The 72089-nt window shown below is 30.2% G+C and overlaps 1 protein-coding gene across 2 annotated transcripts; it reads left to right on the top strand.

Moving 5' to 3' along the window:
- Positions 1-16583: 16583 nt before the first annotated feature.
- On the top strand, positions 16584-58130 carry LOC129968556 (speckle-type POZ protein-like). 2 transcript variants are annotated; one of them, XM_056082569.1, is made up of 3 exons: positions 16584-18325; positions 21063-21305; positions 57718-58130. In XM_056082569.1, exons 1-3 carry the CDS (start codon positions 16840-16842, stop codon positions 57759-57761), a joined length of 1773 nt encoding a protein of 590 aa, XP_055938544.1. In that variant the 5' UTR covers positions 16584-16839; the 3' UTR covers positions 57762-58130. The 2 variants fall into 2 exon arrangements, with proteins under 2 accessions (XP_055938544.1, XP_055938545.1); XM_056082570.1 differs by lacking the exon at positions 57718-58130 and adding an exon at positions 23868-24018.
- Positions 58131-72089: the final 13959 nt, after the last annotated feature.

The following is a 72089-nucleotide window of genomic DNA, read 5'->3' as shown; positions in this document are numbered from 1 at the left end:
ACCTCAAACAAATATATAAATATTGACCGAAGGGCCTTTTCATGCCTCTACCACACCTGACAAATTGTGTCAAATATATATTTTATAACAAACATTTTTATTATAGTATTGGAATACTTTTTCATAAAAATTAGACATAAATAAAACTTACCTGATAAATAAACAAATAGCTAAAATCAAGAAAGAAGAATAAACAAATAAGAATGTAGAATAAAGAAATAAAAGATGAAGAAAAAAATGAAAATAGAATGGCCGTGACGAAAGAAAACGATTATAGAAATGGCGAAAAACAAAGAACACACGTTGTTTGGAGGCTTCGCATCTTGGTACTTTTTACGCCAAATAAATTTTGTTTACACTCCAACAAACTTAATTTTTTAAGCCAAAATCTGCACACGCATGCGCAAATAGAGGAAATGTTGGGACAATGGCAAATAATTGTCCCGTCGGGACAACCGTTTGCCATTGTACCAACGCCGTTGTCTCAAGTGTTCACACGGGGACAATAGAGGGACAACAGTAGAGAGACAACGTTTGCGGGCAATAAAAAGCCTCGTGTGAACCCACCTTTACTAAACCTGTTTGAGGATTGGTCACGTGATCATCCTCTGGTAGGCGTGGTCTTCTATTGCGCGCAATAATAAGCCTCGTCTGAACCCACCTTTGTGAAACCTGCTTCACGTCGCAATTTTTCATGCCGCGCAGCTCCGGAAAAGTCGCTTGATTGGTTAATAGAAAGCACTAATACGTAATGAACAACCGGACCAATAATAAAGCGACAAGCTAGAATAACAACACAGAAATCACTTACTTTAAACACACAGTTTTTTTTCTTCTTTTTTACATTTCTGTAGTGACCGGTTTTGTTTCATTCATTGGCTACTACACTGCGCCACATTTCCAACAGATAGGATGCCATATTTCTGTATGTTTAAATTAAAGCAAATCATTATGGGCTAATCTTTAGTTAAAAGGAATACCAGAAGGTTTCTGAAATGATAGTAAAAAAATGTTAAGCATGATATAAAATATTTGATTAAAATAAGAATTTAAAAAAAAATCCAATATATTTTAAAAAAGGAAAAAAATGGATGAAATAAATAAATAAAAGGAAATCTATTGTGATGGAATGAAGAGACAAAAACTCTGTATGGCCAACATATATAATAAAAGGTCTGTCCTACAATTTTTTTGTCTTATCCCCGTATTGTGAAATCACACAATAAAAAGGAGTGAGATCCTCTGTATCAAAAAGCAAAATAAAACTGTGCATCCCCTAAAAGTTTTAAAAAGGATAGACACTGGAACATTTACCAAGACTGAACCCCCCCCCCCAAAAAAAAAATACTATTGTAGCACAGTTTTACTTGGATTTGTTAAAAGCTGATGGTGACAAGTCAACTACAAATAAACTAAATGGTGTCCCCACAATATTGCTTTTAAATCCAGGAGCGGATGTTCGCAATTTATTATCTGAAAGGAAAAATATAATTCCAAACATTTTATAGAGTTAAGTTAAAAGCTTCGTTTAGGTATCTCTTTTCCCCTGAATTATGAAAATGAACCAAAGGGCCTTCATGCCAAAGATAATTCTGTTTCATATTTATTGAAATATAATCCAATAAAAAGATGATTTTTGCCAAAGAGCGTGAATTATGGTGAAAATTTCGTGAGATGTAAAAATCATATTTTTTTTCCCCCATTACACTACTAGACCGGCAGTGCAGTTCTAAACTAATGGGCTGATTTTGGACCAGTTTCTTTTTCAAACGAGGAATTCAGATGTAAAACGAGCACAATCTAAACGAGTAAAATCTGCACAATTTATTGAATTATGTAATGCGATTGAATAGACAATGAATTAATTAATGAAATGGAATTAATGATTGGCAATGCTTATTCTAAACAGCTTTATTGAATATATTTCCTGGATAATATTTTGAATTTATTTATTGATTCCTTTTTGAATTATGAATACATTCTGAAATTCCTTTCATTTTAACCCAAAAAATAATTTAAAAAAAATACATGATTTTACGATTACTTTTTCAAAATTGCCCTTAATTTTTAATTGTATTGGAATTTAGAAAAGAAATGGATATATTCATTATATTAATATTTGCAATAATAAAAAAAAAATTACGAAAAACTTTTTTTTAAAAATTCACATTCAGATAACATATGCCACACGCAATAAATCAAAACCTTCATTTATTTCTTTTATGCGCCTATGACAACATTCATCATCATTTGTGATTTCCCGGAACCATTCAAAATAAATCAGAATAATGATTATGCATTCAAAAAGCGACATTTTTAGAGTTACTTTTTTGGTGATAACGATTCTAACAATTCACGTTTGTTACAAAATTCTTTTCTCAAACTTTCTATAACATTTGATGAGAAAATATATTTAATTAAAAGTATGCGTATTTTAGATAAAAATAACAAACAAATAAACAAAAAATAAAATAAAAAATGAAATCTGCTATTGCCAGTTGTAAGTCACGCGGGATCAATTCGACAAAAAAACATCATGTTCCCATATGACTCATATTTCACAATCCCCAACATTTAGAAAAGAGATGGCTCTTGACCATCTCAAAACCAATCGAGTGATAAGAATTTTTTTCTCAAGGCTCGATTCTTTTTTTAATGTTTTTTGTGAAAAACCACTTTAAACCGGTTTTAAACAATAACATGACTATCAGATTACGCATGCGTCAATACTTCGGAAACAACGTTTTTTTTTTTTTTTTTTTTTTTAAATCTCAAAATTTTTTGAGCTTCAAAGCCTATTCCTTGGAGTTCACGGAATAGAGGAATGATCACGTGACTATTGTAATACAAAATCGTCAACTTTTAGAAAAGCGATGGGTTTTTTTTCCCATCTAAAAATCATTCAAGCTGCAATTTTTTTTTTACCAGCTAAAAAAAATGAATATTATATATATATATATATATATATATATATACATATATATACTTTCCATCGCTGTTTATTTCCATATTCTTCTCTGTTCTTTTTCAGGCGATAACTTCTTACGGCCCTGCCCTTTATTGGTCAGACAGGAGAATCGGTTTCATGGCGGACATTCGCGTCAAGTTGTAACTTTTTGTTGGCGATAAGTCTCTGAGTGTGACAACCTATTTCATTATTTTCTACTAACCCTAAAAGCGGAAAACTGATGCTCAAAAGCGATAAATCGTTAATTTTTTGACTCTGCATTTTGAGACTTCAAAAACCCAAACCAAAACAACATCATTTTCTCTCATGATAGATATATTCCAATTCATTCTACTGTCAGATGTATTAAACATAAACTATTTCTCGAAGCACACAAGGCAAAACTATTATCACTCACAGAATCATAGGCTGGAGAAATATTTTAATATAAATCATTTTACTTAATAGAAGAGCAGATAATTTTTTTTAACTGTTCATTTTCTCTTCAGTATTGAGAGATACTCAAACGCAATGTTTCAGACTCAATGATTTTGTGATTTTCATTTTGTTGATTCGAATCCGATAATGCGTTTTGATTTATTTCTATTATTTCCAGTAAGGACTTATTGAAATAATGTGCAGTGTTTGCATTTTCGATCATTCACTACTTACTACATATTATGCATTAAATTAAATAAATAATAGAGTGAGTACAGGTGGAAAACATTTGATTACAGTGCAAAAGAAGTTTTAAGGCTTCAACCTAGCCTACCGGTAAGGGAGAAGGTTCCTAAATGGTACAAACAGAGCTAACGCAATAGGTCGCCGGAAAAAATAAAATCGGCAGAACAGGAAAACGCCAAGATGAACCACAATCATATGGAATCTTGTTATGTTTATAATAAACACACTATGTGACTGTCCTTGGTTACATGGGCAACATCTTAGCGGTAACTCATTTCACGTTGCGCATAATGAAGCATTGATCCCAGCTCGTTCTCTGATTATGCACGTTCTAAATACCTTTTACCTTTGCCAACCTGAGTGTACCGAGGTGGCCTGATGGTATGGTCTCGGCTTCAGAACCTGAGGGTTTGAGATTCGGGACCCGATTTCACCGAAGAACCATCTTGTAAGAGTGTTAAATCTGTCGGAGGGGAGCTCAGGTGTCGTCCTCGTCATCTAACCGCCGTTTAAAATGACGAGGTCAGTCCCAAAGTAGCCCTATTGTTTCTTTAAAACAAGATGTTAATACAACTAACCTAAACTAAACATTACTGTCCTTTAAAATTTACATATTGAACCAAGAGTCAATATCAAGGCACATTTAAGCACGATATCCTACTTTCGTTTCCTACATGTTGTCAACTAAAATTTCCCGACATCAAATCATGACCAAGACTGTTTTAATAAGCCCTATGTTTGAGACAGTGAAATGACTATTGCTTAAATATTTTCCCTGATAGCAAATGTAAAGCAACTGGCAATCACTTCCTCAAACAAAACCTCGAGTATTCCTTTGCCTTTTGTTTAATTTATTTTTTCTAGCGTTGTTCACAAAGGACCATTTTGTATTTAGGAAACAAGTTTGAGTTACCTCATATATTACATGAATAGATTAATTTATATCACAATAGCTAATTTATTAAAAAAGGGAAATCCAATAATAAATTCCTCCGCAAACTCCATAAATCTGTTAAAATTGACAAGAACTTTTAGGTACAGAGACATTTGCCCTGTCCAAAACTAAGTGCAATATAATTTAGATATTAACACGATACCCCTATATCATTAGACATATATGTAGTATTATCGTAAGTGAAGTAAAATACGGATTTACCAATAAGTCTGTCTCTTGAGCCTATCAATTAAAATAAACAATTAGGGCGCTACCCTTTCCTCCTTCATTGTTATTTCACAAAATAGAGGTTTACATAAGGATGATTGCTGTTTATTTTCCTACGAAAAGGAATGGCAAGAGGTAATAGGAAACTGATGTTATCGGCTGACGCTCGAGGCGATGATTATGACGGTCATCCGGCCATTTGGGTGATTCGTCACGAAATCGGATATAAATCGTGGAGCTACAATAATTAGAAACATGAAAGCAAATAGGTCATTTACAGAAGTTACATATGTGTATACAAAAATATATACCGATGAGGAGATTGACTGCTGAAATGAGGACGCTACTCTGTATTTAGTTTGATAATAGTGTAATGCAATAATGGGAAACATAAAACAAATAATGAAGATATTGTCAATAATATACATATATAACACGCAAATATATAAACTCGATATTGTAATCGCATTTTTATAAAAAAAAACAATAATAATGAAATAACATTTTTTAAAAAAAATTAAGATATCATAAGGTACATTTAAATTTAGTTCAATTATGTAAAATTTTGAAAGAAATGAGAGAAATTAACATTTAGACATTTAACAAATAATCATTTTTATATAAGCTGATAAGAAATATCATGTTTATCGCTTCATTCTTCATAGCCCTCTCGAATTTAAATATAATTTAATTTTTTTCAAGGGAAAAAAAACCCATTAGTTGACGCAATCTCCGTTTAGGAATTTTGAAATTTTATGTATACTATTCGGAACCAAATATATTTTTGATAACTCTGACAGTTTAGTTTCATTATATATATATATATCAATTATACAGTGTGTAACAAAAAGTGCGCATTCGGTGCTTCCTGTCTTTAGCAGCGAGCAAATTTGAAATTCGCTAGCAAGTTGAATGGAACAGAAATGTAATATTTGAAGCATTATATTTTTGGTTTGTTTTTATAATATACTGATATGCCATAATTAGAGGTTTTAGTAACAATCTGTTACTTACTCAGTCTTTTGCTTTTTTATTTAGATGATTTTATTGAAGATTTTATAACGATACACTTTTTCAAAGTTATCAAATATTTTCTAAACAATATATATATATATATAGGATTTGAATATAATCATACTTTTACTCAGATTTTTCCGTGTATATATATATATATATATATTCTCCTTCCAAAAAATTCAAAAAGAATTCAGATTTATTTTGAAAATGCAAGTTTCCCCTGCACAATCTCCACTTATAATAAAGATGAATATATGTTTGCCTTTATTTTGGCTCCCTGTATGTTAGACGTAGAGCTACCAAAAGTAGCAAATACAAACTTTGGAAGGTGGAAATTGGCACCATAAAACATATTTTTAAAATTTCAATTAATTAATTTTAGAATTATTTAAATTAAAAATTATGCGAAATTTTGGTGTTTTTTCTGAATTATTATTATTTTTTTTACATCATCTTAAAATTCAAAAAATTATATTTGAAATGAAATAAATATGTACCATGAAAATTTCTAGAAAAATAACGGTGAGCAAATTTTTGCGATATTTTGAAAATATTTAGTTAATTCAATAATTTTGCATTATTTAAAGCAAATAATTAATATACACAAGATCTCTACTCTAATCCAGGTCCATCAGCTAACTTCTTAAGAGTTTGAAATAGTATTATGCATTTAATGAGAGAAACAGTATAAATGAAGAACAGGTTTATATATTTTATGCAATTTGATGAAATATTCTGATGAATTACAAATTTCACATTTCTACACAAACTCCCACCCTTATGAGACATATTTAGTAAAATATTCTTGAAACCCTAATGTTTAAAAAAAAAGAAAGTTCCTCTATTTTGCAACTACAGCTGACTGAGTTACGAAAATTTGAATATCATTTCTTAAAAAAGACTCGAATTTAGACAATTTTATTGACCTTCTCTAAGATAATAAGTTTAGCAGTGCCCGGAATTTCTCTCTGGTTGATTTACAATATATATATATATATATATATATATATATATATATATATATATATATATATATATATATTGTACTAAACTATCGATATTCAAAGCTTCATTACTCGGTCAGATTTTGCCGCAGAGGTTCTAAATGTTTTTAGATTTAAAAGCTATCAAGAATATTTTACTGAATATGATTCATAGGACCGAAGCTCTGCATAAAATTTATAATTCATAATTTTTTCATAATGTATTTATTCATTGAAACAAAATAAAATATTTTTATGCATGTCTCATTGAAATCTTATAGTAAAAATCTAAAATCTTATAAATATAAATCTAATAAATGAAATTTATATTGAATCAGATAATTTTGATTTAACAATAATCTGAAATATTCTATAAATTATAAAAGTAAAATAATGATTTGCAATATTAAATAAATTATAAAAGTAATGAGGCATATTATGTATATATGAAACTTCAATACTTAATTATTCTTATTTTCTCGACTTTGTTATTGTTGGGCTCATTCGTGTTTGGGTTCAGTAAAAAGGTTTTTTAATGAAGCTAAATCACTTTCATTTCAATACAAAGCTCAAATTTTAGGGAGATCACAAAAAATTTTGGTAATGTTTAGAATGAGCGAAGAGGTGTAAGATTTCTAAAATAGTATAAGTTATTTGATTATCAAAATTTGAAGCTTAAGATTATTTTACTGCAGTAGCCATTAAGACCAGGTTATATCATATTTAGGTGGGTTTACACTCAGCGAGCTACAAACTATCCAATAAGACGACGCATGAGCAGAAACTGTACTGTAGCAAATACTTGTCCCGTTGAGACAAGCTATTGTCCGCTTTCTCAGTGCTTGCACTATATTCTTTCTGCGCATGCGTGATTGACAGGAATCTTATAATTGGCTGAGTGTAAAGCCACTTATTAATTGAAGCTTTTTGATAGTTTTTAACTTCAGCTAATTTGTTTGTCGCCAAAGACGTCTAATATATTATATAATCATCTACCGTCGTATGTAACCATGGGCAGATTTAAAGATATCCCAGTCTGTTAGGTTTGTTATTATCATATAGGAAATTCCAATGTTTGTTTTGGCGTCTAACAGCTAAAACAGGTTTTTTTTTTTTTAATGTTTAAATTGGCAGATTTGTCGGTATTCGAATAAAACAGAAAAAAGATTAATATGGATTGGTAAATGTCAAATTTTGTTTACCTTTTCTTTAATACTGCTTTTTTATTTTATATTTGTGTTAATTCATAATATAATCACTTCATTTGGAGGTTATTACTAATATTTTCTTTCGGTCTTTTTTTATTTTGTATTTGGCATTTCATTTTTTTCTCCTAATGCATTATTATTTGTTTCAATCCGATTTTAATGATTAGTTTTGATATGAGTGAGAGCTTGCGAACATTATAGACACAGAAAGTCCCTTTGCAACGAATCAAATCTTTTAATATTACTATATATTTAAAATTATAGTGTTCTAAAAATAATTATTTCTTTATTCTTCAAACACTCAGTCAATGTGCTTGAGATTTTCTTCTACGACTTTCGTTAGTTAATCAGTAACAATCATATCTGGAATATCGTTACCAGGATAATAGCCTGTCTAGACGGGCTTCTAGTATTCAGTAATTACCTTCATCATCATAGGAGAACTGTTTTGCATTTTATGATCTGTTAAATAAACATGATATAGTATCCATCTTTTGACTTTTATATAGCCTTATGAAATTAATATCTGTTTTAGCGAGGATTGATAATCGATGCTGAAATATCTGTTGAATCAGTTCCGCAAAGAAGTTAATTAACGTTATAAAGTAGATCCTAATTAAGAAATGAATGGGGATGAATTTCCCCTTTATAAATAGCTAAAATTTATTTATTTATTAAAGGCTATTCAGATTTTTTTTAGTTATGATAATAATGGAGGATGTATGTGTTAAGAATTTTGGAGAAAATGGGTATCATGATGACGCAACGTAGCAGGTAACCATTGATTAGCATTAATTCTATATTTAAAAAAAAATTGGTACTAGTAGAGCAATGGCTGTGTTTTGACAGGCAAATTCTTTGATTTTTGCTGACTTTTAAAAGTGTATAAATGATGGTTGTCTAGTTGCCTAAATCGACCAGTAAAATTGTAAGAAACAAAATGTAGAAACCTAAATAATGTGATTTTATCATTTCTTTTCTTAAAAAATGCTAAATTCTCCAAATACCAATTCATTTTAGTTCATCTCATTCATCATATAAGATCGAGAGTAGTTCATTAGATATATTGTCTCTTTAAGTAGTTCATAGATTTAAAGAGACAATATCTACTACCTATTCAATACACCTTATCTATTAATCAGTAAAAAAGCAAGGAAATCGGGGACAATTTATCAAACCAAAACAAAGATAAATATATAAATTTTTGAATACTGACATATATCCATTATTTACTTTTCCAATACCTTCACTTTCTTATCAAAATAGATTTAAAATGTGCAAATAAATAAGAACAAATGACATTTAATGATATATTATGTCATTTTCGAATTATTTATAAGCACAAGATTTCAAAAAGTGCATTAAATATGTAATATATATTGTTACGAATCTGTGATGCGGCTTTCCAGCATAGCATCCATGGGAGGTCCCAGAGCTTGGCGACAAACTTGGCGACGAATTTGGCGACTTTGTCGCCAAAATAGATTATACCCGAAACATCGAGAATTTTCCCGATCCGTCCAGTAGGAACTGAGATGCGCCTCGAACGTTCCTGATTGGTTGAGAGGCTTCTAGCCCCGCCTCCTCAGACCTATAAAAGGAAGCACCCGCAGCTGCCGGGCGGTCGTGAATTGAGTCGTGGACCAGTGGAGTCGAAGAGTAGTCGGAAACGACGGTGAAGAACTCGTCTTCCAGGGACTAGCGGAGCAGCGACGGAGTAGAGCTGCTGTGTATACTGTTGTATGCTGCTGTGTATATTGTTGAATGCTGCTGTGTATGCTGTTGTATGTTGCATGTCTCGGCTGAAGATAATCGTTTTCTGTGCTGTATATAGTTGTCGTCTTTGTGCTGTTCTGTGTGTCTTGGTGTAAATAAACGTCGTTGTTTCATTTTCTACTGCAGCCTGCTGATTGAGTGTTCTCCACACCATATAACTCCCACTATCCAAACGAACCCTGGAAATTTCGTAACAATATCTTTTGAGTAATTTTTTTAGTTAGAGTAATCTTTTAATGACATGCTCGCCATCTTCCTCTCTCAAAGCAAAAGTTTGTTGAAATTTTATTGATTGCGTGTGTAAAAATCGAAGCCTCATCTATATTTAATTAAATATTTATCGCATCTCTAACATGAGAAAAGTGCGTATATATACCTTCTATATGAATTACTAAAGTTTTGCATTTCTATAAATGGTTGATATTAAAACGTTATTTTATAATGATAAAAATACCAGAATATTTTTTTCCAAAGTATTAATAAATATTTATCGATGAGAAAAAATGCAATAATTAAAACAAAGCTGAATATGAATTTTTGAAGCTTGATTCTGCATTTGGATCGAGAAGTCTCAAATGTTAAGTATGATTGAAAATATTAAGTAGAAAAGTTACTATAAAGACTTTTAATTTCTATAAAATTTTTAATGACATAAAGCCACAATATTTTCTTTTCTTTATATAAGTAGACCACAACAAAAAGATAGCAAATGAGAAGGATACGGGTTCTTCAGGCGGGTAGTTTACCAGCAATGCTAAAAAGGTTAATAAACCATTAGGGAGCAAGTAACAAGTTATTCGATGCTATATCTAGCAAATAGCTACTTTTGTACTCTTTGCACTCGGATCGTGCCTCTCACTCACCATTCAAGGCGGGGCATCATTTTGACATTTTATTTATTTATTTATTTAATTTTGATTGTTAAAAACACGTATAGAATGTTAAAAATATGTAGATTAACTTTTCAAAAAATTCGACTTAAAATAATTATGTATATTTATTTTTAAAAGCAATAAACATCTTTTTATTAGGTAAATAATTATGCATCAAAAATTATTTTTAAAATGTATTTTTAATAATGCAACCCCCATTAGATTTTGAGGCGAAATCTGAATAAGGAACAAAATTCAAAGGAAAAATGTTGGATGATTTAGTCTGCACGTTAAGCGGTGTTTTTTAGAAGCTGTAAATAAATGCGATATTTAATAATAAATTTGAATTATTGACGATGTCCAACCAGCTGAGATTGTATTTGATTTTCACCAACTGAAATGAAAATGTGTTACCCAAAATTATTTTCAGAAAAGCAACATTCAATATATTGTAGCCAAGTGAGAGTTCTGACTTAGAAAACACAATTTTATTTAACCATTTCAGAAGGATGAATAGACTGAAAACTTGACTCTTGGGCATAGCTTGATGCGATAACAATCCCTCTCACTTTATTAAGAAAAGATCCATTGTTACACTTACATTCGACAGTTTATTTTTAATAGACAGACATATAACAACCCTTGATGTAAAAAAAAAATTAATATGATATCTTTTTAAAACCTTTAGCGGAGAATGAAATCTACGAAAGTAAAAACTGTAGAAAATTCTGGTAATTGAGGTCATATCACCATAATATTCTTTAATCTTTTCTACTTAATTCTGATAAACTTTCTTAGATACAACGCTCTGATTAAATGCCCGAAAAGATCAAAGGGTAATTTAATGCACTTTTATATGAATATCTGAAATAAAGAAAAACAAATAGTTGCTTTCATTTAAGCTTATGCCTTACTTTTAATAGCATTTAAAAATGATCAAATACCTCTTAACAATTCTTTTCAGTATCAATCCATTTTGAAGCCAGATGTTTTTACAGGTAACAAAGTCTTTCAGAAAAGAGTGTTTAATGGGTTTAAAATTCTTTGATTATAATTGGGTATTTGTTTAAATTCTGAAAGAATAAGTAAATATTAAATATAAGATGGAAAGAAGTATATGAATTTTACTTTATTTAGTTTCCAAATAAAACAGTTTTTTTATCCATCATTTCCTATATTTTAAAATTTCTCTGAATTTCAAAATCTGGAAAATCATAATTATCAAAAGCTGATAATATTAAAGAATATAATTAAAACTTTAACTAAATTATTTAATTAATTTTAATCATAATGCTCAATAGTTTTTAAGCACTTTCGATAAAAAAAATAGCAGACATAATTTAATTTGCGCCACTGACTAAAAAGAATGGAAACATTTACCAAGAACACACATGGAAGAACAATCAAAGCTGTTTAACTAACAACTAAAAATGCACCTGTTAATAGTGTTCTTATGGAACAAGTCTTATTCGAGCATAAAATATAATTTAGTTGTATTAACTCCCCGTTTTAAAGCAATACTAGGGCTATTTTGGGAGACGGACCTCGTCATTTTGAGCCGCGGTAAGATTACGAGAACGACACCTTAGCTGACATCCCCTCTCCAAACTTCCGCTCCACACTAGCGTGAGGACGTTTGTCAATGACGGACTTAACGTGTACCATACTCGCTTACACAACGGTTCATCGGTGGAATCGAGTCTCGAACCTGAAACCCTCCTGTTCCGAAGCCGAGACCTTACCATGAGACAACCGCGGCCCTCCTTCAGAGTGAATCTGGCATTTTTATTGAATCTATCGAATTAGTCTGAATCTAGTCTTTAATCTACTTACCAAAATTCATCTATCAAGTGCAAAGTGGTTTTGAATTACCGTGTTCACAGACAGAGCGCCGGCGTCCTGGCATAAGGGTAGCGCGTCTTTCCCGTGATCGGGATTCTGGGTTCGAGTCTCCGTTCGGGCATGGTTGTTCTTTATCTGTTCTGTCTGTGAGATATGTGAATGTACCCCTCCCCTCCCCGTAGCAAGTGCATGTGCAAGTGAATGTGATGCGTGAGTAGCTAAAACGTACTCTTGGCCCTAGTTGGCGCTACTGAAAACAAGAGACGCTCTCTTGGCTTAAATTTGCTGACTTCGTCAGCGAGTTTTTCCATGGCAAGTGCCTTTATAAACAACAGACAGAGCGACGGATGGACATACAAATATAATGCCAAATATATACTTTCGAACTCGGGAAAGTGTGAAATGGGGAGTCATAATTTCTTGTTAGAGTTTTTTAACGATTACAATTATTTCTTTACACTTATTAGCAATTCTTACGAATACGACGAGGATCGATGGAAGGCGCGTTTCTTTCTCGGCTACCCACGAGGAAACGTCCCTGAACAGATTTGGAAGCTAACAAGGCTGTTCGATAACATAGGCGCATTTGACATGTAAAAGTTTGCGTATTTTTTTATTGTACAAAACTAATTGTCTCCGTATACTTTTATACGTAGGAAGACCTTTATTGAAGTATATACGAGATAGTTTAGGAGAGATAGCTCTCACTGATTACAACTGAAATAGTACACTGAAAATACATGGGACCGATGAAATTGCCTGCGTTTGGTAAGTAACTTGCTTCTGATTGTATTGAAACTTCAAAAAGTAGAATAAGTGCTAAGAAATTATCTGTTCGGAAGAAAGCAAATCGAAACAAAACAACACGCATAGCAAGCAAAATTAAATAAAAGTGTAAATTCTCTAATAATCTAAATAGCATATCGGGTAAGGCCGCAAATTCCTTATTTGACACTGGTGAAGGATAGTTAACAAATAGATAGACATTTGTCTTGAATCGAACTTTTTTAAGAAATCCCTCTCGAAAATATTATTTTCTACAATTATTTTCTCAACATACAATATATCATTGATTTTAATTAATTGCGTCTCCATGCATGGAAAAGTGCCGATCGACAGATGGTGAACAGTTTGACGAATTTGGTTCAAAATTTGAAATGTATCTGTAGAATACTAAATGGGCTGTATGCATCACTTTTTCTATAAACTTTCGACGAGTGCTGGTTCGTTTTCTGAATGATCAAACTAATTTCTAGTCAATATTTAATTAACAATTCCATACTTTTCTTTATAGAACGCTCACCATAAAATACCAATTATGAAACGAGATACGAACGAGAATAATAAAGAACAAAAATTAGAATTTATCTAGAGGAATGATTGCCACAATTGGCGAACTATCATATGACATGGCGATAATTACAACATTTTAGTTTGATATTTAACAGTGTCTATATTTTAGATGCTAAACTTGTGAACCATAGATTAGTTACCTAATTCTTAGCCTTTTTTAGTTTTCGAGTTAACTTGTACTCGAACAGCTACATAGATGGACTTCCAGTGAATGAATTTCGTTCAAAATTTAATATGCATCTACAAATTTGGCCGTAATTCAATATATCAAATTTCAGCTGCTTAGAACAAAGCCGTTTTGAATTTCCGGTTCATAGACAGAGAGGCATAATGTCAAAAATGTGTTTTTCGAACTCAGCGAGGTATGTCATGTGGAGATTCGTCAAAATTCCTAGTTTAAATTTTTTTACGATTATAATACTTTATCACTTCTGAGACGATAAAGTAATAAATAGATTTTATTAATAAATTTAAGTTTAAAATGCAATTTTCTAGAATAATTATAATGCATCAAAGAGAAAAAAAACTAGAAAAGTAGAGGCGCAGTGGGAATGCCTGCCTATATTCTGAATGGTTTTATTGTTTTATTCAAAAATATATTAAATCAAAAATTTATGGAAATAATATCGGAAATGTTTATTTGGATATATTATTCATATGCTTAATTTACAATGAAACTGACATCAAGAATTTTTCATTTCAGAACATTCTGATATTTTCTTTCGAAAAAGAAAAAAATCTTTACATTGCAGACTTTTTTCGGTTTCAGTTCTCCTTTGCATTCGGCCATTGCAAAGTTTTCGTTTCAGAGTAGAAGCCTGTTGAAATATTAAGATGTCTTCTTAAAGTCTTAAGATGTATTTCATGAGCGAAATCCGACGAACCGCAGTCTACTGCCGGATTTTCAAAGCGAGTCCGGAAGATAGACAATAGCCTGAAAATTTTCGCAGTCAGTTCGCGCGAAAATAAAATTTTCGCTATTACAAATCCTGCTGAATATTTCATTCGAAAAAAGAGGAGAAAAACGCCTATGATTAGGAAATAGAATTAAGTTGAGATGGTGGCAAAAAACATTGAATCTCTATAGGAATATATTATACTGAACACGGGACTTTTTTTTTTTTTTTTTTTTTTTTTTTTACACTTGTGTATGCTTACTTCAAGCTGAAAGTAAGGCATGGATCTATTTCATTTTGTTTTGAATAATTTAGTTCTGTTGGTAGAACTGCTAAATTTTTTTTCTTTTACTATTCTTTAATAAGTAATTACGCTTCTTTTTGCTCAGAATGTAATTCCGACAGCTCGGTCTGATTTGAGATCATATAGTTTTTGGCTTATATTCTGTGCTTAGTTTCAATTCATGCTTTGAAGAAAGCAAAATGTTGTCGTTGTTTACAGTTTTCAGACATTTAATCTTTTAGATTTCAACGAATCGAAATAATCAACTGCTCACAATGTCCGTTTAATTAAGTATTTTGAAGTGTGCGCTTCGGTGTCTATAAAATAACAAAATGACCAAATTTTCTGAAAGTTAATTGAGAGACTTTTTTCTCATACAGGAGGATTGAAAGATTGAAGAGAAGGTAAAAATATTCTTCATATCAACTATTCTATAATTTGCACTTCCTTTCATTTTATTTTCGCATTAACGATACGACAGTATAGTTTTATTAGTATCCCGTTTTAAAACACCACTAGCGTTGTTTTAGGACAGACTTCGTAATTTTGAACCGCTGTCATATGACGAGGACGACTCCTGAATTGGCAAAACTTTTCTCCAAACTTCCACAGCACATCAGAAGGAGGACGTTTGGTTCCGATGGATTTAACGTGCACCAGACCCCCCCCCCCTTACTCGACGGTTCTTCAGTGGAATCGGGTCTCTAACCTGAAGCCCTCCAGTTCCAAATACGTAACCTTATCACCAGGCCACCGTGGCCCTTAATTATCCAACAGAGAATGAGCATTTAAAATTTTCGATAGAATTTATTATTGATGTTATTTCTTATGAATAATTCCTGTATATTAATAACTAAAGTTATAATATTTATTAATAATTTTCTTTCTTAAAATTAATGAAAATGGAGATCCGAACTACTAGAAGTAGTAACTTTTACACAAATTACTACTCATAGCACCTATAGTTATAATTGGGTTCGAATATTATTCTTGAATAGATAGTGAAATCTCAACTTACGGTTGGGGCGTGGTGGCCTGGTGGTAAAGTCTCGGAAACGGATGATTTCAGGTTCGAGAACAATTCCACCGAAGAACCGTCATGTAAGTGGGTCTAGGGCACCCTAAAATCCATCAAGGTCAAAGGTCTTCCCACTGGTACGGTGTGGAATTTTGGAAATGGGGTTGCCCTGCTCGTCTGACCGTAGTTCAAACGAAGTCCATTCCAAAATAGCCCTAGCGTTGGTTTAAAAAATGGGACATTAATATAGCTAAACTAAAACTAAACGCTACCCACGGTCACAGTCAGGTTTAATGTATAGATGATATCACAACTACTAATTGTAACCGCTGTTGGGTTCGAACATCAAAAGCAAATAACTATCTACCAACTTTTAATTAAAATAATTATTTAAAACACTGTAAAATTTTGGATACTATAAACATCTTCTTAAACATAATCTAAACATGAAGAAAATGTGTTAGAGATTAAATTTAGAAGAAGAAACGACTGAAATTCAGTTTTATTATTTTCTATGCTTGTAATTGGCATCCCTAGAAACTTCATGACTAATTTACGCACGTTTGCAAGATCTCTTTTGCGTATTCGTCTCAACTGGTTGATTCTTCTCTAGTTCAGTTTAAAACGATATGATCTTTTTAAAAAATATTTTCTTCTATCATTTTATTTTAACATTTTTTTAATTGAAGATTGAATCCAGAATTTTAAAGCTTCTGGGATAGAAATTAATAAAAAAAAATCTGGCCAGTATTACAAAAAGTTTTAAAAAAAGTTTTAGAGAAAATTAATTTATGGAAAATGTCAGCTCATATTAAAAGAAATTGTTTCACTTTTACATGGAATATTGAAAATATCAGTTACTGCTGGCAAAAGACGGGCGAAGAAATCTCAATAATCTTTGTGGTAAAGGCATTAGAAGAAACGAAATATAAACTGAATCTGTATCCCAGAGGGCTTTTAGACGATAACTACATTAGCTTTTACCTTCATAATCAAGATGCTACGAATATGATGATAAATTGTGAGCTCGCGTTCTTGTCCAAACAGGGTTCCATACTTGCATCGATAGAAGAGGAAAATGTCACAGATATGGCTGGTTCTGATAAGTTCAAGGTAAGGAATGATGTTTTCGTTCTTAACAGGTCGATATATCTGCCTGAAGACAAGTTGACAGCACGTTGCAGAATATGGAAGCGGCATGGGCAGATGATAGAGGATGTCCAGTGCTTTGCTCGCACACGAATTTGCATCGAAAGGGAATCTTTCTTGTGGAACATTCGAAACTTCAGTCGCCTACAAGCAGAAGATCAAAGTCCCCACACGATCAGATCAGTGCTGGACAACGAAATATTGATGACTCTCGATATTTCCTTAAAGAATCCCTATACTGAAGAAGATTCAATTAATATTCGAATCGTGGATGAAAATTCTAAGATAAAGTATTTAGTTCTTCACTTAACGCCTTTAAATGGTTTCGGATGCGAAATTAAATGCATAAAGAAAGAGTTCTTATTTTGTGAGAATATAAAAATAAAACTATTGAGTCTACCTTTTTCAAAAATAGGATTGATATCGAAAAAAGATGTATGCTTGCCACATGATGCTTTATCCTTTCGATGCGAGTGCATTTTTTCTACAGGGACTGTTTTTAAAGAAATCGAAAGAGTCGTTTATGGCTGTGGCAATATTCTTACAAGTGAACCATGCAATCATCGTCTAGATAACAGTAATACAGCGTTAGCATCAAAGAATGTTTTGATCCAAAATCTGAATTCCTTGTTTCATGACAACATCCTGTCTGATATAAAACTGAAAACGGGTACTAAAACGTGTTTCGCCCACAAAAATATTCTAAGTGTCCGGTCACCAGTGTTCAAAGTGATGTTCTCAAACAATATGCTGGAAACATTCAACGATTCTGTTCATATCGAAGATTTAGATAGCGATACTGTGTATAGAATGCTTCAATATATTTACACGGCTGAAATAAAAGATATAACTTGGGAGGATTATTGCAAATTATACAGAGCTGCTGACAAATACGAGATCCTTGCTTTAAGGAATGAATGTTCCGCCTACTTGAAATCTAACTTGTGTCCGAATAATGTGTGTGAAGTGCTCATTCTGGCAGATACACACCATGATAATGATCTGAAAATTTATGTTCAGGATTTCATTTTTGAGCATAATATCGTAAGTACTGAAGAGTGGAAATGTTTCATGAAGACACACCTAAAATTATCTGCAGATACAATGTACGTCCAAGTTAAGAAAAACCGGTTAAGTATGTACAAAATTTATTTACTAAAAATATCATTGATAAAAATCTTTTTGTCTCGATTCTTTTAAGTTCTTAACGCATTGCTTTATTTCAAAATTTTAATTCCATATTTTTACATTATTTATGTATATTTAATTTTTCCTCTATATTTTAAACAATATATATATATCTCTTAACAAATTTTTAAAATATAATTTATTGTTATAATATGCAAGAGATGTATAAAGGTTGCTGTAAATCAGTAAGAGTGTAAAGAAATGGAAAAGATTGGACTATATTTACAACTATATATATATATATATATTTGTTCTTACTTATTTGAACCTTCATTTCGATTTGGTTAATGAGTCGTAAGATACTGCAATACTAAATATTCGATTTATGATGATATTCGTATAGCAAGTCTAGAGGGTATCGTCTTTATTATTAAGTCCTTGGTTTTGACTTGCTCCAAATTATCGGGATTTTTAATGAATTTCAGCTCCTTTATCCAGTTTAGTAATTAGATTTTTTTCAGCAAAATTTTAAAAATTCAAGCTTCTTAAAATACTTAATATTGCTGCATTTTAAATTTAGAATGGATCCGATGAATTAATTACCAATTTAGATTTCTGGACATAAATTTCTGTTTTTTTTATTGTTGTATTGTGTTTTTTTTTCTCTGGAAAATTGTTTATAATACTGGAGATTCGAACAAATGACTACAATACACAAAATAAAATATTTCTAAGAAAGTAAATTTTTAGCAGTATTTTTGATGAAAGAATCGGTCCTAATGTCAAAAAAGGAAATTCATTCAATCTGTAGGTTAAGAATTTGAAAGAAAATAAGAAAAATTATAAACTGATGAGCATTGTTTTTTGAATTATAGCTTTTGATCAAAAATATTCATTTTCTAAACACAAAATATGTAAAGTAATTGCATGTCTCTTTTTGTTCTTTTTACACTTATTTTTATTATATATATTTATATACATAGATATATACAATAAAAATAACTTTTTATAAACTAACACTTATTCATTTCCCTCTCTCTTATATAATGTGCCTTTTCTTGTATAAAATGAGGAATTTTTAAATAATCGTCTTAATATTAATGTTGCCAATCAAATTTCCCCCCAAAAAATAACTAATAAATAGTCGGAAAATTAGCATTACACCTACTATCAATGCGTTCGTTAATATGATTTGTATTTCATTTGGGATGTTCTGATACTTCATTGCACTAATGATATAGAGGGAAAAAATAATTGGTTACACTAACGTAAGCTTAAAGTTTTATAATCTTAGCAGACAAACTTACTGAACAATCGAAGTCTAATGCAAATAAATATTATTTTCTATTTAAATTGTATATAAATTATAGAATAATTTATATAAATATTTCAAAGCGATTATTTTTTATAAATATATCTAAATTAAACTGACTTTTTCAAAACTTTAAATTTAAATTATGGAATTGTTGTGAAAATAATATGATTACTTTTGAGTTTTTTTTTTCCTTTGTAAAATTATAATGCCCTTATGTTAACCGCTTTTTGATTTCACATGTTCTGACTTTTGAATAATGCTTATACTACAAAAAACTAATATCGGGGACACCTTAGATATGAGGATGAGAAGCTTCCAGTATGGTGGTTGGTTCTCGCCATCCAGATGGGTACATAAGAGGTGTGGAGTCGGTTACCTCCTATTGATGACTAGACGTGCCTTCCACAGGAGGAGATGTACGTGGCCGACAATTGCCCTTAGGAGTCAACCTTCATTCCCTCCACACATGCTGCTGCGGTTCGGTCATTCAGAATTATTCCGTGTGCCTTATTGGCGGGTCGAAGTAGCCAATGTGTGTTTATGCTACAAAAAAGAAATCTTTTGAATAACTAAGATCTTCAGTATATTCATAATGAAATTCAAATTTTTTTTTTAGATTCCTTGAAATAATGTTTTTATTGAGTTTAAAGTTGTAGCAATTTGAAAAAAGAATATACTGAACCTTTTTTTTGGGGGAAAAAAACGCTGATAAAATTGTCTTAAAGTTTTATAACCGTTAATTTTTTCTTCTTTTAAGGATTTTATTGATGAATAATATTTTAAATAAATGTTATGTATATAAAGTATCTGACTATACACTGTTGTTTAGTATATTTATAAATGTGGACCTCAATGATTTATTGGTAAAATTTCAACTTGGGAATCGAACCCGATTTTATATTTAAAAAAAACTATGAGTTTGATAAATGGGTGATGTGTTGATTTTGGTTATACTCATTATCCGCATATGATTTAAAATACACCATATATTCCACAGCACCCATCGTGCACCTGCAAAAGCAGATTTTTATCTAATTAAATCATATGCAAAACTTTCGTATGAAACGAATCTTGATGACTTCTCTAATCAAAGTGTCTATAATCTATTACGCAACATTAAATTTTTGTGAGTAAGAAAAGAGTTCGTTTCTTATAAAAATTTTGATAATATTGAATATTTGATGTTCCTTTGTTAATTTTTTTTATCTCGTATCATAGTTTATGGAATCATATTCTAGTGAATTTGATACACTGATGTTATATTTTATGCACAATATTGATATTATTTCCTATTGAAACATTTTTTTATAATTTAGAAATTAGAAAAACCTTCATAATCTTAAACTTTTAAATTGTTCTTTTTATCAAAAAAAAAAAAAAAAAAATGCGTTGGACTCTACAAAACTCTTATTTATATTTTTCATTCCAGTTAATGAATTGCGTTCGCCCGCCCATGGATTTTATGCCAATACCCTTGGGACTTCTTATGTTTCGCCTTCTGCCAATACTGTCGGGACATCTTGTGCTTTGCCATCATCACCGGCATGCAGCGGAATCGGCAACAATACCCGAAGTAGAGTGGGGTCGTCTGCACTCTCTGGAGTTCCAGAATCCCCGGGTGAAGAGGAACACCAGGACGGAAGAAGGAGAAAAGTCGCCCGCAGAAGTGCACGTAAGTTTCATTTAAAAATGATTCATTTTGCAGACTTTATTTTACTTGTGAATCGCAAATTCACCGATCAGCATTTATAGCAATCAAATATTTTAAACCTGTGGATATATTCTTCCATTTTATCAAACTTGATAATTCATTTTTGAGGAGAATCGGTGTGCTACTCCAGAAATAAGAACATTTTTTTTTCTTTTTTAAAGAATTTAATACCCGCTTCCGAAAAGTATTTTTTATAATTCATATCATGGGTATCGAACATTTCTTCTTTAAATGAAAATAATAATACAATAAGTTATTATTTGGCAAACATTTCTTATTTAAATCGAATAATTCTTAATAATAGTATTTTAAAACGCAGTTTTAGAGAGATGATATCCTTATTATACGAGACATGCATCTCTCTCTCCAAATGCAAAGGGTCGCAGTGGCCTGGTGGTAAGGTCTCGGATTCGGAACCGGAGGGCTTCAGGTTCAAGACCCGATTCCACCGAAGAACCGTCGTGTAAGGCGGGTCTGGTGCACGTTAAATCCGTCGGGGACAAAAGTCCTCCCGCTGTTGTGGTGCAGAAGCTTGGAAAGGAGATGCCAGCTCAAGTGTCGTTTTCGTCATCCGACCGCGGATCAAAATCGAGATCCGACCCAAAATAGCCCTAGTGTTGCTCTACAATGGCATGTTAATATAACTAAACTAAACTGACCATCGATTGAAGAGTTATTTTCTAGTGACTTAGTTCAAAAATTTGATTTAACGATATCAGTGCGAGATAAATTTCTTCTTCTTCTTTTTTTTTTTTTTTTTTTTTTTTTAAGATACAGAATATTTAAGAAGTTTCCAACAAAAAGTAAACAAAATTTGGGATTTGGAGATACAGAGAGCCCCCATATTTCTGCTCATTTATCACAACATAAGGGAAAAGTCAAGGTCATTCCTCACAATCAAACCATTATATCCTCAACAAGGGCCGCTGGCTCTTTCTCCCTTAATAAATTACTGATTGTAGAATAATATTTTTTGTGAATTTTAAGGAGCTATTCATTTTCTAGGAAGAACGTTAATAAAACATTGATTCATTTGTCAGATCTGCTTTTTCATCATAATTTTCTTTTCTAAATGGACATTTTGATGATTATTGTATAATTGCCCTGAACTTTCCCAACTATGGAGGGACTGACATGGATTTGTCCCCTCATTTGTCTATTAAAAGAATTTGAGTGGAAATATTTGAATTAACAGGTATATTGGAAAAATCCATAAACTCTTAAAGGCGTGAAACATTGCATCTGTGTTGTACATAAGTCCACTTCGACTGAGATAATGCTACGGATACATGTTCATTTTTTTTTCTTTTAAAAATATCCCATAGTATGGCTCCAATGGAGGCTTTTTTCTATTTCTTTTGTCTTGTTTTTCATTGTCTTTTAACTTTTGTTACAGAATTCATAAAAGGTCTAATTGTTTTTATACTTCTATAAGCCTCGTGTTGTAAATTGTGATGAACTAGGAGTATTTAATATTTTAACTATAAATAAATAAATGGGGACTATATTGAAAATATTGTCATTTAGTTTTTCCTGCTGTACCGTCTCGTCGGGAAATTTGTGACTAATTTGAACACAATGCAGTTTTACAAAATTGAATGCTCTTCTAACAAAAAGGCAGCATGAATTGCATTCCCAATTCAACTGTATTTTATTTATATGTATTAAAAATGAATCGGACATTTCTTGGACGTTTTTTACTTATGATAATTTAAATCATTCATTGTTCAATTCCACTGTTGGGAACGAGATTACATATAATATTAGTTGCCCAGTTGGCAACACGTAACGGTTCTTTGAGAAAATAAAGAGATGTTTTTGATACTTTTCAGTCTAATTTAATACCTACAAAGCTAACATCCACTATTCAACTGAATAGTGAAATAGAATTTTAATTAACTTTTTGTAGGTACATAATAATTTCCAAAAAAAATAAATAAATCTAGAAGCGCGAATTTGAGACAGAATCAAAAATATGAGGTAAATATAAAGAAAGAAAATTTAAAAATTGTTTGGAAGAGAATGCTTTAATTTCAATGAAGCGAATCACGCTATTGTTCTGGATATAATAATATATGGTGAATATAAGAGGATGGACACATAATGACTTTTTATAAAAGTGAAAACGAATGAATGTGTTATGAATCGATACAAGCTGGATAAATTTATCTTTCTGTAAGAGAAGTTTATTTATTAGTGTTAGTTTTTAGTGGTAATTATTTGGTACGGAACAGCTAAATATGCCCATCGAAATAATTTGAAATTGATTCGAAATCCTTTAATGTATTTTAATAAATAAGGAATATTTCAGCATATACTTATAAGAAGTAGTATCAATTATATTTTTATTTATAGAAAAAAAATACTGTCCTTAATTTAATCCGTGATATATTTTATTAAAAGCGAACATAATTCGGGTGCAAGACATTTTTTCGATTAAATATCCTCGAACAATTAAATTTTCTTGTTAAATGAATGATTTTTTTATCAATTTTCTTTTTTAATCACAGCTATTTTTTACAGGCCACTAAGGGGTACTTGCAAGAAAGTATTAGAATAGCCATTTTCAGGATCAGTGAGCAAAAGATTTGAAATCGGTTGCAGTTCTTCCTTGTTGGTTTTATTGATTATTTATTGCATTGTATCAACGGTGGTTTATGTAAATTAAAACTAACTTCTCATTTAATTTTTTTTAACTTGAAAATAATATAAATAATAAATATTTTTTCTCTTATTATATAGCATTTACTTCATTTTTTTCTATTGTTTTATTTGATAACTTACCAATTATAATATTTATTATTTTAGAAATTAGGCGATGTAAAAAAAAAGGGAACTATGTATTCTGGAAGAATCTATTTAAAAAATATTTTTATTTGTTAGAAAATTTTCTAAGATAAAGTATTTTGGCTGAAGCTTCATATAATTTTCAAGTACAGTACACTCACAAGTATCCAGCCTAATGCGACGGAAGGGTAGGTTGGATAATAAAAACGCCTTAAGGGCTGCAGTTCTTTGTCCACCAATACCAGAAGACAAAGTTTTTATACCAAAGCACGCTGCTATAATATGTATTTTCTCACCTCTTATTGAGTACTAAACCCAAGATTCATCTCACTCCAGGTAGAACTTGAAGGTGGCCCCATGAAGCATTGAAGCAGTTGCCCTTTTGGCTATTATACCTTTGTCTAGTCGATACAACTTGTTTTCAGTTATCACTCATTTTGAAATTGTATTGAACGTATTCTCTCACTTCATATAGAGTTCTGTGCTTTTCATTTATCTCAAGCCACCTAGAATGTGAATGGTTTTTCTTACTTTTATGCTCAACACGCCACTTTTCAATTTATGCACAATTTTTTACCAGTCCTCCACTGTATTTTCCCCAACACCTAACTACGAAGTTATATTTTTTTTGCTGTTACACCAGAGTGTAGTCACTGTATAAAACATAATTTATCCTCCATGGTCAATAACTTTTTTATTTTCGTTTATCACCCATTTCGAAATCTTCATTGTGGTACACATAAAAAAGACATTAAGCATACCCCAAGAACAATTTACGAATACTGTACGTACAGTGAAGTTATAATCAGGAGCAGCGGTAACAACTGAGATCCGTGCGTTACACACTGATGAAACAATGCGCTACGAGCAGAACACTGCTCTTTTCCTGTCAGAACTTGTATTTTGTACACGACACGTAGGAGGATAATAGCAGACGCCCGCTTCAATGTCATGGCAATGTTGTCAATGCAAGTCTTGCCTTCATCATTTATTTACGACAAAAGGAAACTAGGTCAAATAGTACAGAAGCCGGGTCATCGCGAACCGGATACTCGGAAGTGCACTGTAGATATATATATTCTAAATTGGAGAGCATTTATTTGATCACAAAGCAGTATAATGAAAGTATAATTGTATTTTGGATTTTGTTGGAAATTCAGATTTTTTTTTCTCAAATCCGAAATTATGATGATATTGTTTCTAACTTTTGTTTTAAAAAATATTATGATTGAACATCTGTGAACATTATAAATACTATGCACATTATGTAATAATTTTTTACCTTGCCTGAACCATTGCATTATTTCTAAATGCAACATGTAATATCCACTAGTTTTACAGAAGAAGTATTTCAATATTTGCAAAGTATAACAGATACCATAGAAGATTGGATTAGAGCGGGGTGGGTGGGTGATGGCCATTTTATGACTGACCACATGCTTGCATTATTCTTAGCGACAATTCAATTATTCAAAACCATGAATGCTAAAGGAGAACGGGATAAATCATTCATGGTTATGGTTGTTTGGCTCAAGGCAAACAGCCATAACCATAAATGATTTCTTGATGCTTAGTCATTACATGAAAATTTTGACAAATGCAAAGAATTAAAACTGTCCACGTTTGCTAATTTCTGTTAAGTTTGGTGATTTCTTTTGCCTACACTTGATATACGAGCGACTTCTATGCATAGCTTTCTATTTGTTCGAAGTGAGTTCATTGTTATGGGATAGACGCAGTATCAGTCAATAAATTTGTTTCACTTCAAAAAATCAACTTGAAAGCCTGCAAAGAAAAATTGCGAGAAAAAAAGTTCGCTGATCAATACGAACAGGAATAAACACAATTATGCTAAATATATCAATTGACTCTAATTCTAATATTTTACGAAACGTTTTTTACTAAACATTTAAGAAATGCTATTCAATTCCAAAATTAATTATTTCATAAATAATAGATTGTACAAATTTTGACCATTTTTGTTTTGCATTAAAAATCATTCATTGTTGGATACGGTTTAAAATAGCGAACTCGCCTTTAAATTTTGAAGTTTCAGATAATTAGGTAGTAGAGCTTAACAAGGGTATGGTGTTAAATAAAGAGTGAACTCAAATCCAAAAGTTGAGTGCATATGCTGCGGTAAATGCAATAAACTGATGATAATACATAATAACCGGATTAATAACATTTACTTTAATATATGTGCATATATTTATACAATCTTGACAAACGTCAGGGATAACGTCAATAAGTTTGGCCAAAGTTTCTATCAGAATCAACCTGAGAAATTCGATGACCAACAACCATTTCTCGGAAAATCTGTTTTAATCCCAGAATTTGGCAGAAAGTATCTTTTCACTTTCTGAGTGCAATTAGAAAACTTCTTGGACAGGAATTAAGACATTTTTCTTAATTGCTGAAATCAACTGAATGAATGTGCTACAGTATCCAAACTCAATTAACAGATTACTTCTTTTGTTGGATTTACTTTGGGAAACGCTTACTTTCGTATAATTTAAAGATTCTTTTTTTTAAAGAGTTGATAGTCTCGAATTACCATTTAATTTCCTTAGAAAAGAAATAATTAAGTCAATATATGAAATTGAGGATAAATTTTGTGATGAAAATATTGATTCAAATTCATTGAATTTTCTATTAACTTAAAATGAATTAATATTTCTTCTAAGTAGAATCCAAATTTGTTTGTTAAACTTTTGTTAGTACTAATCGTGTTAATCGTGTTGGAAACATCAATCAGTAAAGAATAATTTTTGAAATGATTTTTTGAAAACGCGTCGTGATTTTTTCAGAAACTCTTTTGTTAATCACATTTTATATAGCATATTTTCAATTGTGAATAATTTGCAGTTTTGAAGGACATTGTATTTATCGTAATGAATGAACTGCCTTTGAAAGTACACCCTCACGTATGGTTGCAATTATATAGTGCTTCTCTTGTTGTATTAGACGATGGTTCAATGTAAAATTTCCTGGTAGGGGGATTCGTTTATAAAGATCTGTTCAAATTCCTCTTTCATCACTTGATTTATTATTTTAATTCTCTTATTTAACTTCGCTTACACTCTTCTGCCTATAACACGCCTGTTAGACATCAAACCTTTGCCAACGAATTCAGGAAATCTATTACTATGGCATAGGCAATAAACTGAATCGCATGTAAAAGGAATTGCTAGAAAATTGCAGCTTTGCAATTATATCAAAATTGTTCATTTTGAATCAATTTGTTAACCATTTAATCAAAGTATTATATAATCATTTTTTTTTAAATTCAATAATAAATCCATTACCATTTTCGATTCCACTCCTTAATAGTCTATTTTGATATGTGCATTGATTATCTTTGAAAAATGCAATGTAATACTTATGCAAACAAAGTCTTGAGGAATGAAAAGAATGGTCTGCATGTTAACTCTCTGACTGCGTAATTTTAAAAAAATAACTATTTAGTTGCAATGTTTGCAAATGAATTAAGATATTTTTTAAATAAAGTGAACTGATACTACATGTTACATAATAATAATATGACATAATAAAAATCCGTAATCGTAAAAATAAACACTCTAAGCCGCAAAAAGCGCTGGATGCAATAGAAAATGGACTGATTACAAGCCTGCGGAAATCGCGGGATACGCAGCTGGAGGGTCAATATATCAGAAAAGCTTGCAAATGTAAACCAGAAACTTTGTGAACTTATAGAGGTTCGTAAAAATAAAATTAATCATTGCAATCTTTTGTAATGGGCATTTATATAATTTATTTTTTTAAGTTTTGTTATCAGTCTCTACAGAAGTTGAAGTGTTCCCGTACAATTGCCCACATAATTAAATGAATTTTATAACTGGAAATAAATTATAATTGCCTAAATGCAATATTTAAAACACTTTTTTCACTTATCTGGAAACTCTATCTTTCTTCATAAATGATTTTATGTCCCTTATCCTAGTACTATTTTATCATTAATTAAATTACAGTTTTAATCATCATTTTATTTGTAACCATCTACTAAAATCTTGAATTTTAAAATAATGAGTGAGCACATCTGATACAATGATTGGCACAAGGACATGGCACATAGTTAAGCTGAAAAAAAGTAGCGAAATGCAGTCTTTAAATGTTGACATATCCCAATTAAAAATCATTTATCTATTAATCATTCAATTCAATCACATCAATTGCACGTTTTTATATCACATGGCGATGAATCATATGACAGGGCCACAATATCCATAGCCTGGAGGCCCAGTCAACAATATTTAACTCATTGTCCTTCAATTAATTCCTTAGACATTAGTTTATGTATTCCCATCGCCATTCAATTGGACGAAATCATTGAAAATTGGAATAATAATGATAAAAAGGGAAAGAATCGATGATTTTTTTTCTTAAGATTAACTTATAGAGAAATGTATGATGAGATTAATTGGTTCTGAAAGGAGAAAAATGCAGAGTTGGGTTAAGAAATTTAGCGCATTAACCATACATTCCACACTTGGCACTTACAGATTTCCTCTGTCTGGGTTCAAGAAGTCCCACGATTTGAAGAATTTGACAGAGACCTTAAAAGAGTGATAGCAAGAATTTCAAACTAATCTTTGCCTGAGACAAAAGTTTCAGCATGAATGATAGTTATATCGATAAGTAAGAAAAATAGCAATATTTTCATTCCATTCTGTCATTCATTGCATTTTTATAGTTGATTTCTTAATTTGTGCTTCACTTATTGATACCTACCTCGCATATATGAATTAAATTTCAATTGCGAGTAGGTAGATTTAATGCATACATGAATTTAATTTCAATTTAACGATTCAATAAGCTTTAAAATAGCAAAAGATTTAATAACGTGATCTTAAGTAATTAAGAGAATAATTACCGTTACCTATTCGAAATTATTGACTCATAAATTTTGATATGTGTTGAAATTGAGACAAGTATTCCAATAAATACTAATCAGATTAGAACATATATATTTGGATGCTAAGCTCTTTATTCAAGGATTGAGTTTACTATTTAGGGCACTGAAGGAGTGTTGACGACATTCCCTGATTCTAAGCTAATTGAAATGAGACGAAATTAGTTAAATGCGCTTAGTGCATGCTGGACCGCAAATAGATTTCTGTTTATGTTTTCGAATCTCAGAATATCAGAAAATGCGAAGATTAATTTGCAGATTTTTTTATTTTATTTCTGCCAATACTTACTGAATCAGCATGCTATTTAAGCAGATTCAATTCTTCCACATTTACATAATGAATAACATAAGAATGTTATGCTTCTAAAGCAAACTCTAGAAAAATTAGTTAGCAAAACAGTCATTTTTAATGTGTTTAAATCACGTATTTAAACATGGTTTTTTTTACCACATAAAAAGGTTTTAGAATTTTCTCAAAACTTGTGATTAGTATCTTTATGAATGATCGAAAAGAAAAGAATTAGAAAAGTAAATAAAAAATTTAGATGATTCCCCTTTTAACAAAGGGCTGGGCTCAGATTTTACGCCGAAATGAAAATAAAACAGCCATCAGCGAGGTTAGTTTAGTTAAATTAATGTTCCGTTTTAAAGCAACACTAGGGCTATTTTGGGGCGGACCTCGCAATTTCGAACCGCGGTCAGATGACAAGGACGTCACCGAAGCTGACACCCCTCTCCAAAAATGCCACACCCCACAAGCGGGAGGACGTATGGCTCCAACAGAATCGACGTGCACCAAACCCACTTACATGACGCTTCTTCTGTGGAATTGGGTCTCGAACCTGAAAAACTCTTGTTCCGAAACCGGGATCTTACCACCAGGCCAACGCTGTCCAGCGAGGTTTAAAAGAACTCGCCAATTTTTCCATATATAATGAGAAAGATGACGGGTCATAATTTATTAAATCAGACTTATTTGTTCGAACTTGTAATGTAATTTTATTTTTCGAAAAAATAAATTTTTGAAATTTAATTGAAATTGTTAATTTTGCTCATTATTAGTTTTTTTATTCAATGGATTCATAAATGTATAAGATAGTTTCATATACGTAAAAGGTAGTTTAAATTTGAAGATTAAAAAATGGGAATATGTTCTGAAGTATAAAAAAAATGAAATTTTAGTGTTTTAAACGCGTTTGAAACAGTAAACAGTTTTGAATAAATGAGGATGTCGATTCAATTAGGTCTAGCGTATTTAGCCAATTCGATGCATGAAGGATTCGTAATAAAGGACAAACATTATTATTTAATCATTTATTGATCAAAATATATATTTGGGGTTTACAATGCTCTGTTTTCTTATGTATAAGTTTCGCTTGTAATAATTAACATTTTTTTGCAAATTTAAATTCAGAATAGCAGTTTTTAGAATAATTGGTAATATCTGCAAGGGCAAAAAAGTAAGAAGAGGAAAGTAGCCTTGGTTGTATCTACCAACGTTCTGAAAGCAATTTGACTAAGAGTATTTTGTGTCTCAAAACCAAGGGAATAGCGGTGGAATTCAAGGTTAATTCTGGCCTAGAGAATATTTTCGACATAGTTGTTATCTTTTTTTATTTTCTTAGTTTACAGTGTCGTTATTTTCATTTATTCTTCATTTGAAAATTGTCAAGTATTCTCCTTTCACTTCAAAAAAATGATAGTAAAAAGTCGTATTTCCTTTTGATGGTTGTTTATTTTCGTTACTCGCTGAGGGTTTTTTTTTTTTTTTTTTTTTTTTGTGATTTTTTTTAAAGAGCTCAAGACATGCCTTTTCAAATAAAACAACTTTTTATATTCCTAAGTCATATTTTATAAGAGAATTCCGACAAGCCACTGTCTACTGCAAGATTTTCTTGTAGAGATCAGTTGGTATTGCAATGTTAAGTATCTCGTCGTCAGTGTGAGTGAAAATGATATTTTCTTGAAGTCTTAGTGAATAATTTATTTGCTGCGAACAGAAAAATGATGATATGCAAGAATTTATACATATATATATATAGCTGGAGTAGGGTGGCATAGAAAATTACTTGGCACATTTCTATAGAAGTATATTTTACTAAACATGTGAAGGATACACTCTAAAGATCTCTATTAGAAAAGAAGGGATGGCATTCTTAGAAACTTTCATGATAAATTAAATTATGTTTATTTATTCTTTCTGAAAAATTAATTTGTTTCAGAATATTTTTTTTTATAAAATGTTATTGTCCACGTATACCAGTGTACTTGACAGTTTCGTCTATTCTTTTAAACTATGGCATGTAGTCTATAAGAATAGACGAAAAAATAAACTATTTAAAATATTCGTGAGATTGGAAATATGAGAGCTAAACGGGAAAGGATTTTATTAAAGCTTTTTCTTCAAAAGATATCTGATACAATTGATACTGATGAAAAGAAAAAAAAATGCTATGTCTGAAACAAATTTAAAATATTGAATTGATTGAAATGCAATCACATCTGCTACTAATATCTTATTTTAATCAGACGATTATAGAAAATCTAAATGATTATTCGAAGAATAAAAGTTATTCAGTTTCTTATTATATTCAGAGACTGATGTGAGAATTTTTCAGAATGTATTTAGAATTTCTAAAAATTTTGGTGACTTCAAATTCTTTCTCTTTCCGTATCCGCACGTTTCAGATTTTTTTTATTTACTCATTATGTTTTTTTTTTTTTTTTTTTTTTTTTGTAGATTTTGAAGACTATTTGAGCTAGTGTTTTATCCAAGCGTCATTTACATTCAATTTTTAGTTACTCTTCAAGTAATCGAAAATCCATTTTCCATCTTTGTTTTGGTTTTTCCTTTTTTTACTTGGACAAAAAATTCTGGGAAGAAAAGTCATGACGAATTGAAAAGGCAACTTCTGTTTTGTTTCTATTTTATTTATTTATTTATTTGATTTTCAGTGCTACGTTGCAAAATTTTCTAGTTCATGGTTCACCGCGTAGATGGTTTCTTATTGATCTCGCTTCTTGCACCTTCGTGAGACTGAGGATTCCCTTTTTCAATATGATTGGATATTGTTGGAAGCTACTAGATTATCCACACCGAAACTAATAGGGTATTACTGAGTTCCCTGTGTTTAAAGTATTCAAATTGAATTTTTGTACGAAATATGAGGCTCAATCTGCTAGCAAAGAATAGAATTCATGTTTTAAAATATATAAATAATATATCCTTTCTTTCTGAAGAATTAAGTCTTTTTTTAATTAGCAAATGCAAATGATTAAGATTCACTTTTAAAATAAGGTATGAAGTCATAAACATTCATCATAGAACAATGCTTATTAAAATTTCACATGATTTAAGGGGACAATGGACACTGTTTGCGAATAATTCACTCAGGTTATGAAATTTTTTAAGCATATATAAATATAAATATATGCATTAATAAAATAAAAATAGTCAAATTTCTTTAAAAAAACATTTTAAAATAAAATGTATCAGTTTTAAAGAATTTGAAACATACATACTTTTTAAAAATTTCCAAAATTCTCCAAGCGACTTCTTTTAATTTTTTTCTTATTATTTTTTTCTTATTACCGAATGTAAATTTATTTGGAACAAAACTGTGCATGATTTTGAGATTCCGTTTAAATGTTAAATTTTTAGAAATATTTTTATGTAGACTTACTAAACTTTCATAGGAATTTTATGTTTTTATGAATTAAAATTGACATTTATCGAGCTAAAAAAAACTCGAAATATAAAATGTATACCCTGTTTTCTTTTAAAATTTGACCGAAATCTTTATTTCAATTTCATTTAATTTCTTCAAAAATTATGACACTTGGAACATTTGAAGGATATTTAAATCTAATTACAATATTATTTTGAGAAAAGTCATTAAGATGAACTTTTTTTTCCTCTAGCTACTTCAAATATTTATTTTATTAAAATTATTATTACGTATTACTTATTATTATATTAATACATTTATTTTATTAAGCATTTTATACCACTATTTTAATTGAAATAAACGTATATTTTGGTAATGAAACGATAAAAATAAAATTTCCTGTTTTCGTCCATTATTGCTAATTTTAAAGTCCAATGTACCCTTAAACAATGTTTGAAAAAAAATGTATTTCGAATTCGACTATTATATGTGCATATTCAATAAAGCTAAGACAAGATCAATCGCATCATATTCAATGCAATTTAGTTAAAATAATTTTTTTTAACTTTCTTGTCATTTCAGATAATTTCTTATAAATAAATAATTGCAATTTAATTAATATAATTTTATTTTATTTATTTATATTATTTATTAATTCTTTTAATTAAATTTATATTTTATCTGACGTACATTGAAATTTACCCCTCTGCTTTATAAAATATTCTAGAAACGCAATCTCATTTTTAGTTAGGCACACCTTAACAGTGGCGTAGCGAGGGTTTATGGTACCCGTATGTGAATCTTTCTCTCTGAAATGTCCACTGAAGATATGCGTAGGACAATGGTTTTCGTTATGATGTTATTTCTTGGTTCTTCATCCTAGTGTATTTCAAAATGATGCAATGAAAGCAGTAACATTTTGTCTTCATACAGCTCTCGAAGCTTCGCGCCTGATGAATATATACTTCACTCGCCCCATTCATTTGCCACTGTGCCTTAATAGTTACAGAATGGCATTATGCCATCGTGCATGAAATATAGGAAAAACACTGAATAAGGACAATAAATCTAAAAAGATATATTTCTTTTTAAATTAGTTTAATTCTTATAGTTTATGAATGACACTATTTCTATTTATATTTAATAACGGGCTCAATACTCCAGAACTCTAGAAATTTGGAAAAATTTAGATATTCAACTTATTTTCTAATAAAATTTAAATTGTTAAAATTTATCGTCTAAAAAGGTAACCGCAACATAACAAAAAAGTACCAACCGAAAATTTATTATTCTATGACACAGATAAATAATTTCTGATACCTTTCTTTCTAGTTTTTAAAAAAGAAAATTTGATTTTTACATACACACTGCACATGTGGAGTTTTGGTACTGTGACTAATGCATTACAAATTTTGCTGGTGACTAACGATAACTAATAATGTAGATTTTTAAATGCGCAAAACCTTTAAAATTTCTGCTCCTAAAAATTCATTATTTCAGTTTCCCCAGTTTAAGGTATCACAAAATGACAACAACAAAATCATAAAAATTATCAAAATAAAAGTAGATAGTCAAGTTACAAAATTCCAAGTTTTGTTATATTAACGTCCCATTTTAAAGCAACAATAAGTCTATTTTAGTACGGACGTGTAACTCTGAATCTCGGTAAGATGACAAGAACGACACATGAGCTGGCATCCCCTCTCTAAACTTCCACACCACACCAAAGGTAGAACGTTTGGCCCCAATGAATTTAACATGCAACAGACCTAGAAAAACAGAAATAGAAATAGAAAAACAGAATATGATCAAACAAATCAATAAAGGATTCCATAACAAGATTTATCTTCTAGCTAGAATATTTTCAAATTCCAAAACGACTGTCAACCTTACCACTATCTTCAATATATTAATGAAACGTCTAGAATCCAAACAATTAATGGATTTTACTAATTTTTTTTTCTGAATAGAAGCCTTAGGGATAAATTTTTTCCATTGGAAGGAAAAAGAATTCAATTTTCCGCTCAATGTCTTACAACTCTCCGCTCAATGTCTTACAATGTTGCTTGAAAATAAAGGAGGCAATTTAATAGATGAACGATTGTGATTTCTGTGATTTTCATGCTTTTTGTTTGTCATCTCTGTTCTGAATAACATGTAAAAGCTTCGAAATTATTTTTAAGTTTACATTAGAGATATTGTTACGGATATATTTTACTTGTTCTGTTGGTGGATAGACAGCGGCATTTGTATGAGAATTTGAATCAAATTAATTGCCTGATTCATTGATTCTTAGAATGTTTTAAAAGAACATTTCCCGGGCTCAATAAATGATTGCATTGTTGAACTTCTAAATTCTATTTTTTGGATATATCAAAATTTAAAAGAAGATTTTGAATTTATTTCACATTAATTTTCAGGAATTATTTTTTCAATAATGTAAATGATTATGATGACGGAGTCAGAGTTTAGTAAAGCAATATCCACTCGAATGGAAATATGTTTAAATGCCTTTGATAAAGCAAAACAGAGTAAAATGACTTTTAGTACAAAGCTATAACAATTTTCTACAAACGCAGTCAAGGATTTTGTCAAAAAGTATAAAATATATAGAAAGATTGCATTCTAAGGACAATTATTCCTTTTGAAACCTGATTGCTTAGTTATGTGATGAGAATTTGATAGAGTAAAAATTTAAGACTAAGAATGGGAAACAACTTACAGCTTTCGTTTTTAAATTGTTGATTGAATAATGGTTTATAATTCGTTAAACGTGAAAAATACCTGGCAACCATCTAAATAGTTCAAAAGAGCGCATAAGGAACCTCTAGTGTGCACGTTCCTGTGAATTGAGTTGATAATTACTTGATTTCCTCTGGCACATGATCAATGGGATTATATGCTATTTAACCAAAAATCCCTTGGAAGTACTCATTTACTTACGCCATACATAATTTGTTTCTAGAATTTTCGTATTTCTCTGCTTTTGGAACGGGTCCAGCATTGCGAAATGGAAATCTAATTACTTAAAAGACGTGTATTCAAGAAAACATATTAAAAAAAATTAGTACAAATAAAAACACATAAGTTATCGAATTGAATATATTCACTGTAGTTATGATATAACTCCTTTTTCCTAATGAGCCTCGGCGGTCTGGTGGTAAGATCTCGGCTTTAGAATCCAGGGGGTTTCAGATGCGAGACTCGATTCCTTCGAAGAACCATTGTGTAATCGGGTCTGGTGTCCGTTATATCCATTGGGGACAAACGTCCTCCTGCTGTTTAGTGCGGAAGCTTGGAGGGGGGGGATAGCTCAGGTATAGTCCTCGCCATCTGATCGTGGTTGAAAATTATGAGTAACCGTCCAAAAATAGTCCTAGTATTGCTTTAAAAACGGGGCGTTAATATAACTAAACTAAACCTTTTTCTTAATATTTCTGCTACGAACAATTATCATTCTTGGTTGACTTTTGCAGGATAATGCAAAATCAGAGTATTCCAATATATTTTCAAATAGTCAAATCGAGGAGCTCATTTCCAAGAAACATTGATTTTCTTTAAGTCATTGTTCCAAGCAGAAGGAATCATACTTAAAGTGTAACTATTACGAATAAATTGAATCGGATTGAGACTACTCAAAAGAGATTATTGAATTTTAATATCACTTCAGTAATACTATTCCGGTGTTATCCTGAAATAGGAAATAATATTATAATGAGAAGGATTAAGGGTTCTCAGAATAAGGATTGGCTATCGACTAAATAATCAACCATTTTAATCCTGTGTAGATAATACCGGAATAAATTCCGCTTTAGTCACAATGAAGTCCTTTAAAAGATATGCATGGTTATTATTAATGCTGAAGGAAAATTATTCTGGAAACGATTCCAAAACAATGGAATCAATTATCACGAGTGTTATTTATTTAATAACAGAAGCTGAAGTATGAAACCTTGCACATATATCTCAAGAACAGTAAGTCGATTTCCTAATAAGAAGATAATCTAAAAATTACTCTGGAAATTAAGAAATATTTGTCTTTGTTAATAGTAAAGATGATTATATATATATATATATATATATATATATATATATATATATATATATATATATGCGTGCGTGTGTGTTCTATAGGCCAGATCGTTTATCTCACTCCTATCCAAATTTATTGCATTTAAATTTGCGCTTCGGAATGTGTCTTTTAAGATTAGAATTAGAATTTTATAGAATCAAACATTCAGCTGGATTCTAGAGTTTTTCCAAGAAAACTTCCAAAAGTATTTTTGCTCATATTTTGTAAGTGAAACAATATTTCTAGATTTTATCGCTAAAAAATTCCAAAATTTCATAAATTTTTAATAAATTAAAATTTCAAACATCCCTTTGAGATGCGCATTTTTGAGAGCTATAGGTCAAAAGGTTCAACCTGTAAAGAGACAACTGGCGCTTTACAGGTTAGGCCATTATACAGTTACCTGTAAAGTTTCAATACACATACATATCTTTATATTTATTATAAGTGATGATATATATGAGTAATATATACATATAAGCACGTGTAAATATAAACATATATAGTTAAGATTACAGAATGATTAGCATTAAGGAAATAATTTCATGGAATACTGTCGGTTAAAAGAAAAAAAAATATCCCGATGATAGTCAAATTGGTTCAACATAATAGCAGATAAATTAAATTTAAATAAATGCTATAATGGAAACAACTTTAGAGTTTTTGGAAAATTTGAGTATTCTCCAATCCGGATATTTTTTATGAAATATCAATGACCAACGAGATAAAATTCAAACTAAAACTCACCAAACTCAAACAGGCACCATTCAAGATGGTGCATCATTTTGACGCTTTATTTATTTATTTTTCATATTTAATTGTTAAAAATGCCTACATAATTGTAAAAAGACATAGATAATTTTTCGGATATATATATATATATATATTGGAGCATCAGGTAAGCCCTTGTATTAAGTGAATAATGCATCGAATTACTTTTCGAGAGCAAAGGGTTAAAGAAATTCTTGAATGAAATCTAAAAGATCAGAAATAAATGATGCCCGGAAAGAATTAGTTCCATTATAGCCTTGGCATAAAATAGAGGAAACAAAGCTGTATAATGTTTCTTTAATTGTTTATCTTTCCCATTGCTTCCTCTTTATTTTTTCAAATATATGAGGTATTAGGAAAAATCCGCAATTTTTAGTTGACCAAATCAGAGTTCTGGAAATATAATCTATTAGAATTCTATGTAAAAACATTCCTTTGCTATTTTCCCTTCATTTATAAATGGTGCTAATAACATTTTTCATGTAATATAATAATTTTTACGAACACTGTATAAAGAATAAAGTTTTGATAAGATTTACAAATTTTTTATGTATTTATCAAGCAAACGAATTCAAAAGCTTTAATTGAACCCTTTTGTCCTTTTGATTGATATTTAAACTTAAAAGAAATGTCAGCAAAACTTCGTACAAAAATCAATAATGCTTCAATTTCAAAATCCTACTTGGATCCACACAAATAATTTTAGGATTTAAAAATGTATTAATTTTTGAATCTTGCAAATGAAGAAATTTGATGCTTATAAAACGCATATGTAATTTTCTTCAATTCAGCGCTGGTACCGATTTTAAGATAACTATCTTGGTGCAAGAAAGTGTTTAAAATGTATGTGTGTAATTAGATTGTGATAAAATTGCAAATTCATCAAACAGTCAGTTTTTAAAAAAATAGCAGAACATATATTTATACTTTTCCAATTAGAAAAAAACACACACATCCAATAATAATACTTAGCTATTACAGTAATCAACTTTATTCTTTTAAGAATGGAAGTGATTAATACCTGTTAATTAAGGCAATGCAGTTACACCAACTTTTACACCTAAATTGTTATAAACAAATCGTCTTTTTGAAAATTAAACGCCATCATTAACTGTAATTCTGAGAATTCTCCTGTTGAGAAAGTTGAGTGATATTTAAAAGAAAAATACTGGAAGTTCACATTCAGATGGTTAACTGTGTCTTGCTAATTACAGCGCATTTATCGAATGGCCGGTGGACGATACAAAAGAATGCTTCAGTCCTGATGCTCCGAGACCATTTATTTAATTAGCGTCCCTCCATCCAAAGATAAAAGCATTATTTCAAAAGAACAAATAATTAAATGCTTTATGAGCCATTAAGGAGGAAGAGAAGATCTTTTTCCATTAATTAGACATTTTAGTTTGGCTGAAAGTGTATTAATTCGAGAAGTATGTTTTGAATTTAATGCTTTAAGAGAAAATCAAATACTGGTTTCCAAAATTTGGGAAAATAAATAGCAAAAATAGCGTATCCATTTTTCACAACAATGTTGTCGTGAGTAAGTGGTCCGTTTTACTGTATAATGAATGTCGAATGAATGTCACTATTTCAGATTAATATGATCTTTGTATTACATAAATCACGTATAATTTACATTAATATTTTAATATAGGCAATACATCAATATTCTGCATAATCTATTTGTTTTTGGAATTGAATTAGTTAATTTTTATTCGTAAGATTTTACAAATTTTCCATTTACGAATGAAAAATTTGAATTTCGCTATAAATATTTTGACGTGGCGAATTTGCGATGCGTGTGAAAACGCCTCCATCTGATTAAATACAGTACGCTCCCGAGTATCTGGTTCGCAACTATCCCGCCTAGTTTTCTTTTATCATAATTGAATAAAGAAAGCAAGGCACTGCATTAACAACATTTCCAAAGCATTGAAAGGGCCCGTCTGCTACGATCCTTCTACTTCTCGTGTACAAAGTACAAGTTCTGACATGAAAAGAGCAGCTTCGGAATGTTCATTGACTCGTCAGTGCGTAACGAACCTCAGTTGTTGCTTTTTTCCTTGATTAAAACTGCACAGTACGTAGAGTATTCATAAATGGTTCTCGGGGTATGCTTAATGTCTTTTTTATGTGTACCATAATGAAGATTTCGAAATGGGTGATAAACGAGAAAAAAAAAAGCTGTAGTGACTATGGACGCTTTATACAGCGACTAGACTCTGGTGTAGCGACAAAGAATATAACTTCGGAGTTAGCTTTTGGGAAAAGTTGACTAGAGGACTGGTAAAAAAATCGAGCTGGAATTGAAAAGTCGCGTGTTGAACAAGCTAGTGGAAATGGAATAAAAGTAAGAAAAACCATATACATACACGTGTTGGGAAAAGTGGCTTGAGATAAATGGAGGGCATAGCCCTCAATAAGAAATGAGAAAACACATATTATAACAGCGTGCTTTGGTATAAAAACTTTGTCTTCTGGTATTGGTGGGCAAAGAAAGGACTTCATAGAAATCTTCCCTATCCGATTTTTATGTTATCAGCCTACCCTTCCGTCACATTAAACCGGATATTCGGTAGTATATTGTATATGTTTCAGGAGAATCGCAGCTAAATTTACAAATGGCAACCAATCAATAGTATGATGCATTGCGTTTGTTCTCTAATACGTGGAGAAGGCAAATACTAATCCTGCTTCCTGTTTCGAATCCTTCATTGTTATTTTTAAAAAGATAACACATTTTTAATCTTATTTTTGTGTAACAACAATGATTATTCTGACATTTCTTTGACTTTGAAGATCAGATTTTTCATCAGAAATATGTGGTTAGGCCATTTATTAATGGAATTAACTAGGAATCATACTGCATTTTGTGCTAATTGACCAGTATCTATGATTCAAAACTTTTATTGCATGATTTTTAGTCATTTGAAATCACTAAGGAAGTTTTACAATAATGTTATTGCGCAGTAAGAGGTTGGTACTATATTTGCTGTAATAATGAGGTATAATTTATTAATTGTATTTCATTTCGAATATCGTTCTAATAAGGCTGTATCTGTGAAAGCATATATATTTTTTTCAAATTATGAAAAGCAATAATTTAATCGCAAATTTTACATTAAGATTTTTTTTAAATACAAACATGAACTTTTTACATTCTTTTTTTTATTTTTTAACACTTGCGAAATTTTGTGCGCTAATTTAGATACCCGTTATTGCAATCCAATTATTCCTCTGCAGCACTAAACCAAGCGATTTTTTTTCGAATGCTCTAAATTCTTTGAATTCGAATTTTAACATTTATGCGACTTTTTAGTCCCATTGGGAATATTTCGTAATTCAGGATGAGAAGTTCTGATATGGTGTTTGGTTCTCGCCACAGCTGTGGATACACGAAAAGGTGGGGGTCTGGCTCCACTCAACGATGACAGGACGTACTTCCTTCGGGAAGGATTGCAGCGTGGTCGGTGATGATTCTTAGGACTCAACCACAGTTCCCGCCAGTGTTGCTGTTGCGGCGGTTCGGTCATTCAAGTTTTTCCGCGTGCCTTCCGGGTGAGCGGAGTAACCAGTTTGTGATTATGTAAATTTTTAGGGGATTTTGTCCCTTCGGGTGCCATTGATGTTTGAGGCATCACGGAATAATTTCTGACAATTAGAACAATGTTTTATTCCAGAATGCAGCCAAATTATGAAATATTTAAATCTTGAAAGAACGAGTTATTATTCGAACATAAGAATAGAATTGCCCTATGATAAATAAGAAAAAAACTATATGGCACTATAGCAACCTTAATTGTGGAGAACATATATATGTGTTTTAAGTGGATTTAAAACTGATTAACTATCGTTTCGGTCAACGAGGAGACTACAAAAATGTATCCTTGCAACTTATATCTGTGGGGTAATAGAGCCAAAAAATACTATTGAATAAGTGAAGAGAGTCCTAATAGTTGCTGGAGAAAGAAATGCAACTTATAGTATTAGTTGGAAGAAATAGAATTTTATTTTGTTCCCCCTTCATAAAAAACAAAAGTTAGTGAAACAATTGCATGGGAGTTAACGACCAGATTAGCTCCTGCTTTGTATACAAATGGAATGAAAAAAAACCTGGAATAGATAGAAAAACAGCTGAAAGTTTTTATTACCGTCAAATCAAACAGATCATAGTGACTTTATTAAGACATGAAGATATTGGAGGGCCAATAAGAGAACATAAGAAAACCTAAGAATTATATGAAGACTGTTTACTGTTGAAAACTGTTGAAGAAACTAAGTTAAAAAAAAAGAAGCTAGAAAATCGAAAAAAAATCATTCTAGCTAAAAGAATATTGAATAAAATAATTCTATATTCTTGCTAAGTTAAGATAAAATATCGAATAAAATCGGATTTTGAATTAACCAAAATAATATTTTCTTATTACTTCTTTTTTCTCATTTATAATTTGTGATCAAACTGTTGTTGTGTTTGTAGAAGTATTGGTGTGCTTCTCCCAATTTATTAAAAGGGTTCAAAAGTTTCTTGAGGGAAAGTTTTTAATTTAATGACCGAACCTCTGAATAATCATTTGACATTTTCCTTAAAATTCTTGTTGATAGTAGTAGACAAAAAGATGCGCGATTTCCCTAAAACAGAGAGATGATAGAGGAGCAACATCAGGACGTATGGTTTATTCATACGATGGCAGACTGATGATGTAATTTGAAAAGAAGCACCATACATAAAATCCTTTCAAGAATACCAAATAGAAAAAAATTTGTTGTAGAACAAAATAACCTTTTCTTTTTACTCACACCTTCTCAGTTCTATTTTTTTAAGTGAGCTATTGTTATTTTATAGATATATTACTGGGTTTTTTACTTTGTTTCACATTATTTATCAAAAGAAAGAACATTTAACTTAATTTCTACACTCTAAATATAATTTGATGTACTGCTTAACAATACAACTATATCTTACAAATAAGAGCTGGTAAGAAAAAGCTTAAGATATATTTATTTTCAGCTCATAAATACACATAAAATCACTTAAAAATGCCATGGTTCCAAAATTTGACTTGTTCTATATAATATTACGATATTATCATAATTTTTTTAACTGCTTATGATATTTCCAATTATGGAATGTGATATCATTTTTAAGATGATAATGTTTTAGTAACTCATGTTTGGAGTTATCTTCAAAATTTTGCTTCTATAATTTTAGGTATGTATTTTAGCAAATCTTTATATTTGAAAATATTTTTAAAACAGCCAAGCATACCTGTATGTATGAGTGGTAACGAATTTCAAGCATATCAAATAATGAAAAAAACCTACATTGAGTGGCCTAATAATGCAGGCAATGGCTGAATTTTCCCAGAGCGAAAATCCCTATTTGAGTTTATACAAATTGCAACAGAGATTCTATTTATGGAAACTCTGGTCGTATGATAAATGGGTAAAGCTTCTCTTAACTGCACATATCTTCAATTGATTACTCATTTATGAAATTCTGGCTCAAAATTGGTCTATTTACGTAGAGAAAACAATTAGTGACTTTTAAGGTGCCTTCTTCTTCAAAGAAAAATGACTGAAAATCAAGCACCTGCCAACTACACATTACATTGTTATTTTCAGACTATATTTGGATCTCCAGCAAGATTCCAGAGGGTACCATTTCACACAGCTCATCATAACTTTTAAAATGACACAAAGCAAATCATACGCTTGATTAAAAAAATTGGCTAATGTATCAAAAGCACACATGTGCAAACTTTGTGAATACTAGGCAGAAAACTATTGGGATTTAGAAGACATTAGCAACAGCGTTTTCCTTCCTACACTTGTAGAGTAATTTCATTATAAATACATCATTTTTCATTGTATATTTCTGCATGGACACTTACTGTAGAATACTTATGTGGAAACAGAGAGTTAAAGTTAGCTATAAGATAGTCCCTTTTCTAATAAGATATTAACATTTCTTTCCAAAAAAAATTCCCAGTGTACATGCTATATTTTAGTTCCTTTGTATGAAAATGGAAAGCAAGCATTGTCATTTGGCTCTAATGTGGGCATATTTCTACAAAGACATTTATTTGCATTCATGTCTTAGCATATTTTGAAAAGTCCATGTTGTTTCAAAACAATCTGATTTTATTGAAAACATTTATAGTGCAAGATTACAACAATTAGATATACATTCAATCTGTGTCAATCCTATGATAATAATTCTATTGAACCGAAGCATTTCACTCTAAAATTAAAACGCATGGAAAGAATGAAACTGTTGGCGTTGTGCATTGGCCATAAATAGGAAAATTCTCCAAAGAAATAGGAGAATTATTAATATTTGTTGATTCTGACAAGTTTCAAGACGTTTCAAATGAGATAAATATATAAATAAAAATAAATTTAATTGATTTGAATAATGAACACCTATTTAATACAATTGATCACATGTATGTAATAGATAGATTATGAATGATAAATTAAAAAGTATTTAACATTTTTATAATAATGGTAAATAAAGAAATAAATAATTTGAAACGAATTCATGGTTTAAAGAAAAAAAATTATAAAATTATTTGACAATAATAAGAATTCTGAAATATAATACATCCATTTCCCCTATAATTTTCTACAGATGTTTAATTAAATGTTGTCCTATTCGACAAAAAAAACTGAGAAGCCTTTATATATTTAAGAAAATGTTCTAGAGAAATGAGTAGTTAGAAAATGTTTAAACTAGTTCGATGGAATTATTTCTAATATTCTTTATTTAAAAATTTCATTTTTATACTTTACGAATGAGGAAAATCTGTTCTGTTTTCGATTCCTCGAAGTCTACTATTTTTTTCTGTAACATTTCTAAGAAATATATATTATATAATTTAAATAAATATATGTAAGGATATACAACATTGAAATGTACAACAGCACAGTTCCCAAGTAATTATTATTTATCGCATAAACATTCATAAACCAAAAATAAAAAAATTGATTTTTCCATGGAGAGCAAGTTTCAAAACTTGAAGCTTATGGTAAATACGGGAGTCGCTAAAGGAAATATCTTGCAAAATTGAACCTAATAACACATCTTTTTCCAAGAAAATTATTTATTCAAGCTTTTTAATGTTGCAAGATGTTGTGGTTATTATTATTCCCTTCTCCTTTTTTCAACATATAACAATGATGTTGATAATCCAATTTCTAGAGGGACTTGCAAAAGTGAAACTTTTGTAAGTCCCTCTAAATCTTTTGACTGTTTTTATACTTCCTTAAAGAAAAATGCACGGTAAAAATGTGGACACCTTGAATCTCCATCTATTAGAGCTTGTTAAGAAAAACGTCAAATATTTTCAACACCTTTATGACTTCATTTTTCTTCTTTAAATGTTGCTCTCACCATTAGTAAGCTTCGAGGACATTTTTTTAGTCTAGTATCTACCAATGCAAAACAAAATTTCAGTTGATGGAGCGCCATTAAAAGAAAATATTTCTAAACTCTACAATCATTATATTATACTGTGAGGTTGTTGCATTACGTTATCTGAAGGTTTCATAATTTATGAACAAAACTTTAGCATCTCACGTTTTTCTTATTTTGAGACTGCAATATTATTTTTTAAACCAATTTATGTTTTTAAACCTGTAATTTTTAAAAAAGAAAATCCAACTGCAATTTAAGGGATGTTAATTTGTCCAAAAATTTAATTTAAGGTATGTTTAAAGTGAAAACATGCTCTCTTAGTGTATGCTATTTTGAGAAAAAAAAAACATCAATAGTTTTCGTAAAAACTTAAAATGAAAGATTTTTCACTTGTTTTTATTACTTTTCTACAGTTTGTTATTCTCTACATGTATTTCTGCTTATGAATCATTAAAATTACAAGCAGGTATGTTCCATATCGAATCATTTTGAAGCTGATCAATAAGATGACTTATACGCTTAATGTTCGTCGTTTCTATAGAGTGCCGTCACCTTCAAACGGCGGTACCAATTTATCGCTTGATTTCTTAACTAAGTTTTACAGATAGTGCTACTAATTTATCAATTGTTTTTTTTTTTTTTTTTTTTTTTTTTTTTGCTTTCAATTAGATAATCTCGAGCCACGAATTATTGCGGGAATATCATTTGGCGTTTCCGAAATTTTTTATTTAGTATTTACTGCATTCTTATAATATGAACTTATATTTATTCTTTTAAGATCTTTTTTATACTTTATAACCACACTTTTATGACTTTAACTGCATAATTAAGAATGATAAGTATTTGTCAAAAAATCTGTAAATATATTAAAAATATTAAAATATAATTTTAAAATCAAACTTCATTATATTCATATGTTTTACAACAGCTTACAAAATATCCGAATAACTTATCAACTTACTTGATACTGCTCATCTGTTACTTTCAACTACCACAACCCAGCACAATCGACACTTAGATAAAAATAATAAAAAATAAAATAATAAAATTTTTAAATAACATTTTTATATTTAGAATCTATAAAATAATAAGTTTGGTAGATCTTATAAAACTACGCAAGATTTTAATTTCAAAAGAAATCCATACTTTATAACTGAATGAAAGGAAGTCTTTTTCTGAAAGTGCTTATTCTCTTTTAAATTTTATTATTATATTTCTAAAACATGAATAATTAGTATATTTCTCGTTTGATAGCTTTTTTTTCGGAGTCTTAATAATTTTAACTTGCTTGAAAACTTTTTTCTTACAACAGCATTATACAGTAGAAATGAAACGACATCACTAAATAGCACCTGGCCGGCCAATCATGATTATATTTCCACACTTATACTCTCGTATAAGGATATCTAATTTTTTCCAAGATGAACTTGCACTTTTATATTATAGAAGGTGAAAATATAAACATTTAAAAATAACATTGATTGGTTATTTAAAATAATTTTAAATAACCAATAATTTAAATTTTAATTAACAATTGTTAATTTAAATTTTAATTAACAATTTTTAATAAATAAATTTCATATCTACTTTTGTAGTGTGCTTAAAATAGCTAAAATAAGCGATAAAGAAATCCACGAAAATGTTACACGAAATAAAGAAACAACTCGGCCCTTACATTTGGGTACAAAATTTATTATAAATTATTTATACACTTCTAAATTTTTTGTGCCAAGGCAGCTTGCTAAATTTCAGCACCTGATTTTGAGTTTACGTACATTTCAGTCACGTATGTGAACTAGTATACGAATTTCAGTTGACATTTGATATATATTGAAACATTTTATTTTTCAATAGCGCACCATAATTTCATTTGCTCACTTGACTGCATTTTATAGATATCGTTTTCAAAGAAGGACATCATTATAGTTGCAATTCACTGCATTTAATAGATATCGTTTTCACAGAAAGACATCATTACAATTGTCTTTACGCAATCAACCAAATTTGAATAGTGAGCATTTGTCAAATCCTCAAGGCAGGATTTTTTTCATAATCTGTCATATATTTCTTTGTATACTTAGCATAGGAAAAAAATAAAACTTTCTATCGAAATTTCTTACTATTTGAAATATTATGGGTTGAATGTAGAAGTCAGCTAATGCAATGATGTTTTATCTTTCAGATTTTCTTGTTAAATAATAAACTATCCTACATCTAAAGCACATGGATTTGATTTAAAGCCATCGTTTAAAAACCGTTCTTCGCATTTCAAGAACAGGGATTCGAAAAATCCTGAGAATATTTTCCAATGGGATCTCAAAACCAATTTTTCACCGTTCACATTTCACTTAACATAGAAATAATGGAAAAATTAATAACCTTATTCCGCTAAATTGTTTCCTCTTTTTTCCGCCATGATTGAATTTGAAAGACATTAAGATTGAATTCCTTCTCTCGTCGTTTGCCGAAAGTTCTCCATGGAGACATAGAATGTCTATCAGTTGTTCCAATCCCAGACTTTTCAGTCTGTAACGTCTTGAAACTTATTCTATAATTAAAATCGGTCGCCAAGGTGACAGAGACATCAGAATTTGCTACCATTGTGAAATGGAAGAAAAGTGCTTTCTTGGCTATTTCTTATTTTACTATAAATATTTCTATCAAATAATTTCGAAATGCAGGTTTTTGGGACAGAGGAACTTGTTGGTGTTTCACTTCGACTTCAATTATTAGAATAAAATTTTTCTATTATATGATTTCGAATTGAAATGTTCTGTACTACGAAAGTAAGGAACAATATTTTTTAACTTCAATTGAATTTTGCGAAAGGAAATATTGAAAATAAATCTTGATATATTTGAAAAAATGTTTTCAAACTGAAATACACGCGTTCACACCCATACAGACACAACTCATTAAGTATATAAAATCAAAGAAACTTTTAAATAAGTATTATAAGACGATATAACTATTGGCACGAAGTATGTACATAGCCCTTTTGTATTTTTTAAAGTGTGCATTAAAGAATTTCCTAAATCACGCTTTGGCAACGTTCTGAATGTCTTTTCTCCAAAACAACGCCAATTAAACAAGAATATTAATAATAATTGAAAAAAGAATGTTTATGAATACAATCAGATAGAAGAATATTTTATAATTACAATTAAAATAAGTCAACCTCTTAAAAAATAGGCTAAATGGATTTAATTTCTATTTGATTTAAATTCTTCGTTTTTCATAAAAATTGTTGCTTAATTTGATAAAAAGTTCTGAACTAGGTTAAGGAAAAGAAGAAACGGGCTATTAATTTCCAAATTTATTTTATATACTTACGTCTTCAAACGAATGCGGAACAAAACACTTGTAGAAATTGCGTAATAATAGGATGGCAAGGTTAGCAAAATACTTAGATCCACGATGATTTACGGGTCCTCCTAGCACTGGTTATTATACATTCCTTCTGTACTGTAAAAAAGAGGCGCCTAGCATAAAAATTGTTTGCTGAGCACATAATGCCTTTTTACATTACCTATACTCTTTAGAAAAAAAAAAAAAAGAGTAAGTCGAAGATAAGAAAATAAAACTAGAAAAGGGCTTAAAACTATAAATCGGTTTAGGATGTACAGTGCTCTCAATGCGGAAAGATTGGCCGGATTAAAAAAAGCCGCATAGAATAGAGTTCTATGAATTCATTTCTTTGCTCACCAATACCAGAAGACAAAGTTTTTATACCAAAACTCACTGTAATAATACGTATTTTCTCATTTCTAAGTCTTCCATTTATATCGATGTAAACGCATCTATTTAAAATAGAAGGCTTTGTATTAGTAGTTTACATATTATTATATACTGCACTGCACGTTTCATGAATTTATTAGGGAAAATGTAAGTTAAAGGATATAAATTGTTCACATTTTAACATAATTTCTCCAATGCAGGAAACGTAAAAACATTAGTGTATTATAGGCCTAACTCCTAAGAAAATCTGCACAATCAAGAAAATCATTTTATTTTTTACTGTTAAATGAATACACAAATGTAAAAAGGTAACCCTAAGATAAAAGTCAAATCTTATAGTTTTTAGGTTTTGAAAAAGTCCTTAATAGATGACTTAATAGATGCCTTGCCATCCTCATTTAATTCCAATAAAAGAAAACTAGGCCGGATAGTACGGAAGCCGGATAATCGCGAACCCGATGCTCGGGAGCGTACGTTATTTATTTCAACCTTATTATTTACCCATGGCCAATTCTCCATTTCGTACTTTACTTCATTTCAAAAAATACACTTCTTTAGATCTCAAAATCAGCCGCCAGCTCGCAGATATAATTAGCGTATAATTTTAACTTTTGACGTAACTTATAAAAAGGGGAAATGGAGTCACAAAATGCATTTGCTTTACAGCATGATAAAATAAAATGATAAAAATAAGATTCGAGTAAGGGGTCAAAATAAAATGTATCTCGTTCCAAAGGAATCTTAGAAAAAATAAAACAGAGAGAAATGCTTTGCCGGGTAAATAGAAAAGGCCGGAAGTTCGGTTTCCGGTTGTTATTTTTCTTTCCACTTCTATTACCTCTCTGTACGACAATAAAAATTTAAGGAAAATAAAAGAAAGAACTAAAAGCGGAGAGATAAGAGAAGAGTGAGAGACTTTTTCTTAACAATTTCTTTCTTTGTCGTGATAAATTGCTTTCTGAACTCGCGTCATTATTTTACGTCCCCGCGGAAAAAAACTCATTTCAGTATTTGAATGAGTTTGAAATGATACCATCTCGATTGGCCAGTGTTCAAATATCTGCGTAAATAACTACCCTCAGGGTTTGTATGTTATTGTACTCGACTTTGTTAGACATTTATTTGAGGGACTGTCAGATATCCCATAAAATTTAAATCAGTTGCATTTATTTTGTGCAAAATCGCATTGAATTTGTGGCTGTATTTATATATTATTTTAAACAAGTTTACAGATTTCAAAATATTGTGTTTCTAAAATCAATGAATTTTTAATGGTGATTCTACAAAAAAGAATTTTACGAAAATAATATAAAAGTTAAAATATATAAAAATGAAATACATTTCCAGTAAAAAATAACAAGCTTACAAATAAGTCAAACACATATCTTATTTACGGAGCTGGATATTCAAAAAGCATATGAACATAAAAAGACAAAGATTTCTTCCTCTTTGAAGTTGCAAACATTTGCCAATTCGTTGAACGGCTTTGTGCAATATATTTTTCATCGTATTTTGTCAACTAGAACATATCTCTACAAATAATTTTCTGTACAGGCACTGCTTTATGGTATTAGCTAAAACCATATTCAAATTATACTATTTTCTCTTAATGTATTCTAATTATTTCACTCTGAAATGAATTTTTATTTCATTTTTACATTTTATACCGGAAAGTCAAGAAATTAGAAAGATGTTTTAACATAGTAGTTCTTAAAATTAACTCTTTTCAAACATGTTTATATATTTGATTTAAAGCGGAAATTTCTTAAAACTTTTTAGTTTCATAACTGTTGAATGAAAATTTCTTTTTTATACAAGAAAGTTATAAAAAATCGCTCATATTAAAAATAATTAAATCTTACATTAATAGGCATATATAAAAAATAAACTTTGTTCTAAAATGCATAAATATTGGCAAAAATTATTATATTGCTTTATCAACAGTCATAAATGTCTGTAAGGGGTTTTCATTAGTTCCTTTCCTTTTAAGTAATTTCCAGCTTAAAGTAGAGAAAATTCTTTCATCTACATGATTAAGCAATGAATAGATAACTGCAATAACAATGATTTCGCCATCACAGAAATATTTAATAATTCTGTCCCATCTTAACATTAATGATCCTCTCTTTTAAGGTTACCAGTCAGAGCTGGAATTCTTCTGAAGTAATCTGAGCTAAGTTAAAATATTTGATGATTTAGTCCACAACAGATTCATATTCCAAGACCTTAATCTCCCTATTATAGTAATGCTTCAGGCGCCCATATTGGCGAGGGTATTAGAAGGCAATAATCCCCTCCGGAGTCTCCTTTATCCGACTCAATTTGTTCGTAATATTAGCCCTTACATCTCGCCTAACGCAATCCATGTAGAAGACAGACTAATCGGGAGTGTTATTCTGATAAAGTGCACGAGTTGCGTCTGCCTCAGTGCTTTAATGTTTGATTGTTTAAAAGATGATGGCACCATCAGATTTCACATCAGAAGTCAGCCAAGATTATTAGTCAGACAGACTATAATTGGCGACAAAGAAGGGCAACAAAAAGTGAGATGAAAATGCGATAATGAATGATAACTATATTAAAATTTATGCCCCCTTTTATCCTTATGTTCATGCATTATTCCTGTACTTGTGCATACACCTATTTAATTTATGTATATGCACCTTTTTGTATTTCATATTAAGGGGAACAGTGGACTTTAAAACAAGCAAAAATGGACGAAAACGCAATTTTATTTTTATGTTTCATTACCAAATGTTTTATGTTTCATGTTTCATTACCCAAATATAAGTTCATATTCAACTAATATAGTATTTTAAAATGTATTTACTGTTCAATGAAATAAATATTTGAAGTGTTAAGAGGAAAAAAAGTATATCTTAATGATTTTTCTCAAAATGATATTTTAATTTGATTTGAATATATTTGAAACTTTAAAGGTGTCTTAATTTTTGAAGAAATTAAATGAAATTGATAATAAAGATTTCGGTCAAACACTGAAAGAAAAAGGGGTATGCATTTTATGTTTCGAGTTTTTTTAGACAGTTAAAAGTCAAATTTTAGTTCAGAAAAAAAAATAAAATTCCTATGAAAACTCTGGAAACTCTGGATTCCTATGAAAATGATACGCAGTTGTGTTCCAAACAAATTTACACTTGATAATAATTAGAAAAATAATAGAAAAAATTAAAAATTAAAACGCCAGGAATGTTTTGAAATTTTTAAAAATTGTCTATTTTTTTAAAAAAATAATATATTTTGTTTATTTTAAAACGTTTATTAAAAAACATTTTAGTTTTTAAAGAAATGCCAAGTATTTATTTTTTAATACATATGCATAAAACTTTTATAAACCTGAATGAGCATTTCCCAAATGTGTCTAATAGAGTCCACTGCATCCTTCAAAACATCTTCATCCAAATAAACTAGAATGTAGCCTCTTGACAATAGAGTCCTAAAAATTAATCTGTATAAATGTAGGTAAGATATTATTTAATTTCACAATGTTTTAATTTACCATTGTATATGTGTTCAAATACATTTGAAGCATGTTGTTTGAAACGAGAAAGATTTTTATATTTTAATTTCAATAATCTAAATTGTCCCAATTTTTAATTTTTATTTTTGATGGTAGCTGTATGTGTAAAATATTTTAAAGTAAAATTGAATATGCCCACCAATCACATTTTTAAAACAATATTTTGAGTAAATACATTAATTACTAATTTATTTTTTATCTTTATTTATATATACTATATAGTGGACAAAAAAGTTTGAGTGCGATATTTCGGCAACAAATTGGAAATGTTACTGAAATTGAAATGGATGCACGATTTCATGAATCAAGTTTAATCGATGAAAATGCAAGAACTACGGAAATTACAAAAATAACAAAATAATAATAAAAATAATTTTGATAGTTAATATTTCTGTGTACATAAAAATAAATTAATAAATGTTCTTTGTATTGATAATCTTGGGACCTCTTTCAAAAAGATAAAATTGTAGAATTTTCATACATCGGGAGGGGGGGGGGTAGTTTAGATTAGTTATATTAACTTTCTGTATTTAAGGCAACACTGGGGCTGTTTTGGGACGGACCTCGTAATTCTGAAACGTGGTCAGAACACGACACTTAAGTTGGCACCTCCCCTCCCAACTTCCACACCACACCAGTGGGGGGGCGTTTAATCCCGACAGATTTAGCATGAACCAAACCCGCGTACACAATGGTTCTTCGATGGAATCGGGTGTCGAACCTGAAACCCTCTAGTACCGAAACAGAGAATTTACCACCAGGCCACAGCGGCCCATATACATCGAATGGACGGGGAACTCAGTAGCCAAATAGTGTGAATAATATTGTTTTTTAAAACACTAATATTCATATACAAGAATCAAATATCTTCTTCGCAGTCAAAAGAATTTGATTTAAGGTTAACATCCAAATGACACCTTATTCTTCAAGAACGTTGGTTAGAAAAAGTTTCAATAAATACTTTGAAAATGGAACCGAATTTCAATTTTCTCGCCACTTATGTATTATCTAACTTCGAAATACCAGACAAATAAAATTTTCTCTATTCCATTTTATTATCTTTATTCTAAGGCAAATTAAAATTTAAGAATCTCAGAGCTATCGATTATATTCCTTGCCCCATCTCCTAGCAAAAATCTAGTTTCGGAGGCTTTAGTATTAAGATATCCATGCTCTGTTCTAAAATGAGATATTTCCTTCATATCATGAAGCTGCAGCTAATATTAAAGTTAGACGTCAAGGTGGCAACACTAGTAGCACAGCCTGTCTCACAATATTGTAAAATATTGATCTTACGATACTATATAATAATATTCAATATTGAACAACATTATACAATATTGGAATATTGTTTTATATCATGCAATATTACATAATATATGTGTGCTGCTAGGGTCAGGCACCAGAATTTGAAATCGCATCGAAATGGAAGACAAATAATTACTTCTACTTTTTTTTTATAAAACTTTCTAGACAAAGTGAATACTGAAATTGGAAATGTTATTACTTAATCGGAATTTTTTAAAAATAATAAAACATTTTACCTATTTATTTTTGAAATTTAATGCCTTGGAATATTATATTTCAAATAGAAAAACAAGAACTTATAGTTAGTTGTATTTAATTTTCTGTACTAATAATAAAACTGAATGTGCGTTTGTCCGCTTGTGTTGGCAATCTACATTCCAGATCATTTGATAGGGGAGCTATCAAAGTTCGCCCATAATTACTTTGAAAAGTGAGAAAATATTTCAGCTCAAAAACGACTTTTACATCATACTAAAACTTGAAAGATTATCTTTTTAGTCGTACCGATTCAGTATTCCCGAAAGTATAGAAATTAAGTTGAATTTTGTTGTTTTCCCGCATTAACTTCTGAAAATATTGATGCACCATAATAAATTTTTTGCCCTTTCAAAATTAAAACATTTCTTTTTAATAATATCAATTTTTGTAATAACATGAATTGTTCGAGAATTTTTGCAAGTTTTAAAATATTTTTTACAATAAATTACATTGTTACCGTGAAACTCGAACTTTTATTTCATCAAATAACTTATCGCTTGATTTTATTTAATTGTGGTAAGTTAAGGGAGGGGCATTGTGCCTGATATATGTATAATTTATATGAAGTGAAGTTATGGCATCACTAACATCAGAAGACAGATGAAGCAATTATAAGTTGATCAATATATCATCAATACCACAACAATGTCATTGAACTTGTTTTCCATTAGAAAGGTAAATGTACATATTAACATTATGTACATAATGTTAAAAAGTATGTAAAGTCATGTATATAATAAACAAAGTTAGTAAAAATAGTTTGTTGATGGAATGATAATCAGTTATTCATGAACTTATGAATAACTGATTGATTTGAAATTCAATGCAACCAATATCCCCGGGGAATCAGTGGATCACTAAACGCGGCTAATACGAAATGAAAATAGAAAATAAACTCTAATCATTCTAAACTATATTCTGTTACTGTTTCAAATACCAAAATACTTCCATATGTAAATAGAAGAATGTAATAAGACAGAATTAGCACGTGAACAGAGAGAAAAATAAAGATATGCATTAAAACATGTTTGAGATAAATAAGAGGATCAGTACTTTTACATTGTATAAAAGAAAGAAATTTTCGTTTAGTATTATTATATTTCAATCGTAATTTTCCAAACATAGGAAATAGATTACTTCTCATTTGAAAACTGTGGATAGAATATTAGTTTTTTTTTCTTTAAACAATCATTTATAAATTTCATTCTTGGCATCCATCACTATCTAATTGTGATACACTAAACATTTTAATCATGCGAATTTTTAAAAATAAATTTGGAGAAAAAGAATGTAGAGGTCAGTTGTTACTATTTCATTGACCGAGATAAAGAAAAAAATAAAATAATTCACACAAATTCATAAAAGAGAAATTATAAAGAATAAAACGGTAATAAGTCTAATAAATGCGAGTTAATGCATATGCTTGAAACTATATTACAAGATAAAAATATTGTCTTTGCACAAATGACAAGGGGCACCTATTAAATAAAAGAAAATGTTTATACGAGATTAGATTTATTATGTATTATTATAATTTGAGTTATGGAAGTAATATACATAATTTATGTAGGAATATAAGAGAATATAAAATGCTTCCTCTTCTGGCGAGTCTGTGAAAGTGCGACTAAAAGCAAAAATCTAGAATTAAATGTTTCCTCGAGATATCACAATAAAAATTAAATATCATTCAAGTCCTAAAATTTGGAGACACATATATACCCTATTTTAAAACATTGTTTTTTGAATTATTCTTGGAACGCATTTAGAGGTGTTCAATAAGAATGTTATCATCTTTTATAAACTATTATTATCCTGAAAGAAGAATGGATGTGATTTCTTAGAATTCTCTAACAGTGATCGGTTTTGCACTGCCAGTTTAGTGGAAATGCAGATACCTGATTTATATATCTCAAGAGGGCATCAAGAGAGGCATCTAAATTCTACAAAATGTGCAAGTTTAGTTTAGTTACATTACCATCCCATTTTAAAGCAACGCCAGAGCTATTTTAAGAAGGACCTCATGATTTTGAGCCGCTGTCAGATGTCGAGGACGACACCTGATCTGGCATCCATTTTTCAAACTTCCACACCACGCCAGAGAGAGGTCCTTTGGTCCCGACGGATTTAACGTACACCAGACCACTTACACGACGGTTCTTCAATAGAATCGGGTCTCGAACCTGAAACCCTCTGACTCCTCACCACCACGCCATCGTGACCCACAAAATGTGAAAGATAGAAACGGAGAATAAATAATTCTAAAATCATTTTCCCAGTTTTAGTGGCATGCACATAGATCTAAACAATCATGCACTTTCAGAAATCTGACAATGCTGTATTTTCCCAGAATATGATGAGTTACACTTATTACAATTATTGAGATAATTTCCTTTTTGTGTGGATCTATGCATCAGATTTCTTTATGAAATTGCGAATATATCGAATTATTCTTTATTGCGCTCGTATTATTTTGCCATATATATATATATATATTGTTTACTGCCATTTTGGCTCTCCTAAAAATTAAATTTGGTAGTAGCAAAATTATATTAATCAGTCATTTTAAAAAGTTTATTTTAGTTATATTAACGGCTCGTTTTGAGGCAACACTAGGGCTATTTGGGGACTGACCTCGTAATTTGAACCGCAGTCAGTTGACGGGTACAACACCTGAGCTAGCATTCCTTCTCCGAACTTCCACATCACACCAACAGGAGAAAGTTTTGCCCCGATAGATTCAACGTGCACCAGACACGTTTACAAGACGGTTCTTCGGTGCAATCGGGTCTCGAATTTGAAACCCTTCGGTTCCGAACCCGAGACCTATCACTAGGCCCTCGCAGCCCCAATCATTAAAAAAAAAAAGAAATGCATTAATTTGTAATCATTTATGATACATAGTTTTATATGGTCTAAGCGTGAAACCAAAATGCTGCAATGACTCTAGATACAGTGTATCCTCTTCGAAATTGTAGAGTTTTTCACTTTAGACTAGTCTATAATATAGTAAAAAATTTGTCAATATACCAAATATTAATTTGCGGTCAATTGTATAACAATAAAAAAAAAAGAAACCAGAAAATTTCATTTTCAGAATTGATTCAATTTTTCCAGACCATTATACAACAAATACTGAAAATGTTATTTATACATAAATTTCAAAATAATTAATTAATGATTAAATTACAATTATTCCACTGAATAAAGAAACTCTGTATCTTAATTTCGCATGAATATACTTTGCTCTCATTCAAAATACGGTATTCAATACTGTTCAGTTGCAGTAAACCTTATTAAAATTTCAATATTCTATGAATTTTTGCCATTCATTGCTCTCTTTATTTGCTGGGCGAATAATATGGTTGCTTAGTATCCATTAGTCAAAAAGTAACTATTCAAAGCATTGAAAGGAAAAAAATGGAATTGCATAACATTGGTCTCATTGTGAACTATCAAATATTAAAAAGAGCGCAATTTCTAAATCAAATCAATTCAAATTTTTCAAAACTGTTCAATTAAATAATAGCCAATTATTTTCACTTTAAATAATCAAGCAGCTCTTTTATTAACATACTGGAAGTTATACTTTCAAATATTAGAGGGAAAAAAACAAGAAAACAAAATGAATAGGAAATTTTCATGGCAAGCCATAAATTTTAGGCTCCGAAACGAAAATAATAATAAAAAAAGAAATTAATTTGTCTTTTCAATTCATCATGAATTCTCCTTTACATTTCCTCGCTCCAGAAGAAAGGAACAGAGAAGTAGAAATTTCAAATAAAAACGCGAATGAAAATCCGAAGCATCTGAAGAGTGCATAAAAATTGAATGTAAATGACGCAGTTCAGTTCTACAAGAGTACAACTTTTTTTTTTTATTCCAGGTGGATATGTTTACTTTTTTGGAAGTTCCATTTTGATTGTATGAATGAAATAGAAGCACAGAAAGTCTAGACTTTCCAAGAAAAAAATAAACAGGTATTCGAAGAAGTTCCGGAAAATTCTTATGATTGATTTAAAGAACTTCAATCGACTGGATGAATTGAGAAATCCAATATCTGAAGCAGGAAGAATTCTTTGATGTTGCGAATATATTCTGGAATTTTTGAATATGTGAAAATTATAAGCGCAATACTTATTTCTCTGACTTCGTATATTTGATATTTTTGTCAGTTGCTTAGATACAAAATTGTTACATTCTCAGACACTGAATGCATGCATGATTGGAAATAAAAAAAAGAACAAGAAGGCATTTCGCGAACTGATTAAATGTTATATTTGGTGAAGAAGGTTTGAGGAAATAGGTTGCAATGAGAGATGACCTGTTGCTAGATATTTTAACAAATTATTTATTTCAAACATTTCTTTGTCTTTTTATGCTATGAAAATGATTAAAATCAGTATTAAAAATTATAATACTCAATAACAATTTCCTCAACTCTTTATATTCTCCGAGTAAATTCCCAGTACCTTCTAAAAATATTTTGATATCTTATAATTGAATAAAAGTCATAAATATTCATTGCTTTTACGTTTTTATCATTATGTTTAACTATTATAATTAATTTAAAAATTCAAACACGATAAAATATCATTTTCTATTTTCTTAGTTTGTTAACATCCAAGGATTACTTTCAAATTTCACAACGCCATGGTATTCAATTTTCAGAAAATCTGTCTGACTGTAATCGGCTACTTTGAGACTGCACGATATTATATATTGCATTTTAATATCAAAGGCTTTTCTTATCTGTGAAGTTAATACAAAAATAAAGTTATTCCGTTGAAAGTTTGAGCTTTTTTCTTATAAATATTAAGAATTCTAACTTAGTTTAGTTTTAAAATTATACTTTCCTTTTATGTATTTCTTATATTCAGGAAACGTGAACTTGTGTTTATTTTCAATTCTTTTAATCAAAGTCTCCTGCATTGTTGAGGGCGATATGGAAATAATTTTGAAACCCCTTTCTTATTTAATATTTCATGAAAGTCTCCTGCATTTTCCTTTGCTAGTAACTCTTTTAATTCGAAGCATGGTACCAAGAAGAAACCAACAGCATGTAACCAGAGAAACATTGTTAGAAAAGCCTTTTGCATTGTTCATGAAATTAGCTTTTACTGGATAGAATATATTACCATTTCAAATATTTATTTTTGTCATACTGTAGTAATTGATGTATTTGTTATTATCGTTTTTACAGAATAATGTTGCATTTGTTCATATTCTTTTTTTTAGAATAAAAATATAATTTAATATTACTAACTTGACGATCAGAATGTAAACTTTTGTTGATAGCTTAATAAAAATGTTTTGTTTGCACCAAAATGCTTTTACTTCAAGAATCCCCATAATTTCATTGTTGCTTGAAATAGTCCTAGATACTTATGTCCATCCACAAGGTTGAAATTCTACTAATTCATTATAATCTATTACGCTGATAACGGAATGAGAATGAAAATGGCACTAATAAGATTACGCTCAAGAAAAAAGAAAAAACATACACTATATACTTGAAATGTGTTACATACTTACTTCTGTAAGCCCCGTGTGATACTTTGTGGTGCACAGGGAATTTATAAATGTTCAATATATATATATATATATATATATATACTTGAAAGGGTTGAGGGCCAGATATCGGATTCATGTTCGTTCGCTAGAGTTAAATTTTTAGGGAGATACGTTAATTTTTACTGCAACTCTAAAAGCCACTTGTTACCATGTCTTGTAGCCATCTAAGAAGGCAGATTTTCGAAACACTGGCACGATTTTATGGGGCTTGGCGAGAAACTGGATACTAATCTTAAGTTTTATCGGATCGAGTTCCAAGCAATACTGCGAGAAACTTTCCTGCAACCTTTGCTCTATGAACCACTCCAAGCTGGTGTCGTGTTGGCGCTAAATCGCTACATTTGAATTAGAAATACTCTATATTAAATTACAGAAAATACAAAATTTATAACAAAGTATTATTGTGCATATTTAAAAGTACTTTTTTGTTGAAATCTATTTTAATATATTCCTTCATATCGTTAAGATTATATAAGATATAGACTTTGCCAAGTTGTGAAAGTCAAAAATGAGTATGTGTAATAAAGTAAACAGTAATATTAATAGAGTTGCTAGAAAAACGTTTGCTTTTTGGACAACAACTTTTGATTTTTGGATTATCATATTGGAGATAAACACAAGGAAACCTTTAGCAGTTTTCAATCCTTTATTTTTTTCCTGAACTGATAAATTGCAATTGGTTCAAATTATTAATTAATTTTTTGTTACCTTCAAATACTATCTTCAAGCATATTAAAGCAAAATTTATTTATTGAATATGTCTGAGGCATTCCGCATTTAAAAAAAATTATTCTGCTTTTATTTTTTTTATTTTTTTAATTACCTTGAAGCTATTTGAAAAATTCTTAGGAACAATTTAAGTTCAGTTTTCAGATTAATGCCCTTTTTTTCTCTAGCGCGATCAAATCGTGCCAATCTTATAAAATTAATCCAACATTCTTCATTTTTGCTTCAAGATACTGTAACAAAAAGCTTTTAAGTCGGAAAAATTTATCAAGATTATAACTGACGAAAACTCGACCTAGAAAATGTAACTTTGATAAACGGATGTTAATGTTAGACCTAAACAGCAGATATTAGACTCAATTTACATAATTTAGATACAAACATTGAACTCTTGATTACAAAAAATATGGATCTGGGCTGCCTTCTACGCACTGGAGGAGTTTTACACAATTTGCAATTTGCAAGTCTTATATAGTATTAAATATACAACATAAAATGCTTACTGGAATTAGGGAAAATCAGATTTACATTGTTTTAAACATTTGCCATCGAAACGCGATTTAACATGTACTTTTTAACTAGTTGAGCATCTCTCTACTGTATATTGCAGAGAAAGAACTATCTCATTAGAGAAAGATCAAGTTACAGCAGCTAGTTTATTAATAAATATCTTATTGTGATAGTGCTAAATGAGTTTGATCAGTCTTGGCATTTAAGAATAGCTTTTATTCGACTATCAAGAGAGTTAGTTTAGTACTTATTGACCAATCTAACCTTTTATGTCAATATAAGAAATTTGGTCATTATCAAATTCGACTAAAACTGTTTCTTCCTGTACAATACATTTTAGACACAGCTGTGATATAGTCTACTTAGATGTAAGCTGAACATTAGTGTTAAGAACCTTAAATGCAACACGTTTGCTAGATGACTACTTCAAAAAGTCAATTATTTGGAAAAATACACATTTTTTAAAAAGATTATGGGGAATATATTAAAATTTCAATTAATTTATGCAGTTTTCTTTATAAAACCATTTTAATTTTGTTTCTATTTTTAGTTAACAGTTTTGTTTTTAGTTTAGTTATTTATGAAGTTACACTTAATCTCATTTTTGCATTTATTTTACATCTTTAAAGGTTATTTCCTCGAATTACAACCTTTGGTAGAATTTTCTTATGAACAAAAACTTTTAAATTAATATATAATCCACATATATTATTTAAATTTGGCAGCATTCAGTATGTTCTTCAGTTCCTGAACTAGAGAATAAGCAATCTATTCAATTAGAAATAATTTTTTTAGTTCTTTTAAGGCATCGCAATGCGAAAAATATTAAACAATTAATATTTTTTATCAATTGAGTAATAATATCTAAAACTTGGATAGAAATATAGTTTCATATTTTAGCTCAAAGAACTAAGTAATATATTTCTTGAGCTAGCTGCAAAATTTTAAGCTAATCATTCAATAAACTTCTAAGCGAAAAGATTTCTGCTTTATATCACTTTTTAGCAAAAAAAACAAACATTTTTTCTATTTATTTTAAGCTTTTATCACTTAACTGCTATAATTTGGTTTCACAGACGTTTTTTTTTCAATCGTTTTTATGAAAAATTCAAAAATCTAACCATTTTAGAGCATTTTTCAAAACATTCATCCCGTATGTAGTCACATACTTCACCCATATCTTGCGCGCACATATAATTATAGATTGAAAAGCTGATTAATACAGACTTTACAAGAAAATTCAGAATAGCATTGTGAAATTGCGAATTTTTAGCATTGTAGTACTATCAATTATGAATGAATTTTTTTCTTGTTTTCTTTATTCCAGAAGCAAATATAGCATACTTTGAAAAAGCGTGAAGAAATCCCCAACCTTTACACTCTGTAAAGAGTTTTCTCGATAAAACTTGCAGACGGTTGTTGGTTTTCTCATATGGTTCCAAAATTTAATGATTAAAATCATTGCATATTTAAAGAAACTCCTTTTAGTCAGCAAAAATTTGTATTAAATTTGCATCAAAATTATTTACCCTAAATTGTTTATATAAGCAAGTGCTTGTATAAAAAGTTGGAATTCGTTCCATTTTGAATAGAAAATCACAAGAACCTATGTACAAATTGCAATAAAGAACACGAATATCACAAAAGAGTCATTGGTCCTCTATTACATAAATGGATTCAAATTTAAAATATGAAACAGATAGGAAATGCCTATGCAGCATAAATCAAATTTTGAAGAAGTTGATTAAGTTCATTGGAAAGTTAATTATTAAATAATTGTAATTGTTGCAAGGAAAACCAGCAGGGAGGGGTTTCCAACTTTCTAGAACACTCTCCAGTAAACGTTTATCTGCTCTCCTTTAGCGTAAAAGTTATACCGATAATAACTTTAATACCTAATTTCAGAGTTCTTTAACATAGATGTTTTATTCTTTGCAGTATAATAAAGAAATCTGATCATGTATTTTGTACTGATATTTTCGAACAGATTCAAGCCGAAATCTTACAGAGCACTGTGCAATCTTTGAAACAAGATCGCATATACAAGTTTACTTATCTAAGTCAGTGTGCTTTTGAGTTATGATGTTTACATGCATGCAAAGGTACAGACTAATATATATAGATATAGATAGATAGATCAACCCTTCTATGAATTGGTTTCAAAATGTGAGGCATATCTACATTTTAGATAAAAATAAAATTTTACCAAAATTCATTTGCATCAAATTTTATCTATCAAGTTCCTCATGCTTTATAGTTATTGGATTCACATGCATTTTAATAACCAGACAAACAAACTTCATTGAATAGATTTCGTTCAAATCTTGATAAAAAAAAATCTGCAACTATTGTGCAAATACCAAATTTTAAAAGTCTAACAGCTTTGGCTAAAAGTGAAAGCGTTTTTTAATTATCTTGTCTACAGATAGACATATTCGCAAAAATGTGCTAACCGAATTCGGAAGGGTCTGAAACGTGGAGACTAATCAAAATCTTAAGATTGAATTTTTGATAATTGCAATAATTTCTCTTTCTATATGAAATGTATATTCTCTAATGTGAACCATATTTTTTCGTTTTCAAGAATGTGAAAATGGATGCAAGTAAAACCTTACTTATGTAATAATAACTGATTACTCTGAACCGCCCAAAGGCATATGGAGAATCTGATTGACCAGAGGGACGTAAGAACAATGGCGGAAGAAAAGCTTCAGTCCTAACGGCCGTCACCGCTCACGGTACAGCCTCTCTCATAGGTGCCGTGTCCTGTCATCGGAAGAAGGGGAGAAGCCACTCCGCGCTATTTCTGTAATCACCAGAGCGGCAAGAACTAACTATTCCAGAAGCAACTCATCACCATTATCCATCAGGCCAAACGTCCACCATCTGGTGTGGCGTGGAAGTTTGGAGAAGGGGTGTGAACTCGGGCGCAGTCCTTGTCATCTGACCGCGGTTCAAAATTACGAGGTCCATCTCAAAATAGCCCTAGCGTTTCTTTAAAACGGGGCGTTAATATATCTAAACTAATCTCATCTCCATATCACAAGTGCCCCCCGGGAGGTGCCTTAATTATGTAAAATAGCACATAAAAATAGGCATGGCACATCTTCATTGTAATGCAAACAGGCTCAAATGAAAAGAAAGCATTGCCACGTTCTGTCCAATATATCCCCACACATATCTATCAAACAGAATACTCCGCCCTTCTTCATTCCGTTCCTACATCATCAGCGTTTCATTGCTCTCAAGGAATGAAATATTCAGGATTGCATTCGTGAAAATATTGTTTTAGCACGCTTCTTGTGAGAGATTTTGCGTTGTCGTTCCGCAATATCATCCGGGCTCCTCCTGAAAATCCGGCAGCAGACGGCGGCTCTTCGGAATTCGCTTACAAAATACGCCTTCAGACTTTAAGAAGGCGTCTTAATATTTTAAGAGGCTTGCCTTGTGCTCTGGAAAGAAAGCTGAAGAAAGCGAGAAGCAAAAATAAAAAAAAAAACACTGAAAAAATGGTTTTTTTCCTGGTAAATTATAAATATCTGACTTTTCTCAAATGAAGAATGTTTTGCATCTAATGTTTGAATGTCAAATGAAGAATGTTTTGCATTTGACGGTAGAGGTGATAATATGTATGAAGAAAGAGGAAGTCAATATTTTTACTTTCTCGAATTCGAAGTATACAAGAATAAAATATTGAAATCTAACTAGAAATTTTATCGAATCTTCGTGTTTCAAACTTTCTCGAGGTCCGAAAGCCCGATAAGCACTTTTTTTCGAGTTTAGTTTAATTTAATGGTATTAACGTCCTGATTTTTTTAACACTAGGACTATTTTGGGATGGACCCCGTCACTTTAAACGGAGTTCAGATGACGAGGACGACACCTGGTTTTTATCGAATTATATCTGTCTGCTTGTGAGCATGATAACTTAAGAGAATTTTGAACTTGAAGGGTGATATTTGGAATGTGTTTACATCAAATTTGTAGATTTCTATTACATTTTGAACAAAATCTATATGCAGGAAGCTTGCTTATTTCTCTGTCACAGTACAAGTGAGCACGATAGTTGCAAAAGAGAGATATAGAAAAAATTTGTTACACAGGTTTAACATTTTAATTGCAGATCCTTATCTATAACATTCCGAGAAAATTGCTCAACGGGTAAATAAATCTCTGTAATCCGCATGCATGTACACGCAATAGCTCAAAAACGCAACTATTTAATTAAATGATATTTAGCATGTGTTCTCGTAAATTACGATTATGTGTCAAATTTCGTGATAAAATGTTTCCAAATTGCACACTTGATTTTCGTCATTCCACCACAAAACGTATTTCTCTTAAATATAAAAATTTGAGCAAATGTAGTCTTCATGGCCTTGCAAAAGATCGACAATTGCTATGTAGGGAGAGGGAGAAATAGTATCTTTATTAGTTTATTAGTTCGAGACCCGATTTCATTGAAGAACCATTGTGTAAGCGGGCTTGGTACAAGTTAAAGCCTCTGGGGCCAAACGCCCTCCCGCTCGTGTGGTGTGGAAGCTTCAAGAGTGGATGCCAGCTCAGGTGTCGTCCTCGTTCTCTGATCGTGGTTCAAAATGACGAGGTCCATCCCAAAATAGCCCTAGTATTGCTTTAAAAACGGGACGTTAATGTAACTAAACTAAACTTCTCAGTTTTTGAAATGAGGAGAAATTCATTATTCTGAACTTTTATTTTGTTTGGGTAGTTTTATTTTGTATAGTTAGCGATTTGTATTCGATTGCTTAATCATTTCTTAATCAGTTATTGATTTTAATTTTTGTACAGAGATGTATTCCCTCTGATATAATATTTTTTTCAATTTAAAATCGATTCATCTAATATGATTTCCAGTATATAATAATCTAATATGATCAGTAAATCGATCAAATTAATATGATTTTGCTTTCATCAAAGCGACGATAGCCGGCAGTGATTCTGAGAAAAAAATATTTCATGATTTAATTAATAATTATTTTTAAAAAAATTTTTAAATAAAAAGAATTAATTATTTAGTATAGAAATAAAAATGTATTTTAAAAACTTCTCGTGATGAATTCGTGTTAAATTTATAACTCATATTTCAAATAACAATTGGGTTTATTTTTGACAGAAAGGATTAAATTCATCAATTTATGAATGCAAAGGAAATGAAAATTCTTCATTCATTTTTTTAGTTTAGTAATAATTTATTTCACACTTAGTTTAGGAACATTGCATTTACCGAAAACTTAGACTTTACAGACTTCTTACACAATTATCGAATGGAAACATGTCTATAACTAATAAAATGTATGCTTTCGCGAAGGCATTGGCAAACATCATTTCTTATGTTTACTTTCTAAATCTATCTAAGATAAATTCAATGGATTTAAATTGCGTGAAATCCCAGGAAGTTTGAACAACAATTTTCTGAAAATATGCTTCAGTGAATTAACTTTCAAATCCCATATTTTATGATGACCCCATAATTGAAAGCTATCCCGCACTTGCACTGAAAAGATTCTCTTATGAATTTGAATAATTTCGTGTCACTTCATTTCAATTACGATCCGAGCAGGTTGTCAATGGTCTTCATCACCCTTCAGTCAATGAATAAACAGAATAGTGATGAAGTATAGATGTTTTAATGTGATTAGTATTGCCTGGAATATTTCATTCGATTTCGACAGATAAATTTCCCAAATAGATCTCCTAATTTAATTCGAGTATGTTAATGGCAGAGTATTTTACTAATAGTATAGTAATTGATGCATGAAATTTAATTTATTAAGTTTTATGTCCATAAAACTTTTATGGGTAAATTTATTCATAGCCATTCAGGCAGAAAGACAGAAATTGTTGACATAAAATTTCTCTGAATACGACCATGAGATCTTACGAAATTCGTTTTAATGCGTATAAATGATGTATCTCCATAGGTGCGGTTATGTATATTAAGAAAATGTTGGCCTTGCTGTCATAGGAAAGACCGTTTAATGTATTTCAGAATTTAACATTTTTTAAATTCAATTTGAGAATTTTAGAATATGAATTTCAGACTAGCAACTATGTGCATTTTAAAATCTTAATTAATAATAGCATATGAATTTAAAATTTCACCTCAAACATTTTCTGTTTCTTTTATTTCTTCATTTCAGCTTCAGACCATATTATTCTTTTAAAAAATTTTTCTACACATTTCGTCTGCTGGACGAAAAGGCACGGATAAGAGCACCTCACAACTTATCATAAATCAAAATTATATTTTATTTAAGGAATTGAAAGAAAAAATAATAATAAAAATTAAAAATTAAATTATAGAATCAATCAAATCTGTTATCTGTAAATCTGTTAATATCGGCTATCGCTACATGTGTGTGATAGCCGAAACAATTATTAATTTCCACTCACACAACATGTGCGCGATGAATGATGAAAGTAAACGGGAGTTGATATTGCTATTGGCTTCGCTTTCATCGCTACGTCTTTGATTTTAGGTAATTTTTTTATTGCTTGCTTTTAAAATTATAACACAATGGAAAGAATATTTATTTTGTAGTATTAAATATGTGGTTATTGATGATATTTTGTTTTGTGCTTATGTTTAAACATTTTGAGCCATTACTTGAATTTGTTTTAAGTTTTTAAAATTTAAATCAAGAATATTGTCAATCCTGGCGACGTGTGACTACATTGATGTGCGGTCATTAAAATGTAAAAATATTGAAGAAAAAGAGATGTTTACTTCATTTGGTACATATAGGGTGTTCATTAATTATTGTTTTCATAACTTTCGGGGTTTCCGTACCTCATAACTTTCGAATAAAAAATATTACGCAAAAACCGATTACGCAATCGTAAATTACAACTCAAAGAATTTTATTAATGATATTAAAGTGTCAAGCTTGCACAATTTGCACTTTGTAGGCATTCAGCTGAAGGCGATTATGTATTCGTAAATTCGCTGAACAAATTTTGACTTTTGATAATCGTGCGGGTTCTCCGAGCCCCATATTCTACAGTTATGTTTATTCACTTTTTCTGACACATGAAAAGTGGATTCGTCACTGAAGAACCATTTCCGAAGGTAATTTTCATCATCCTCAATTCGAGTCAAAATTTGTTCAGTGAATTTACGAATACATAATCGCCTTCAGCTGAATGCCTACAAAGTGCAAATTGTGCAAGCTTGACACTTTAATATCATTAATAAAATTCTTTGAGTTGTAATTTACGAATACGTAATCGGTTTTTGCGTAATATTTTTTATTCGAAAGTTATGAGGTACGTAAACCCCGACAATAATTAATGAACACCCTGTATATCCTTTGATGGTAAAAATGTGCCCATTGAGCGATTTTTTAAAAAAAATTAATTAATTATAAATTAAATTGAATTTAAGCGTTTTCAATATTATTCGATAATATTCGAAAATATCATTGCACTAAAATACATTTTACACCTTTTTAAACTTTAAAAATATCTTTTTAATTATATTAATTTAATAGCTGGACATTTTTTTTAATTTTAATAATTTCTTAAAAAAATATTTTTGAATAATTTCCAAACATTATTCAAAAAATGTTTCAAAAGCTTACATTGTTTCCCTGAAATTCAAAACGTCTTCAATGTTTTATCAAATATTTAATTACATGATTTTCTTCCATTGCTGATAGCTAATTCTTCTTCTTTTGGATTCTGCTTAATATCTGTGTAATTCAAAAGACGAATAAAGAAAGTGAAGTTACAATACCAGGAAATTTAGAAGACAGATTAACCACATATTTCCGGTTTTAACAGTCCTATGAAGTAATTGTACTGGTTCCCACTAGATGGTTATGTTAGCCACATTAAGAAATATAATTGAATTAACACAGCGTTAATGACAGTTTAACGGAATCATTGACAATAAGCTATGTCAAAATAATTGATCTGAAATTAAATACCATCAAAATTTATGGCTAAAAAGTTGCTCATCAGTGGCGACTATCTCGGAATAAAAATTGGCAAAATCTATATAGTTAGAGCTGGGATGTCTTGTTTTGAATATTTTCCGAAAAGAATATATAGTGAACTAATCTTTTAAGATTTCTCTCAAAAAGAAGGAGCTGCAGGAGATGTCGTGAAAACTAATCACGACATTTTTAAAAATCACGAGTAAAAATTAGCAAAATCGGATCAATGGTTGGGTCTGGGTGATTGGTCTTTATTTTTACGCTCGAATTACTTTTTATATATGTAGATGACGGATGAATTTATTTGGGAAAGAAATCCATTGTCTACATCAAATTAATTTTCAAGTTCGATGTGTTTTGTTAAAAATATGCAAAATTAAAGTTTATTCCCATTTACGCATAACATTTACAACGAAAGAATAAGATTCGGTTATTAAAAATATATTCCAATCGAAAGATTCAGTTTTATATGCCTATAACTCACACTGCCAAGAGTTAAATAATTTGAACTGAAATCATAGTTAGCATAATTTTAGTTGTTTCAAATTTAAACATCTTGAGAAAACTAAATTCGAAATAAAAAAAAGTTGTGCAATTATATCAATAATGATATTTTTATAGTCAGTGGCAATGATGAAATGCATACATCTATCTCTTTAATTTTATATCAAGATATGAAATATGTAAAAATGTTGAAATTGTATATTTATTTTACTTTAAACAATATTTTAACGTAATTCTATTAGAATAGACGTTTTTTTTTTAAATATGCAATATATACTTTAAAAAAAATACTAATTATTTAGCTTGGAATTTCACAAAAGGAAATCTTAGAATCAAATGATACGATCGTCTCTCTAATGCCCTGAATTACTGTTTGAAGGGAAAAAAAATAAAGTCATTTTTCAGATATCTCCCATTAGTAACACATATTAGAAAAATTCTGAAAAATATATTTCGGCGGTGGAAATTTAAAACCAATTTCTTACCGTTTCCAGTTCACTTCACACGAGCGATGCCAAAAAAATTAAATTAATATATTTATTCTAATAAATTGTCTTCTCTTTTCTCGGCAAGTCAGAATTTGAAAGACATTGAGCGAAAGACTGGATTCTTTTTCCAGTCTCTTGACGAAAATCCACTCCTGGAGACAGGGGTATTAGGATATCCATCAGTTTCCCCGGTCGGAGACGTTAGCTCCATATCGTGAAACTGCTGCTACGTTTGAAATTAAAGTTGGTTGCCAAGGTGACAGAGACATCAGAATTCGGAAGCCTTGTGAAATGAAGCTAAATGCTTATTTGACTACTTTTTTATCGTTGGAGTTTAAAAAATTTTCGGAGATTTAAAATGTGTAATTTTACGATTGAAGAACTTCTTGATGTTTTTCCTTGTTTTAAAATCCTAAAATACTAAATGATTTCACTGTATCGTTTTGATATTTTCGGATAAAAGTTGAGACAATTAGCTGCAAAATTCCTCTTTTTACCACTGGTGTTGAAAACTTAGACAACAGAATGAAATCAAATAATAAAATACAAAAAACTAAAAATGCATTTACTTTATGGTTATAAAAAAATAAATAAGCTTTTGTGTAATTATTTCGCGTATGTTTCTTTTGCCATTTTTAGATGTTTATTATTTCTTTATATTTAGGACAGTCTCGTAAAATACTAAAATTCTGCATATGTGTATTTGATAAAAAATATCCAGCTCAGATTCTTATCTTGGCATTTTTCTTTGTATTTAATTTACTATCTCAACTCATGCCTTAGAAAATAATGCCCCAAAAGATATTAAAGCTATTAGTTAAATGCTTTAACAATTAATAATAACAAAGCTGAAGTATATATTCTCTAAAATTTATAAATTAATTGATTCAAACGCAAAGACACGCAGAATGAAGTAAAAAATAATTTATACAAAATTTAAAGAATAAGAAATTTAAGGAAGATGCTAAAGAATGATGTTTTAATATTTACTGTTATTTTAGTTCCCAAGAAAAAGTTTTATTGAATAATTTTAGGCTATCATAAATTCATCATTATCAATTATAAAATTGTAATAATTAATATAAAATTATATTAATTATTATCAAAACATTTAAATCAAATAATAATAATAATAATTTGTACCTGTACGCATGCACTTTGGGACTCTTTACTTCGTCGCATATAATGACGAATCTGACTTCAGTATCGAATTACTAGATTTTTAATTAAAAATCGGTAGTTATTTAAAATGCAAAAATTATTTAATGCTAAATTACTAATTTTATTTAAAATACAAAAATCACTTAATGCTAAGTCATTAATTTTATTTAAAATGCAAAAATCACTTAATGCTAAATCATTAATTTTATTTAAAATGCAAAAATTCCTTAAAAACGCATCATTATCTCAAAAGCCTTAATGTTATAAGAATTAAAATAATAAAAACTGTCTCATTATCTCAAAATAATAAAATGATAGTTATCTAATTTGGAAGCTAAGTAAATTCATATATGAAGAGGTTAATAAACTGAAATATTACGAGTTTTAGTTTAGTTTACTTATTTTAACATCCCGTTTTTAAAGCAACACTAAGGCTATTTTGGGACTAACTTCGAAGTTTTTAACCGTGGTCAGATGACAAGGACTACACTTGAGCTGGTACCCCTCCCCAAACTTCAATACCACATGGGCGAGAGGGCGTTTGGTCCCGACGGATTTAACGTGCACCAGACCCGCTTACAGGACGGTTCTTGGGTGGAATCGGGCCTCGAACCTGAAACTCTCTGGTTGAGGAATATTGGGAGAAGTGGTGGTGCCATTTACGAGGTTTCGAATCTTCATCCGAACATTGGAATAAACGTTTGAGTAAAATATTCGGTAGTTTCAGAAACATGTATTGTTGTTGCAGGAGATTAAATATTTAGTCTAACTGATTCAACATTGAAAGGTACTATACCTTGAGTAATATTATCATAATCAGCTGGCAGTATTATATAGAAAGATACAAGTAATTAACACTTAAGATTACATAAATATTTCTTTGAAAATCTTGAAATCAAAGAATAAAATATCAAAAATAAGTTTAAATTATTTATTTATTTCCGTTGATTATAATAGTAGCAAACAAAAAATTACAAAAATCAAAATTTTAGTTAGTGAAAACATGGAAAGGAACTTAGCTTGATAGATAACTCACATTTCTCCAACAAATTATCGATGATGATGGAAAAGATGATGGGGATCGAAGGTTCCTTCCATCTCTCAAATTTTCACTAACAAGATGGTATTAATGGGGAAGTCTTGAGCATTTCCGAGTCTTCACCGCACAAATTCTCGAAATAGACTGGTGTCATAGATCACACCGTATGCGATATTATTCTCTAAATCAGAAGCGTTAACCCAAATGGGTATTTTTGTATGCCATGAAAGTGGCTCTAGCACATCAACAGCACTATATTTATTATCGCATCTTTCCTGTTACGAGTAGATGTCTGTGT

This window comes from Argiope bruennichi, chromosome 5 (genome assembly GCF_947563725.1).
Source record: "Argiope bruennichi chromosome 5, qqArgBrue1.1, whole genome shotgun sequence".
NCBI classification, from domain to species: Eukaryota; Metazoa; Arthropoda; class Arachnida; order Araneae; family Araneidae; genus Argiope; species Argiope bruennichi.
This window is presented reverse-complemented; position numbering and strand designations above follow the sequence as displayed.

Bases quoted from the DNA above. Each gene is read 5' to 3' on its own strand.
- LOC129968556 (XM_056082569.1), top strand. From the start codon at position 16,840: ATGTCAGCTCATATTAAAAGAAATTGTTTCACTTTTACATGGAATATT. The intron at 18,326-21,062 runs GTATGTACAAAA...TTTTCATTCCAG, and splicing joins AGTTAAGAAAAACCGGTTAA to TTAATGAATTGCGTTCGCCC. The intron at 21,306-57,717 runs GTAAGTTTCATT...TTTTTATTCCAG, and splicing joins AGTCGCCCGCAGAAGTGCAC to GTGGATATGTTTACTTTTTT.